Below are 72,089 nucleotides of genomic sequence, written 5' to 3'. Positions count from 1 at the left end.
TGTTTTTAGTTTTAGGTTTTTGTTTAGGAATCTCTATATTGATATCCATGAAGGTTGCACCAGTTTACATTCCCTCCAACAGTGTATGGATCCTTTCCCTCTCATCTCACATCCTCACCAGCATATCTTTTCTTTGTGGTTCTTGTTTTGTTCATTTTGTTTTCTTGATGATAGCCATTCTGACTGGAGTGAAATGTGTGTGTGTGTGTGTGTGTTTTACTAGTCCTGGGGACTTGAACTCAGGGCCTGGGCACTTTCCCTTAGCTTCTTTTGCTCAAGGCTAGCACTTTACCACTTGAGCCACAGTGCCACTTCTGACTTTTTCTGTTTATGTGGTACTAAGGAATCAAAATCAAGGGTTTCATGCATGCTAGGCAAGCACGCTACCACTAAGCCACATTCCCAGCCCAGTGAAATGGAATCTTCAGGTCGTTTTTATTTGCATTTCCTTTATGGGACATTGAACATTTCTTCATGTATTATTTTTAGCTATTTGTATTTTTAAAAATATGGAACACTTTACAAATTTGCATGTCATCTTTGTGATGGGGCCACGCTAATCTTTTCTGTATCATTCCAATTTTAGTTTGTGTGCTGCTGCTGAAGTAAGCACTGTATTTATTCCTTTAAGAATAGCTTGTTCATCAGCAGGGGGCAGGGACTGGGGGGGAGGTAAAGTAGGAGAAAAATGAGGGAGGAGGTAACAAGTTTGACAAGAAATGTGCTCTCTAGGGCTGGGAAGGTGGCTCAGTGGTACAGCGCTTGCCTTGCATGCATGAGGCCCTGGGTTCGATTCCTCAGCACCACATAAGCAGAAAAAAAAAAGCCAGAAGTGGCGCTGTCGCTCAAGTGGTAGAGTGCTAGCCTTGAGCTGAAGAGCTGAGGGACAGCACCCAGGCCCAGAGTTCAGGCCCTACAACCAGACCCCCCCCCCAAAAAAAAAGAAAGAAAGAAATGTGCTCTCTGCATACATATGTAACTATTACCCCTCTGTACATAACCTTGATAATAAAATTAAATTAAAATATAGAATGGCTTGTTCAATTAGCTTACCTAACTATTAACTGGGTATTTATTCTTTCACAATTTAATTTTTTACTTCTTTGTATATTCTGCATAATAATCCTTCTCCATTGAATAGCTGGAGATATTCTCCTATTCCGTGGGTTATCTTTTGATTCTTAGTCATTGTTTCTTTTGCTGTACAGAAGCTTTATAATTTGATTTGATCTCATTTGTCTATTCTTGTTCTTGTTTTCTGGTCAATTAAAAGCCTATTCAGAAAACAATTACCTGTATGTCTCTATCTTCCAGAGTTTTCCCTATGTTTTTTGTAATCCTTTGAAATGTTACATTTAGATATTTAATCCATTTAGACTTGATTTTTGTTCAGGGTGAGAAAAGGAATCTACATTCAGTGTCCTATATGTAGATACCCATTTTTTCCCAGCACCATTTGTTGAAAAGATTGTCTGTTCTCAAGTGCATATTTTTGAAAACTTTGTCCAAAATTAGATGGCTGTGCTGGCCACTGGTGGCTCACACTTTATAATTCTACTTTCTCAGGAGGCTGAGATCTGAGGAGAGAGGTTTGAAGCCAGCCTGTGCAGGAAAGTCCATGGGACTCCTATCTCCAATTAACCACCAAAAAGCTGGAAATACAGCTGTGGCTTAAGTGGTAGAGCATTAACTATGAGAAAAAAGTTATATTTATTGGTAAAGTAGGATATTAAAGTCACCCACAATTTTTGTGCCAGAGCTATCAATACATGAGATAGTGAAGTGTTTGTCATCATTTAATACAAATATGTCGATGACTGTTATTCTTTTTTATGTATTTTCCCACTATTAATATGAAATGACCTTTGTCTCTTCTAATTTTAGTTTAAGACTTATTAAGTTTCAAGAGCCAGAAAGAAATGACAAGTCTTGGAAAGAGACTGAAGAAGAGACTTGAGAGGAAGAGGAAAGAACCAGAACAAGAAATCAGAAAAAGGATATAAGAAGGCACCAGAGAAGACAGAAGAAACAGAGTAAGAAGCAGTTAGTCACAGGTTGAAATTTTTATTTTTATTTTTTTCTTTTTGCCAATCCTGCAGCTTTGAACTCAGGGCCTGGTCACTGCCCCTGAGCTTCTTTTGCTCAAGGCTAGCGCTCTGCCACTTGAGCCACAGTGCCACTTCCAGCTTTTTCTGTGTATGTGGTACTGAGGAATGGAACCCAGGGCTTCATGCATGCTAGGCAAGCACTCCACCCCTGAGCCACATTCCTAGCTCCACAGGTTGAAATTTTTAAATGGCAGATATTAATGGCATATATTAAAGTATTCATTGAATTAGGCTCTGTGGGTATTGGTGGAGACTTTTCAAGAGCAATTTCAGTGGAGGGGTTGGTGGCAAAAATCAGACTGGAGCTGGGGGTGCTGGTGGCTCACACTTATAATCCTAGCTACTCAGGAGGCTGAGATTTGAGGATTGTGGTTCAAAGCTAGCTCAGGCAGAAAAGTCTGTGAGACTTCTATATCCAATTAACCACCAGAAAACCAAAAGTGGTGCTGTGGCTCAAGTTGGTAGAGTGCTCGCTTTGAGCTGAAGAGCTCAGGGACAGCGCTCAGAGCCAGAATGCAAGTCCCATGACCAACCCCCTCAAAAAAAAATCTTCAAAAAAATCAGACTGGATTGGTAATGGGAAATTCTGGAGGTAATATGAAATTCTAAGTTTATCTTGTTAATATCTACTAGTATAAGTGTTCACATTAGAAGGAATTAGTGGATACATAACACTCAAAGGTTTTCACATGCCTAATGGATTTTTGTGTGAAATGTCTTTGATCAAGATTATAAATGACAATGAAGATTTGTACTAAATATTTTGTAAACAGAAAGGAAATGCTAAGCCCTTTCTTTATCATAGCCTACCTATTGGGGACCTTTTTTTTCTTTATTTTATATGAATTTTCTTTAGTTACTCTGGACAAAATGTGAAGAGCAAGGAAAGGGGAACTTTCTATTTTCCAGGTTCTAAGTGGAGATTCTAATGAAGGATAAATTCCTCAGAAGATAACTATAAAATTACAGACATTTGTGTTCCTCTATTCAAGACTTACCATTTTTTAAAATCAAATTAGCTTGTACTGCCTGTGTAAAATAGTCGGTATGAGAATTAAGAGCTGATTATGCTTTAAGAACATAGTAGCTCTTGAAGGCCTAGTATGTGACTAGCATTTTTATTATCTGAAAAACAGATATTCATATTCATTCAGTAGTTTTCAAGAACTCTAGTGAATAGAAGAATTATGAATGTTGTAAGATGACATCTATGGATTTTGAAAACATTTTAGCTTTACATAATATAAACAAATTGACCACCAAGGAGGCTGAATAATAGGGTGATAGAGAGTATGGATTCTGGGGAAAGTGAGGGAAAAATCTGTGCTCAGAGTACAGAACTGAATTTGGCAGATAGGTGTTCTGGGAGATGATTTCTTAATATTTCTGATTCTTCTTTCTTCCTCAAGTGTGAAATGGTATTAAATAAAGGAATGCTTTTAAAGCTCTTAGCATAATGCCTGACATAAAGTATGTGCTAAAACATGTCACTTATTGTATTACCTAAGATTACAAAATTATTCAAGTTGGAATCCAAATTTTACAAACATTGCTATGTCACTTACATAGGACTATCTTTAAATATAGAATTGTAGCTACTGTTTAGAATTATCTGTTAGTTTGGAAAAACAGACTTTCTTAATCCACCATTGGTACCTTTGAATATTTTTCTCATTACCTTGAATTATACATCCATCAATTCATTCCTCATTTACCTGAGCTCTCTTTAATTTACAAATGACAGAAATCTAATTCAGCCAATTTTGAGTAAAGAAAACCATATCGAAGCAATGGTTATATTATTGTGATGCCAAAGGTGGTAATGATTCTTAAAGAATATCATTCCTTTGGTCTGCCTTTTCTTTCTGTGTAGCCCCCTTCATTCGTGGTCTGGCTTCTTGCATACAATAAGAGGCTAGAGAGAAAAAGGCTGGTCAGAATGTGAGGAAAGTCTCATGATTATGTGGTCCCTGTTCATCAGCCTCAGATGAAAGAGAAAAATATTTTTCTCCCACATTTCATATAAAATCTAAGAGGAAATAGTTGAATGGAATAAACTTAGATCATGTGCCAATCTACCTGAGCATCTATTGGAGCCAGAAGAATGGGATTGTATAACTGGTTAGGTCTAGTCTTACACTATGACAGGAAGTTGATACTATAGTTCATAGCCTCATGAGAACGACATGAGCTTTGGAGTTATCCAAAGAAAGGACTGCTGTTAGTAGATGAGGGGAAAGCAAGTCATGGGTAGACTGAAACAACAAATAACAACAATAACACAAAACAACTCTATACTTTCAACTGAACAATCTCCTATTTTAGAACCCGAGGGCTATTGATTTCTTTTTCTTTCATTTTCTCCTTTATTCATTAGAGAAAATAAATGACTAATTTCTGATTTTTTTCTTTCTGAGCATTTTTCATCTTCCTTTTTTTCTCTTTTTTTTGGGGAGGGGGGGTCCAGTCGTGGGGCCTGAACTCTGGGCCTGGGCGCTGTCCCTCAGCTCTTCAGCTCAAGGCTAGCGTTCTACCACTTGAGCCACAGCGCCACTGCCGGCTTTTTTGTTTTTGCTTATGTGGTGCTGAGGAATCGAACCCAGGGCCTCATGCATGCAAGGCAAACGCTCTACCACTGAGCCACCTTCCCAGCTCCCTTTTTTTCCTCTTTTTAAAATTATCTTTAATAAGTTGTACACAGGAGGTACCATATAACAAAGAAGTTTATGAATACATTGCATCTTATCAGTGTCATCCCCTTCAACATTCCATTTTACTTATGTAAAAGACCAGAGAGTAAATATGTTGGTTTTGCAGGTCATATGATTTCTATTGTAACTCCTCAAGAAGCTACAGACAGTGAATGTTAGACTGATCATTGTCAGAACTGCTACATTTATTCAGTGCTAATTATGTCTTACATTGCTGAATAAACAATCCATCAAAACTGGTATTTTAACATAGTTACCTCTGTTAGTCATGTTCCCAGTACTGTGACAAAGTACCCGAGAATCAACTGAAAAGGAGGAAGGTTTATTTGGGCTCACAGTTTTAGAGTTAGTTGGCCCTATTGCTTTGGGCCTGTGGAGTCATAGTACATCCTGGTGGGAACACATGGAGGAGGAGAGCTCTTTATCTCATGGTGGCCAGGAAGCAAAGAGAGAAATAGGAAGGGGTGACAGTCCCCACAATCCCCATCAAGTGTATGTCCCTAGTGACCTGACTTCTTTACATTAGGGTTCACTCCCTAAAGGATTCCACCACCTCCCAGTAGTGCCACAGGGAGCCTTTAATATGGGCCTTGGGGATACAAACAAGATCTAAACTATAATATTAGCTGAGCATTTCTAAAGGGCTAAGCAGGGAAATTTTCCCTTCTTATATATGAAAGAGTAGGGGCTTATAGTTCGAAAGATCTGTATATTTCTCCAGATTTTTCTGCCCAATTTTGTTTGAAAGTGAAAAATTTGAAAGGCTCAGGCTCTTTATCCTCCCCTCCCCTATTAATAAAATTAATCAGCCTTTGCTGACAACCTGGGAGTAGAAAAAGAGAGGAGATTGAGTCTATGCAGGGTGGAGGGAAGATGAAGACAGCTTCTCAGTAGGGTCTGAGAAAGAGGAAAATTACTTTATTGATATGGGGTGATTAACTCCCAAAGGGATTTTTGAGAGACAGCTGCACACAGAGAGTGATAGTAATTAGAACTAATTACTGTTGTTGTAGATGTTTTGCATTTCTATAGCACTGTGTACTTACAAAGAATTTTGTAATCACTTATTAACTCTCTTCCACCATAGCCTTGTGACATGGGTTTATATTATTGTTACATATGTTTGTATTCATCTGGGAAGAATTTGAGCTACTGTGGCCTCCTACTAGGATTAAGGAATCAAAATTCTAATTGTATCTCTTATCTCACTGTGTGCCTTGATAATACAAATGATGAGAACTTCAACATTGTCTTACTCAGTAATTTTACTATGAAGAATAACTCATGAAGCTGGCTCAGGCTTTGCCAAATTAAGCAAGATATCATAAGATAAGTAGGTGCTTAATAGCAATTCTAATCTCTTTAAACATCAACTTCTTCCAGGTTTGGGGAAATTAAGTTACAATAGGGTCTCTTTCATAGAAATTTTTTGTCAAGTGTTTTGCAAAGGGCCTAGCATACTTACTTAATAAATATTAGCTATTACAAATGCCAGGAAATGAATAGATGACTCAGGAAATCTGTGCAATTTATTTACTCTCATTGCCTCCATTTAATGGCTTTAGTATTCCTGATTTTGGATAAAGATTTCTACAGATTTTTAATGATTTAGTTAACAGTTATAGGTTGACTAGAATTTATCAGACCTTGTTCTTGGAGCAAGAATACAGTGGTAAACAGAGAAGTTCATCTCTATCCTTGTGTCCTCTGCAAAGGGGAGACAGTGGAAAGTAATGGAACTCTGAGTTGGGTAGAACTGCATTCCAGTTGATTTTTGTGTTTAACAGGTGTGTCATCTTTGACCAATGAATAACCTTTTAAGACTTGCTTTGGGTAATCTGTGAGGTAGAGGTGGTGACAGCTTCCTAGAGTTGTGACAGTTTTGAAGTAAGTATCTAGTACATTGCTTCCTAGACTTTAAATTCAAACATTAAATTTAGTGGCATCACCACCATTGCTAAATAAACAGTGTGCTGGGAAAGGTAATTAATGATGAGTAGACTAAAGTAGACTAGATGAAATCTATGGGTCATGCAAATGCTAGAAGACCAGAGAGAAGGTTCTAGAGGTGGAGAGAAGTATAAGATTCTCACCCCTCTCTTCTTACCCCCAGGTAATTTCTAGGGAAGCAGTGGCCTACATCCCACAACCTAAAGACTCACATTTTCTTTCCTTTGGACTATCAGCTTATGAGTTGAGATGAAATCCAGAGTCTTTTCAAAGGTCACCTTAAAACCAATTAGATTGGAGTTCTACAGGCTAAGGATTTGGATTCTTGTTCTTTATGGCTTCCACCAGTGTTTTCTTGCCTAGCAAGGTTTCTAACTTGGATGTAGTTTCCTAATCTAAGTTCTCACCCTTCAGGTGCTATAGCAAGTCTATGAACTGTTCTTAGATTTTTAAGGTTGTTATTATAAATTATTATTATTAAAAATAATTTTAAAAGATGACAAAGGAGTCTTCTAAGGCAGTTCTTCCAGGGGATTGGAGGAGTATTTTCTAGGATAATAGTTTCAATCCTGTCTCTTTTCTAGAATTGATTAATAATTTTGGCTTTGTGGGTCACAAACAAAATTTGATATCTGGCTCATCTCAGAAATAAGTTTCCTGACTATTACTTTAACCTGTAGAAATTAAATTGCTTCTGAAAATTAAACTTTACTATGTTTAACTTTAGAATTCAGATGGGGGCTGAGAAGGTGGCTCAGTGGTAGAGTGCTTGCCTTGAATGCAAGAGGCCCTGGGTTGGGTTCCTCAGTACCACATAAGCAGACAAAAAAAAAGCCAGAAGTGGTGCTATGGCTCAAGTGGCAGAGCACTAGCTCTGAGCTGAAGAGCTGAGGGACAGCGCCCAGGCCCAGAGTTCAGGCCCCACGACCCACCAAAAAAAAAGAAGAAGAATTCAACTGGGTACTTGTGGCTCATGCCTGTAATCCTAGCTACTCAGGAGGCTGAGATCTGAAGATTTTGGTTCAAAGCCAGCATGGGCAAGGAAGTTCATGGGGCTTTTATCTGTCTCCAATTAAGCAACAACAACAACAAAAAAAATGTAAGCCTGTGGCTGAAGTGTTAGAGTGCTAACTTGGATCAAAGAAAGCTCAGGGACAGTGCCCAGGTCCTGAGGTCAAGCCCAAGGACCAGCGCGCACGCGCGCGCGCGCACACGCACACACACGAAAGAATTGAATAATTCTAATGTTGATAGCACAATAAAAATCTATTCCCTTATCACTAGAGTTATGTTTTATTTCGTAAGCTTGGAACACAAACAACCCCACCTCCCTTAGCTAGGCCACAGTTCTCTTGTATTCTGTTTCGAATTTGCTGAGATTTTGGGACTTACAGATTTGTGACTTTCACTAATTCTGGATAGTTTTCAGGTATTATTTCTTTGTTGTATTAGTGTGTTTCCTGTCTTTCTGATGTTTCATAAATTTAAGTCTTTTCCTGTTGCCCCAAAAGTCCTTATCATTGCACCAATCGTTTTTTCTCTAGTTTTCAAACTGAAAATTTCTGTTGACCCAAATTCTGGCTCACTGATTCTTGGTTCATCCATATCATTTCTACTAGTTTTCTTTTCATAATTTATATCTCTTTGCTGAAATTGCCTATCTTTCCATTCATTTCAGTAATGTTCACTTTTACTTTCTGAACTATGGACACAAGAGCTGCTTTAAAATATTTGATACTATCAGCACCTTGCAATTGACGTTAGTTGTACTTTTCCCACCTTGAAAACTGATCATAGGATTAGAGGTGTGGCTCAGGTGGTAGAGCCCCAGCCAAAGAGCAAAAGCATCAGCTACCAAGTTCAAGTCTGGGACAAAAAAAAAAAAAAAAAAAGAAAAGAGAAAAGAAAACTGGTCACATTTTTGTAGTTCTTAATATGTTCAATAGTATGTCTAATAATTTAGGACTTTATCAGACATTTAATATATTATAAGACTCTGGGTCCAATTTAAATCCTCTCAGGAGTGTTGGCTGTTCTAGTTTTAACAGAAAGTTAACACTATTGAGTTTAGACTGAAAGTTGGGTGTCATTTTCTCTGGACAATAATTTCATTAACTGTTTTTCACAGTCGTTGCTATGCAGTCTGGGTCTGTTCCTACATGCATTACTCAGAGGTTAGTTTAGGACTTAGGTTATAGGCGACCTCAGTTCTAAAGCTTTTGTTATATTTTTTCTTAATTTTTGTGAGTATGCACAGCGTGGTGTATGAACTTGTGTCAAATCATAGGGATTTTGAAGACCCCTTATTCCTACCTCTTCAGGATTTTGCCTACATTCTTTTTTGTCAGAGGACTCTTTCACTAGCCCTTTCCTAGAAGACAGAAAAACAAGAGATTTTTAGTTTCATGGGTATCAACTGTATATAATCTTAACACATTTGAGAGCAAACAAACCTCCAATGCACTGGCATATTCATGAATGCACTGCCATTCTAAGAAAGGAGAGTGAATAAAATCTGTTTTTAGAGATTTTTGTCTATGTATTTATTTTTCAGAAATAGTTCAGGCATCCAATGAGTATTTATAATTAATTTCATCATTTACTTAAACTCTTTTTTTTTGGGGGGGGGTCCGGTCATGGAGCCTGAATTCTGGGCCTGGGCATTGTCCCTCAGCTCTTCAGCTCAAGGCTAGCCTCTACCACTTGAGCCACAGCGCCACTTCTGGCTTTTTTTTTTCTGTTTATGTGGTGCTGAGGAATCGAACCCAGGGCCTCATGCATTTAAGGCAAGCACTCTACCACCGAGCCACCTCCCCAGCCTGCTTAAATTCTTAAAAGTTAGTAAAGGATCTGAAAATTGTAATTTTTGCTAACCTCTATGCTTAATGATTTCTAGACTTATAAGACTATCATAAAACAACTTTTATATTTTTAGGGTTCACCCACTTGAAATAATATCTATGGTTTTCATTTCATTTCGTCTAATACACACACATATTTTTTGTTTTTTGTTTGTTCCCCCTCTGGTCCCGACCCTTGAACTCTGGACCTGGGCACTGTCCCTCAGCTCCTTTCACTCCAGGCTAGCACTTTACCACTTGAACCATAGTGCTACTTCTGGCTTTTTTGTGCTTGAATTGGAAATAAGAATCTCACAGACTTTGAACTGTGATTCCTAGATCTCAGCCTCCTGAGTAGTTAGGATTACAGGTGTGAACCACTGGCACCTGGTTACACTTTTTTTTGTTAATTTAAAGGAAGTTATAGGAAAAGTGATAATTTACTTAGCTCATAAAGCAAGCCAGTGAAGGAAATCTAGGAAATTTAAACTGTGAGCTCAATTGCTGTTCTATAAAAACAAAAATCTTGTATCGCCTTTTTTTTTTTTTTTTTTTGGCCAGTCCTGGGGCTTGAACTCAGGGCCTGGGCACTGTTCTGAGCTTCTTTTGCTGAAGCCTAGCACTCAACCACTTGTGCCACAGCGCCACTTCTGGCTTTTTCTGTTTGTGTGGTATTGAGGAATCGAACTCAGGGCTTCATGCATGCTAGGCAAGCATGCTACTACTGAGTCACATTCCCAGCCTGTCATTATTTTTTTAAGGTAAGGTGAATCTAAGTGACTCTGAGTCATACCTAAAGCTCTTAGTTTGGCTTTGAACTAAATATCTAACAAGAAATGCCTCTTTCATAATTGCTTGTTTCTAGGGTATGTGTGGGGCAGAGTGTAACTTCCATAAATTAGAAGAGAAAGAGAACTCTTACAAAAGGGTGAAACCCCAATGGAGAAAGGACTAAAATTGGAAGGATTAGGAAAAGGAGGAGGGTATGTGGGGTAGGGAGGAGACAGACAATCCAGGAAGAGGATTAAACCAGGTAAAAAGACAAATAGAAAGAGATAGACTGTAATGGCTAAGAAAAATAATAGCATTTTGATACACTGCATTTTAACAATGAATAATTAAGAGACCTCTTGAGATACATTAGACACACAGGCATCAGAATAGAGGCTCCCCTCCACAGCCCTTTTCCAGACTCTTTAGTCCTTCATTTTTCCTTCTCATCCCACACACCCAGAAAGACCAGAAAATCTGTAGAGAAATGCGCCCACACAGGCGTCTATACCTAGAAACACATATGCTTAGGTTCACATCCATGCGATGCAGAAGAATATACATATATACCCACAAGGTATTCACGACCTTGGTGCCTACACAGGGACAATATGACTTCTAAAAGTCACTTAATTGAGATTTGATGTGTACAAAATGAAGTGCACTCTGAACAAGGTAAACATTTTAGGAATCCTTCTGTTACCCCTACATATCTTCGCATGGAGACACCAGCAGTTCATGTATGCTGATGCCTGCATTGCCTCTTCCATTTCCATATACCAAAATCTTCTCTGATCCAAACACTGGCTTCAAAACATCATTCTCATGATTTCCCAGATTGTTTCCCCAGATTGTTCTAGCCAAAATAATCTCTCACCTCCTTTATAATAGATTTACATATATAGCAGTTCAGCTGCTAGACACACTTTCAGATGCTCTGACTGTATGGATATCTATTTTGTTTGTTTGTGTGGATATCTATTGTTTTATACAATGCAGACAACAACTTTTAAGTTTTCAGGGTTCACTTCTAGAAAACAGGATGGTTTAGTGAATAAACTGCATTTAATGGATACCACTTTCACTGCAAGGGAAAAACCAAGGCACTTAAGAGGACGGGCAGCTGAGAGGGGATGTGGTGGCATTCGGCATTCATTTTCCTCGGTTGGGAGGAGGCTGGCGATTGTGGCCCTTCCAGCAGCCCGGTGCTTAGGATTTCTCTCCCCGCCTTGGCAGCTGGTCCAGGAGGCTGAGGACTAACTAGGAGAACAGGGTGGGGAGAAGCAGAGTCAGCATGCCTCTGATTTACAAGTAAAAGGCTCCATTTTGTTCTTTGAGCCACAGAAAAAGATTAGGCACCAGTCAGAATGCTCATTTCCTGGTTTACACTGGAAAATATGCCTCCCCCAACACGCCCCAGGACTTGGCATATTCCCACCTCTTGGTCAGGACATTCTCGATTACATTAAAGGTTCCATTCTAGTCAGTAGGTGTTTGATCAGGAGTGTGAGTGTGATGACGTTAGGTGCAGTGTCACTGGTTCATGACAACCGATGTCTCTGTTGCTGTGGAGGAACAAAACATGTACCTATATGACACTGGAGATTTTGCATTATTTAAGGCAGATAGAAATGTAATTGCCTTCTTTGGTTGAGTGGGTAACTTTCAGTAATCTTTAATAAAATAACACATTGTGGGGGGAGCATACAAGCTTAGCTTTTTTTGATCAAGGCTGGTACTCTCCCATTTGAGCCACAGCTCCACTTCCTGATTTTTGCCAGCTAATTGGAGATATGAGTCTTCTATGAGTCTTTACTGTCTGGTCTGTCTTTGAACTTTGATCTTCAGATCTCAACCTTCTGAACAGCTAGTATTAGAGGCATGAACTACTGATACCCAGCAAAGTAACACATTTTATATAAGAATAACAATAAACTTAAATTTGCAATCATAGCAACATGTTATTTGCAGGACATAGATAAAATTTAATGTATGTATATAGCTTTAATTACCTTTTTTTTTTTTTTTTTGGTTGTGGGGCTTGAACTCTGGGCCTGGGCACTATCCCTCAGCAGTTCAGCTCAAAGTGAGCACTCTACCACTTGAGTCACAGCACCACTTCCAGTTTTCTGAGTAGTTTACTGGAGATAAGAGTTTCACAGACTTTCCTGCCTGGGCTGGCTTTGAACTGTGATCCTCAGATTTCAGCCTCCTGAGTAGCTAGGATTACAGGCCTGAGTCACTGATACCTGGCTTAATTATCTTTAAGTAGCTATACAAACAAGTTTCAATTCAACATGTCAGTTTATGAGTACAATGTGTCTTTATCAATGTTGTCCATCATTTTTCCTTCTATCTATCCCAGCACTACCACAATCATATGTATGTTATATATATAATAGACATTTGTGTGTGTATGAAAGAGAGAGAGAGAGAGAAAGAGAGAAAGAGAGAGAGAGAGAGAGAGAGCGCACACAGCTGGGCATGGTCCCTGAACTATTTTGATCACAGCTAGTGCTCTACCACTTGAGCCACAGCTGCAGTTCTGGATTTTGGTGGTTAACTGGACTTTCCTGTCTGGGCTGGCTCTGAACCATGACCCTTAGATCTCAGCTTTTGAGTTGCTAGGATTGTAGGTATGAGCCACCAGCACTGGGCTAATCATATTTTTTGAGGCAGAATCTTGCTATGTAGTCAAGACAGGCTTAGAACTTTCTATGTAGCCCAGGCTGGCTGCAAACTCACAATCCTTTATTCTATTTCTGGGTTTACAGGTATTCAACACCACACCTGGCTCAAAATGCAATTATTACAAAAAGCTTTATATGCATATTACCAATTAAAAACATTACTTTCCATATTTATTTACACGTTCTCCCATCTTTTATTATTATTACCATTATTAACCACTACCTTTTACTGAGAATCTAGTGTATATCAAGAACTATTAGGAGGGTTTTTGTTTTTGTTTTGTTTTTTGGTGTTTTTTTGTTGTTTGACTTTTTGTTTAGTTAGTTTTTCCCCGAGGCTTGAACTTAAGGCCTGGCACTGTCCATGGGTGCTTTCTTCCCCTCCCCCGCCCAAAGCTAGTGCTCTACCACTTAAGCCACAGATCCATTTTCAGTCTTTTTGGTAGTTTTAGTGGTAGTGGAGATAAGAGTATCAGTGACTTCCTGCCCTGGCTGACTCAGATCTCGGCCTCCTGAGTAGCTAGGATTACAGGCATGAGCCATCTGTGCCCAGCTATTAGGAAGCTTTAAAAATCAACACAGTCATTATGCTTATTTATACAGGATAGCATGTGATATTCTAAATATATATATCCAATGTGTAATGTTCAAATCAGTGTAAACATATCTGTCTCTCAAACATTTTTTATCTCCTTCTGGTAAAAATGTTCAAAATCCATTCTTCTGGTTTTTGTTTTGTTTTTAGACTATACTCCTGTTGTGTGACAGTTTTAGCTTTTAGTAAGGTATTTTGGAGTATGTTTTTTAGGAAGGTTATATTTTCAATTATTTTTTTATTAAGGAATGTTTTGAATATATTGTAACTGTAAGAGAATAACTTTTTCCCACAGACCTGTCACCTAACTTAACATTTAGCACTTTTGGATAATCTTGTTTCTCCTATAACCTCATAGTATTTCCACCTAAATATTCTAGAAATCAGTTATACCAATAAAGATTTCAGTGTACATCTGAAAATATGCAAACTTTAAAAGTGATCAAGCTGTTGTAATTAAACCTAGAAGGATCATAATAGTTTCTTAATACCATTAAATATCCAATTAATGTTTAAATTCTTCTCATTGGCTTATACACTTTTATTTATTTATTTTGTCGGTCGTGGGGCTTGAACTCTGGGCCTGGGCACTGTCCCTCAGCTCTTCAGCTCAAGGCAAGTGCTCTACCACTTGAGCTACAGCGCCACTTCTGGTTTTCTGGTGGTTTATTTAGGAGTCTCACGGTCTCTCCTGCCCGGGCTGGCTTTGAACCGAGATCCTCAGATCTCAGCCTCCTGAGTAGCTAGGATTACAGGCGTGAGCCACCAACGCCCGGCTTACACTTTTATTTTTACAGTAGAAATCAGAATACAAATACAACCCATAAACTGCAATTACTTGAAATACCTCTTAAGTCTCTTTAAGTAAATAAGTCCTGTTCCATTGCTATTTTCCTTAAAAATTTGTTGTTGAAAAAAATTAGATCATTTGATTATAGTCTTGAATCTGTTGATTGCATCCCTGTGGTTTTATCATGTTCACTTTTCCTCTATATTTTCAGTAATTTGGAGTTATATAACAAGTACTTAAAAATTGTTTTTGCTGAAAAGCATTGACTCTTTTTTGGGCCCAGGAATTAATTAGAAGCAGGAGAAAAGCTAGACATCCTAATATCTGTCTTTGCTCTTGGCCATTCTCTCTGCAGTCATTTTGCAATGATTTGGAATCCAGGAAGGCCAGAACTTATTTATAACATACTTTTAAGAAAGGAAAGAGAAAGCTGCCCCCAAAGTGGGGAATCTCAGAGCTTGTACCAAACCAGTGGAAACAACTTCTCTGGAACCCTTCGAAACCAGACAATTCCTGTGACTGGGACTGTTTATATATAGCTCTTCCTCATGTCCCTAATTCCTTGTGTGTTTAAAACAACAGTTCATGTCTATATCCTGAAGAAAACCTAAGATTCTGTCTTTCTCACCTGCCCATTCCATGTAATAAATCTTTTTTTACTACCTTTCATCATCTATCTTTATTTTTTATATAGGGGTGAACAGACAGACTTGACATGGAACTTTGGATTTTGGTCCTGGGGTGGGGGAAGGGGAGAGGAAGAGGGTGTCTGAAAACTTTAGTTTCAAGGATTTGACCCAATTTATCTTCAATTCTTTATAGCAAGAATATATATATATATATTCTTTATAGCAAGAATATATATATACATATGTATGTATATATATACATATGTATGTGTGTGTGTATATATATATATATATACATATGATTTTTTTTTTTTGTCAGTCATGGGTCTTAAACTTGAGGCCTGGGCACTGTCCTTGAACTCTTCAGCTCAAGGCTAGTGCTCTACCACTTGATTAATTGGAGATAAGAGCCTCATGGACTGGGCTGGCTTTGAACTATGATCCTCAGATCTCAGCCTTCTGAGTAGCTAGGATTACAGGCATGAGCCACCAGCATCTAGCTGCAAGAATATTTTTGTAGATGATATTATATATTTCCTTCGGAATAATATCTGGTTACCTGTTTATAATGTCAATAGTGTAGGATGATTAATGACTACTTCTATTAATTCATTTTAGTTTTCAAGGTTTGGAGCTTCCTCCAACCCAACAATACTGTGGACTTAAATCATTTTTGCTTTGAGGCAATACTTGAACCATGGCTCTAGTTGGTTTTTTTTGCTTTTAGTTTGTATTTTAAATAGGGTCTAATGCTTTTGCCTAACTGGTCTTGGATAGTAATCTTCCTACTTTTATCTCCTGAGTAGCTGGAACTAGATGTATGTACCACCACGTTTAGCTTGTTTTTGAAGTAGAATCTATTTTTTCCCAGTCTGGCCTCAAGTGGTAATCCTCCTAGTTCTATCTCTCAAGAAGCTGGGATTACAAGAGTATGACAACACTTACCACATCGATGATTTTAGTATTTTTTAGTTTAGCTTAAAAAAAAAGAGCTGGGTGCTGGTGGCTCACACCTGTAAACCTAGATATTCAGGAGGCTGAGATCTGAAGATCATGGTTCAAAGCCAGCTGGGCCAAGAAAGTCCATGAGACTCTTATCTCCAATTAACCACCAGAAAACTGGAAGTGGTACTTTGGCTCAAGCAATAGAGTGCTTGCCTTGAGCGGAATTGCTCAGGGACAGCACCTAGGCCCAAAATTCAAGCTCCATGACCGACAAAAAAAAAAAAAAGAACAGATTTACTATGTAGCCCATGCTAGACTTTCTACTCTAAATTCTCTTGCTTCAGGCTTCTGAATGCTGGGATTACAGTTGTGCATGTTCACATGTAGTTAGGTTTTAATTTTGATGAAGCAGACTTATCAGTTTATTATTTTATGGACCATATGTCTGGTGTAATGCCAAAGCCAAAGTTGCAAGGATTTTCTCCTTTGTTTTCTTCAAGAAGTTATACTATGAGGTTTTTTATTTAGTTATTTGATCTTTAAAACATGGGGAAGACCATTTATTATCAGAGCTGTATCCTGTAGAAATTTTTCACTGCAAATATTGATTTTTAGTAATATAAAACCTCAGTAAATGCAAATGATATAATAATTCTATTAAACGTTAAAACTAAATATTTTCATTTGAAATGGCATTTGCAGAGTCTTCTCTACTTATATATTTAATGCTATTTTTTAAAAAGAATATCCTATATTCCATAAAGAAAAAAAAAACCTATGTAGTACTAAAAAGCTAAAACAAATTTTAAGTGAATTGTAAATCCAGTCTCTTTTATTCTGTATATCGTACAAGTGTTAGCATAAGAATAGCCACAACACGGGCTGGGATGTAGCTCAGTGGCAAAGCACTTGCCTAGCAAGTGCAACGTCCTGGGTTCGATCCCCAGTACCAAAAAAGAAAAGACAAAAAAAAAAAAAAAGAATAGCCACAACTCTTAAAGACTCTTGTACTACACAAAATGTCAATAATTTTATGACCATTACATGAAATTTACTTTTTAACTATTTCAAGTGCACAGTTAGATGGTATTAAGTGCATTCACATGATTGTATTTCTGGTTCATTTCCATTAATATTTATATATAGTGAGAGGAATAGATTGAAGTGAGTTGTTTTATATATTGATTGTAGTTGTAGTAATTGCTCCAGAGCCATTTGTTGAAAAGTCCTTTTCTTACATTGTGAAAAAAAAATCATTTTCAGCTAAGCAAGAGTACAATGCCCTGAGTTCAAGCCCTAGCTCTGACACTCATGAACACACACACATTCACACACAGCATTTACACATACAAAATTATTTCTCTATATGTATATATCTATCTGTGGATTTTGTTTGTTCTATTATCAATCAGCTTGCTGGAGTATTTTTTCTCTATTCAGAGATCACAAGTAGGTGAGGATTAGCTCTTCTAGTGTTGGTAGAGTAAGCCAAAGGCTTACGAACTGAACAGACATACTCAGAGCTCAGAGCTCCAAGTTCTAAGAATTAGAGGCTTGTGGCTGTAGGTGCTCAGGTTAGAAGTTCATCACTCTGGTCTTAGAATGCCCAGGGTGCTGCACTCAGCAACTAATGTAAACCTCAGAAATTAGCAGCAGCTAGTGGTAGCAAGTCAACACCAACTAGCATTGCAGCTCTAAAGCTTTGTGGTTGTGAACCATGACTCTGATCACACAGCTAGTATCATAGTTATCATGTTGCAGGTGTTGAGACTCTTGGCTCTTACAACCATTAGACTTATATCTCTTAGGCTTTGGGTACCAGGGCCATTGGTCTTTAAGACTGGGAAAATCCCTGGAACTCTTCCAGCAACCAGGGTCCACATTCCACTTCTTTAATTCTTCCCAGCCTTCTCTATACTTCCATCGTTCTTTATTATCTCTGGAACTCTTGCCACTTTCTTGCCAATACTGCTGGTGCTGCTGCCGCCACCATCTCCTCTTCATATTACCAGCTCAGTCTGCTCTCCCCATAATTAAGGTCATATATAGGTAAGAGGATGCCATTTGGGAGAGGCTTTTTATTGCATCTAACATTGCAATACCACAGGGCAGCACAGTTAGAAGTCTCCTGACTGACTTAAAAAAAGTGAGCTGAACTGCCTGCTTATGTAGCTAGAATGGGTGTGTGGGGCAGTGGAATAGCATGCAAATGAAGGCTTATATTTGCACCAATCATAGTACTGCTTTTAACTCCACCAATCAAGGGGCCCACATAGAGTCTTATATAGGTATCAATCACAGGGCCTGCATTGGCTTCTTATTGAGTTAATGAGAAAATGCTTCTCATTCCATCTTGAGTGAGAATAGCTGCAGTACTTATTTTGTCCGGAATACTGCCTTTCAAAGTTGGTGCAGGTTTTTCTGGAGATTGTGACTGGAGCAAGGCCTTCTGCATCCAGAATCATGTGTAACGAACAACCAGGCTATCATGAGGGCAGTCTGGCTGGTGTTCAAAGAAGAGACTGACAGTTCCCAGCTCCAGACTGCCACGCATCCAGGAAGAGTCCATCTTCTGCCATTCAAAAGCTTGAATGATCTGCTCCAGTGATTTTTTTCACACTCACAGAAAAACACTATAAGGTGTTTACAATAAAGATTTAAAATTCAAAGCAAAACTAACATTCTCAACAGCATTGAACAGTTTCAACGCATGTAACAATGTTTGATAATGCTATACTGCTGCCCTAGTTCTCTAACGAAGATTTGGGTCCTTCTGAGCTATTTCAGTTCCACTGCTGTACTTGTCAGTCTTTCTGCCTGTCTCATACTGTTTTGACTACTATACCTTTTTTTTTTTTTTTTTATCGGTCATGGGGCTTGAACTCTGGGCTTGGGCACTGTCCCTGCACTCTTCAGCTCAAGGCCAGCGCTCTACCACTTGAGCCACAGCACCACTTCCGGTTTTCTGGTGGTTTATTGGAGATATGAGTTTCACAGACTTTCCTGCCCGGGCTGGCTTTGAACCGCGATCCTCAGATCTCAGCCTCCTGAGTAAGCTAGGATTACAGGCGTGAACCACCGGCGCCCGGCTTGACTACTATACCTTTAAAAGTCAAAACTGTATTCCAAGGTCAGTCTTCTTTGTCAAAGTTGATTTTGTTGCTATACTAACTTTAGAATCAGATGATCAATTTCTACAAAACAGCCTACTGGGAGTTTTATAAGGATTGCACTGAATCTATAGATCAGTTTGAGGAGTAAAGACATCCTAACAATATCAAGTTCTCTGAACAAGTTATCTCTCTCCAGTGTGAATATCTTTAAATTTCCTGAGAAGTATTTTATAGTTTTTAGTGCCGAAGTCTCCCACATCTTTTGTCAGATTTATCTCTAAATTTATCAAGGTTTGTAGTGTTATTATAAATGGCATTTTATTTTATTTATTTATTTATTTTTGTCACTCGTGGCGTTTGAACTCTGGACCTGAGTGCTGTCCCTCAGCTCTTCAGCTCAAGCACTCTACCACTTGAGCTACAGCGCCACTTCCGGTTTTCTGGTGGTTTATTGGCGATAAGAGTTTCACAGACTTTCCTGCCTGGGCTGGCTTTGAACCTCGATCCTCAGATCTCAGCCTCCTGAGTAACTAGGATTACAGGCGTGAGCCACCGGCGCCGGGCTATAAATGGCATTTTAAAACTTAACAACTTGTGATTGTTGCAAATACATAAAATTTAATTGGTTTGGCATTACAGGATGGAATAGGAGAAACCCTAGGTCTCCTTGGCACAGGCCCAAATTTTCTTAATAGAGACCCAGAAACACAACAAATCAAAGAAAGGTTGGACAAATGGGATTGCATAAAATTGCAGAGCTTCTGCATGGCAAAGGACATAGCTAGCAAGATCAATAGAAAACCCATGGATTGGGAGAAGATCTTCACTAGCCATACAACAGACAAAGGTCTCATATCTAAAATATACCTGGAACTCAAAAAATTAAATCCCCCAACAACAAATCTTCAAAGAAACAACTGCCCAATAAATAAGTGGGCTAAAGATTTAAAAAGAAACTTCTCTGAAGAGGAAAGAAGGATAGCCAATAGACACATGAAGAAATGCTCAACCTCTCTAGCCATAAAAGAAATGCAAATCAAAACAACATTGAGATACCACCTCACCCCACTTAGAATGGCTATAATCAAGAACTCTAATAACAACAGATGCTGGAGGGATGTGGACAGAAAGGAACCTTACTGCATTGTTGGTGGGAGTGTAAACTTGTTCAACCACTTTGGAAAGTAGTATGGAGGTTCCTCAAAAGACTCCACATAGAGCTCCCCTATGACCCAGCAATCCCACTTTTGGGCATTTACCCAAATGTTCACAAACAAGACCACACTAAAGCTACCAGCACAACTATATTTATTGCAGCATTATTTACCATAGCTAAGATATGGAACCAACCCAGATGCCCCTCAGTAGATGAATGGATCAAGAAAATGTGGTACATATACACAATGGAATTCTATGCCTCCATCAGAAAGAATGGCATTGCCCCATTTGTTAGGAAATGGAAAAACTTGGAAAAAATTATATTAAGTGAAGTAAGCCAGGCCCAAAGAAACATAGGTCCCATGGTTTCCCTTATTTGCAATAACTAGTATATGACTGAGTCAAGCAGGAAAGGTCAGATAAGTTGATGTTAGGGAAATGAACCCCAAGATAAGTATTCAAATTTTTTTCTTTCATGCGATTGTTTCTTACATATTTATAAGATGATTTCTTTGTTCCCCCATGGTATAACCCCTGCTTTCACTGTATTTGGTACTGGTATAATTTGTGGAGGGGAAGAGAAAAAACAAATCATTTAAATAGGGATCCAGATGGACCATTGCACCAATGAGATGTACAAGTGGTTATGTCAAAAAACAAACTTTACAACTTTGGTGGAGGGGGGCGTGGGCACGGGTGGATTGGGTAGGGGGGGAGGGTAAATGGGAAGGAAAGGGAAGGGGAAACAAAGGAGGAGGCTACAATGCTTGATAAGAAATGTACTCATTATCTTGCCCATGTAATTGTAACCCCTCTGAACAGTATTTTCACAATTAAAAAAATTTTTTATCGGGTTTTTTTTTTGTTTGTTTGTTTTTGTTTTTGTTTTTTGCTGTACTGGGATTTGAATTCACTGCCTCACACTTTCTAGGCAAGCACATTCCCAGCCTTTTTTGTTTTAGGTTTTTGTTTGTTTTGTTTTCTAGGTCTCAGAATTTTCCCTGAGACTAGCCTCACCACAGGCCGCAATCCTCCTACCTACAACCTCTTTTGTAGCTGGGATCAGCCCTGTACCACTGAGTTCAGCTAGTAAACTTGGTCCTGTGGATCTTTGCCTCCTAGTAGCTGAGATTACAGGCATGAGCTATCACATCTGGCAACCAGTTGCTTCTTGTACAATTATCCTGCATCTTTTAACTTTTTAAAACTCACTTAGACCTTATTTATTAGACCTTTTTTAGTATATTTTATCACATTTCTATATAAACAATCATGCTATTTACAAAATCAGGTAGTTTTACTTATTCCTTTTTAACACTGGCTATTCTTTTCCTGAACTGGTCAGAACCTCCATTACAATGTGGAAAATAATTATTGAGTAAATAACCCTGATCTAAAGTGAGAAAGTATTCAGTCTTCAACCATTAGGAAGTTATTTAGAGATGCTCTTTATCTGTGGAAGTTCCTTTTCATTTTGAGCTTGTAAATTTTTTGTGTGTATGCCAGTTCTAGGGTTTGAACTCAGGACCCGAGTGCTGTCCTTTAGTTTTTGCACTTAAGGCTGGTGCTGTACCATTTGAACCATAGTTGCACTTCTGGCTTTTATTGGTTAATTGGAGGTAAGAGTCTCAGGGATTTTCCTTTTTGGGTGGTCTTCAAACCATGATCCTCAGATCTCTACCTCCTAAGTAGCTAGGATTAGAAGTTTGAGTCACTGGCACCTGGCTGTAATTTTTTTTTTTGTCTCATGGGGCTTGAACTGTGGGCCTGGGCGCTGTCCCTGAGCTCTTCAGCTCAAGGCTAGCGCTCTACCACTTGAACCACAGTGCCACTTTCAGTTTTCTAGTGGTAAGTTGGAGATGAGTTTCATGGATTTTCCTTCCAGGGCAGGCTTTGAACCATAATCCTCAGATCTCATTCTCCTGAATAGCTAGGATTACAGGCGTGAGCCACAGGTGCCTGTAAATAATTTTTTTTTTAAGAGGAGTGGGTGCCGGATTTTGTCAAATGCCTCTTCTACATTTGTTTTGTTTTGTTTTTCTATGCTGGAGATAAAATTCAGGGCCTTGCACATACTAGGCAAGTGCTTCACTACTGAGCTACATCCCCAGCTGCCATTTCTGCTTTTATTGAACTGATCATATATTTATTGTTTTTCTAAGTTTGTTGGCAGAGTTGTTACTAGATTCCAGTTGCATTCTCAGTTCTTGAGAGAGAAGATTTCAAGCAAGATTCATAGCATAATGAAAGTTTATTAAGTGAAAAGCTTATGAGGTAAAGGAGATACTCTAATAGAAGAGAGTGAGTCATCTAAGTAAGATTATAGATGTTCATTTTTGTGTATCTCAGCTTTATCAAGGCTTAAGAAGAAATTTGTAGTGACTCATAAATCTGTCAAGACAGCACTGGGCTTCCTACCTGTTTCATTTGGAGTGATCCTCTGCTTTAGAGCAAAATCTTGTTTATATGCAAAACTATTATCCAGAAATGTCCTCCCTTTGTAAATTTTTTGCATCTTTTCATCTTCTATTTACTGGTTTCTTTTTATCTAGTTTTATTGGCTGAACTCTCCTCAAGACAGAATAAAACAAGTAAAGATTACCTGTCTGTCCACACATAGCTGGAGATAGGCAGACTTTCTTGCCAGATGAAATTGTAAAAAAGGTCTTGAACATGTTTTCCCCTGCTTTGGTATTGTATGAGTTACAGAATTTTACATTTTAGCTTGGGCTGGTTAAGATAATAAAATCCCCAAAAAACTCTGAACAGCAAAACTGTCTTTAGAAGGAAGGCAATGGGAGAGAAAATATACCAAGAGCCCAAAGTCTTTACCCAGTAGTTATAGTTTAGTTAGGATACAAAACATCCTCCTTTAAAAATTTTTTTTTCCCAGGGGAGAGCGTGAACACAGTCCCCCACTACCACAGACTATGCGGCAGGGTTTCCCACATTTGGGGAAATGGCAGGGGTCAGCACATCCGGAGTGCAATCAGCCTCGCCCTGGAAAAACACCTTCGTGATCACGGCATCTCCCCCGCCTCTCTCTTTTTTGCATCTTTTCAATCTTTTTATATACAGTTTTGGAGATATAAACACAATAATAAAATATTTGGTAGAATTCACTAGTGAAGAAACATAGGCCTAAAGTTTTCCTTGTGCCAAGAACATTTTGTAGTAAGAAGTTAAATACAAATGCCATTTATTTAAGTGTGTGTGTGTGTGTGTGTGTGTTTGTGTGTGAGAGAGAGAGAGAGCGAGAGAGAGAGAGTCCTAGGGTTTGAACTTAGGGCCTTGTACTTGCTAGGCAGATGCTCTCTCACTGGAGTTACACTCTTTTGATTTTAGAGTTTTGGTGTGTATTTTCTTTTGTGACAGCCTGGGGCACAAACTCAGGGCCCCTGAGCTTTTGTGCTCAAGGCTAGCACTCTACCACACTCTACCAAGTGAGCTACAAATCCACTTCCAGGTTATTTTGTGTGTGTGTGTGCTTGACTGGAGATAAGAATGTCACAGACTTTCCTGCCTGGCTGGCTTTCAATTGTGATCTTCAGCTCTCAGCCTCCTAAGTAGCTAGGATTACAGGTGTGAGCCACCAGTGCCTGCTTGCTTTAGTTATTTTTGATAGGGTCATACTTCTTGATCCAGGCCAGCCTCAACCATAATCTTCCTACCTTTACCTCCCTCCTCACTGGATATAGGTATGAGCCACCATACCCAGCTTGTCTTTTGAGGTTGAGTAATGCTAACTTCCCCTTCCCCTGTTCTTGGAACCACAATCCTCTCATCTCTGTCTCCTAAGAAGCTGGGATTCAGGTTGAGCCATCACATTTGGCTTGAGAAAATTTCAATAGTTTGCGTTTTCTGTGTCTTAGTCCATTTTTTTTACTGTTATGCAGAGTATATCAGATGAAGTTAATTTTTTTTTGTATGGCAGTCATGGGGCTTGAACTCAGGGCCTGGGCTCTGTCTGTGAGCTTTTCTACTCAAGGCTAGTGCTTAACCACTAAATCACAGCTCCACTTCTAGCTTGTTGGTGGTTAATTGGCGGTAAGAGTCTCATGGACTGCACAGGCTGGCTTTGAACCATGAGTCTCCTATCTCAGCCTCCTGAGTAGCTAGGATTATAGGTGTAAGCCACAAGCATCTAGCAGAGGTTATTTTTGAATTGTTATTATAAAGGTGAGGTACAGAAGGGTTACAGTTACATACGTCTTGTAACGGATATATTTCCTTTTGGACAATATCACTCCTTCTCTCACTTATTCCCAGTTTTTCCCTCCCACCCCCATCCACAAGTTGTATAGTTCATTTCCAACATAATAAGGTCAATTTTTTTTTTTTGGTCCGGTCGTGGGGCCTGAACTCTGTGCCTGGGCACTGTCCCTCAGCTCTTCAGCTCAAGGCTAGCGCTCTACCACTTGAGCCACAGCGCCACTTCCGGCTTTTTTCTTCTTGCATATGTGGTGCTGAGGAATTGAACTCAGGGCCTCAGGCATGCAAGGCAAGCGCTCTACCACTGAGCCACCTTCCCAGCCAAGGTCAATTTTTTTTAGAACCAGAAGTTTATTCTCTCATTTCTGGAGGCTAGGAAGTCCAAAATAAAGTACCAGCATTTGATTAAAAAAAAGTCTTCTTGCTGTATCCTCATATGTCAAAAAGTGCAAAAAAGAAAAAAAAGGCACAAAGAGGTTGAATGCTGTGGATTCTGAGGATTAACTTTCTGAATACACAAAATTTGAGGGAACATATTCAAACCACAACAGTCCATTTCACTAAGTTGTCAATTATGATCTTCATATTATATATTAATTTGCCTTCTTTATGTCTCCTCTGTTCCCTATTTTACTATAACTTCTTAGAATATAAAGGATTCTGTCTTTATGAAGATCCCCTTTTGGTGAGATGTGTCTTTGGTCTGGCATAAATCAAATCAAATCAAATTTCTTAGCTAGGTTCCTTGGGCTTACTAAGATTTCCATAAGAGAAGTACATGTCTCTGAAAGTGAATCAAATTTTAAGTGGGAGACTCATTAGATTCTCATCAATGCCTAATAATAGAGACTTGTTGGGTTTTAGAGACCAGTTATTCTCAAATGTACATGGATAACCTAATACCCTATAGCTTAAGGATTAAGTTTAATAATTAATATATAGGTTGCTGGATTCTGCTTCTAGAGATTTTAATTTATTAGGTCTGGGGCGATGCCAGGAAATATTTTTTTTGCAAGCTCTGAGAGATCCTGATATGAGGTCAGTATTGAGAGCCACTAGAACAGACTGACTGCCAGGCAGCGAGACTTACAGAATTGTTCAATGGGCATGTGCTGCCCTCTAGTGCCCAGAAATTCTGGCTGTGGGAATGAATAAAGATGCTATTGCATAAAAAATTAGTGATTGGTCTCTGTCCCAGTACCTTGGTACATCTGAAGTATTCACTGGTATTTTCTGACTAAGACACACAATCAAACTCATTCCTAAGGCTAATACAGAGGGACAAGACTCACATTACTAGCATATCTATCAGGATTTTTTGCTTAGAAAGCTGTATAACCCATAATACTGATAGTCAGGAAGAAATTCTACTACAATAATTGTGTCATTGCAGCATTATAATGGAAGTAGTGACTTTGGAAAATTTTCTACAAGCAAATTTTAGAGACTTAAGCACATTTCCTATAGTTGAGTAGGCCTCCAGTATTCACAAAGGCTTTCCATGTGCTTTATCTCCCTTGTTCAAACCATGAATCCTAAGTGTTGGGTAATGTTGGAGGCATGCCTTCACATCACCAGGGGCCATGAGGCTAACATGTTCACACTTGTGCTCAAAGTGTCACAATTGGTTCCAATGGTGGAACTAATGCGGTTGAAGGGGGGGGGGATTATATCACAGCTAAAGGTGTTCAAATTCAGATTTTCAAAAGCAACTCATAGTCAAAACATGCTAGATTCAACCAAAGATTCACAAGTTTGACAACTCTCAGTCAAAAGTCTTGGCAGTAACATCTTTATGAACAAGCCCAATGAACAACACTGGAAAATAAAGCCTTGGATAGCACCAAAACAAGCCTCATTCCTGTCTATGGAAGGCAGTGTTTAAAATCAGTACTGTCTCAAGCTAGATCATACAAAGTTTGAAGACTGAAATCCTTTGGTTAATACTATCACCCATCCTTTAATTTGTTCAATTTTTTCCTGTCTCATCCCAAATTCTTAACTTTATGCAAGTTTTTTTTGGGGGAGAGCTGTCCCAAGATTTGAACTCAGAGCCTCGGTGCTGTCCTGAGCTTTTTTGCTTAAGGCTAGTGAGTGCTCTATCACTTGAACCACAGATCCACATCCAGAAATATTTAGAAGTACAGTAGCTTTGTGCGCTTTTCTTGCCATATTACCTGATCCTCTTCCTGAACCTTTCAATTCTGGCCCACTCATCATAGCCTATGACATAAAAAATATGATCTTGGGCTGGGAAGGTGGCTCAGTGGTAGAGCGCTTGCCTTGCATGCCTGAGGCCCTGAGTTCGATTCCTCAGCACCACATAAGCAAAAAGAAAAAAGCCAGAAGTGGCGCTGTGGCTCAAGTGGTAGAGCGCTAGCCTTGAGCTGAAGAGCTGAGGGACAGCACCCAGACCCAGAGTTCAGGCCCCACGACCGGACCCCCCCCCAAAAAAAAATATGATCCTGAGACTCGACAATATGATGCCTTCCATACCTTACTGTATGATTTCTTTCTTTTTTTTTATTGTCAGTCATGGAACTTGAACTCAGAGCCTGGGTGTTGTCCCTGAGCTTTTTCGATCAAGGCTAGTGCTCTTCCACTTGAACAACAGCATCACTTCCAGCTTTTCCTGAGTTATTAGAGGTGAGTCTTTTCTGTCCAGGTTGGCTTTGAACCGAGATCTTCAGATCTAAGTTTCCTGAGTAGCTAGGATTACAGGTGTTAGCTACCAGCACCTGGCTATTGTGTACTTTTTAGTTATCTTCCCAGTAAAGATAATGTAGTTCATGGAATTCCTTTCCTTCGACTTGGCCTTTCTCTCTTCCTCCCTTCTTCCCTCCCTCCCTCCTTCCCTCCCTCCCACTTCTCTTTCTTACTCTCACTCTCTCTTTCAATCTCTCTCTCTGTCTCTTTCTTGTGCTTGCTGTGGACATAAAGAGTCAGTTATCTGGAATCAGGGGCCAGACTACTGAATTAGAGAGTTGAGCATGGTACAGAGAGAAGAGAGTGAGGATGAAGGTGTATGTGGTCTGTGACTGTGACATCTCTTTTTCCAAGCTATACAACCTAGACAGATAACCAGACACCCTCATCTGAACACTGGATGGCCATGTGAGTTTCTTTAAGACAGACAAAGGTCTATAACTCTGTTCTTTCTTTGTGGAATGGAAGGGCTTTGTGATGTCACTTCTGTGAGGCAGAGATGACAAAGTCTAGAATCTGGAAACATTAGGTTTAACACCCAGGAGGCCTAGCTCGAGGGATGGATATTAAGATTTAGATCATGTTGGGCCCTACGTTTGTTCTGTGGGATGTGGGATCTCCCTTATATACCTATGGATCCATCTTCATTATTGCATTAATTATTTGGCAAGTGAAAAAGAGCCGCCAAGAACTAAGATCAGAGCATAATAAGACCTGTTGCCAGGTAGGTACTATGACCAGGCCTAAATGGACAAGCCCTCAACAAGGTTTATCTCTTCCCTTTCTCATAGTTTTGCCCCTTGATTTTTAAAATTTATTTTGGTACTAAGGTTTGAATTTATGGCCTGACACTTACTAGGCAATTACTTTACCATTTGAAACACATCTCGACTCCTTTTTGTTTGGGGTTATTTTCAGACGGGTTTTGCTTCGTCTCTCAGGGCCCAGCTCAAATCATGATCTTCCTGATCTTTACCTCCCAGTAGCTGGGATTACAGACACAATCCAGTATACTCATCTCATTTTTTTGTATGTTTTTCATGATATTAGAGATTGAACTCATGGCTTAGCGCCATGACCATACCCATCCATTTTGTTACTAAAATAGGGTCTTACTTTATCTAGGTTGGCCTCAAACTTGTGATCCACTTCATGAGTAGATTATAAGAATATGCCACCACGCACAGCACTCTTTGATTTTTTTGAGGATTTCCTCTTTGGGTCCCAGGATAGCTCCTAATTTGGGTCATGAGCCTAGTTGGTGTCCATTTTAGGGCCTTTGATGACTAAAATCATTTCCTTAATAGTATCATCCATCCTTTCATTTGTTCAATTTTCTCCTGTCTCATCCCACACTCCCCACAGAATTTGTCCAGAGAATGAAAGAAAAAGTTATAGAGGGGGCTGGGAATGTGGCTTAGTGGTAGAGTGTTTGCCTACTTTACATGAGGCCCTTGGCTCCACTCTTCAGTACCATATAAACAAAATATAATAATAATAATAAATTTAAAAAATAAATGCTGAGCTGGAAACGAGTATATGATTCATATTTTTAAAGTATATGGAGGAGCCTTAAAGTGAGCCAGAAATAAGTAAAGAAGGAAACAATTAAGGTAAAAAAGAAAGGGCATGAAAGGAAAATAGGACTGTCTAAATTGGAAAACAGAAATATTGGACATGTTTATAGAGTTTGTATTTTAAATATGAAAGAATACTATTCTAGCTTCACATTCTGTTTTTGTCTTTAAGCGTCACCGAAAAGTCAAACAAAGATCTAGAGATAGAACATCAAAAGGTAAAGTCACTATCTCTCCTTAGACTCCCTTCTACTTGGGTGAGGTCCCCATAGAGCCCAACGTTCTGTGAAACCTAGTTCCAGAATCCAGATGCTACTAATCATTGAAGGCCTCAATGACAATTGCTAAATGGAGACTCACTTGGGTGGGAATCAGTATCTAGGAATATTCCAAATGGTTCTCTCTTGCTTTCCCAAAAATGAAGAATGAGGAAGTAGAGATGTTACTGTGTTCTTTGATAGTTTTACAACCCTATGGAAGTCCCTTCATTTCTCAGTCTTCTTCTTTACATTATGGGCTTAACACTAAAGATCCTGCCACCCTTATCACGTGGTTATAAAAGATCAAGTGAGATTATCTATGGGATAGCAAGTTGTGAATAGTTCAGTTGTTTACAGATGTGACTTAGACTACAGATGTGATTATAGATTACCAGTCTCCTCTCAAAGGCCTTCAGCTTCCCATAGGATGCCCTGAATCCTTTCCTGTTCTATATAACATTGTGTCCTGGTTCTTCAGCTCAGATAACATCCCAGGAAGAGGCAGAGAAGCTTCGGAAGCTGCTCTCTGTCATGAAAAGGTAATCTCTTGCTCTTTTCAATCTCCCAACTCCCTCTCTGGCCTATGATGAATTCTTGGCCTGGCCTCAAGCAGGGATGAAGAGAGGAATAATGCCTGGAAGGGAAACATATGTAGAGGAGGCTAAGTGTCTGGTTGAGAGGGTTGCTAGAGCAGAGTCAAGTGAGATGTCTTAAGAGGGAAGAATCATCATCCAGTTCTACTCTGTGCTAGGGTCACAGTAACTCTGCAGTTCAGGATCGACAGCACATCATTTGTAAAATACATCACTGGAGTTCATACAACTATGAGACAAGTTATCCAGTCAAGAGAATGGATTTTGCATAAAGAAGTCACACTGTGGGCTAGGAACGTGGCTCAGTGGTAGAGCGCTTGCCTTACATGCTTGAGGCCCTGGGTTCGATTCCTCAGCACCACATAAGCAGAAAAAAAAGCAGGAAGTGGTGCTGTGGCTCAAGTGGTAGAGCACTAGCCTTGAGCTTGAAGAGCTGAGGGACAGCACCCAGGCCCAGAGTTCAGGCCCCACGACCAGACCCCCCCAAAAAAAAATAAAAAAAAAGAAGTAGTCACACTGTCATATTCTCTTTACAATTACACCCTTTCAAGGGCAGACTACTACTAGGTGTGCCTAGAACCTGCTCACTTTACCTCTTCTGGTCTATCTTCACTTCCAAGGATAGTCTAAAGCCTATCATCTTCTCTCTTTAAGATTTCTAGAGAATGGACTCAAATGATCACAAACAAGACCATACTAAAGCTACTAGCACAACTATGTTTATTACAGCATTATTTATCATAGCTAAGACATGGGGCCAACCCAGATGACCCTCAGTAGATGAATGGATCAAGAAAATTCAATATATATATATATATATATATATATATATATATATAAAATGGAGTTCTATGCCTCCATCAGAAAGAATGACATTGCCTCATTTGTTAGGAAATGGGAAAACTTGGAAAAAATTATATTGAGTGAAGTAAGCCAGGTTCAAAGGTCCTGTGGTTTCCCTTATTTTCAATAACTAGTATATGTCTGGGACAAGCAGAAAAGGTCAAAAGCTATGTACATATGACCAGATAAGATGATGTTAAGTGAAATGAACACCAAGATAGGGACACAAGTGTTTTTTTCCCTTGCTATTGTTTCTAACGTATTTATAATGTACCATGTGGGGTTTTTTTTTGTTTCTTTGTATGTTCCTCCCCCACGGTATAACCCTTGTTCTCACTGTATTGGATGTCGGTGCCCTCAATCTTGTATATACACTTCTTTAATTTGGGGAGGGGAAGGGAAAAAACAAAATGCTTAAATAGGGACATAGGGATACAGGTTGACCCACTGTAATAATGAGATGTACAAGACACTATGTTGAAAAACGAACTTTACAGTTTAGGTGGGGTAGGGGGGAGTGTAGTTGTGGAGGTGGGAGGGAAGGGATGGTAGGAGAAAAACAAAGGAGGAGGCAACGATGCTTGATAGGAAATGTACTCATTACCTTGCTCATGTAACTATAACCTTTCTATACAGTATTTTTATAATAAAAATGTATTAAAAAGATTTCTAGAGAATGAGACTGATTGTCAATGGGTACGGATAGTAGCAAGGACATACCATAGTTCTTGGAATGAGGACTTCATTCCCCACAGTTTGAATGCCTAGGCTTCAGGATGTTTTTTAATTTTTTTATTTTTATTGTGAGAATACCGTACAGAGGAGTTACAATTGCATGGGCAAGATAACGAGTACAAGCATTGTTGCCTCCTCTTTGTTTCCCCTTCCCATCCTTATCCTAGATACTTAGCCCAGCCCTTCAAGCATTCAGGAGGTGTACTTCTAGAACTTGTTGGGCTCGGGGTGGGGGTGGGGTCACCGTAGCAATCTCAGTCACAGGCTTCCAAGGAGGCAGATGCCCTTCACTGTTAACAGTTGCATGATTCCCTTCCCAGCCAGGGCTGGCTTCCTCAGGAGGGAAGCGTTCGGCGGGTCCTGTGTGCAGATCCTGGCTGCCAAATCTGCAATGCCATGGCTCTGGAGATTCAGCAGTTGCTGTCTGGTGAGAGCAAGGACTTCCCTTCTTTATCAGGGACATCACAAGTCCATGAAAGGTCCATGTCAAATAGGTCTTTAAAGAAGAATCAGGAGCTTTGTTCGCAGCCCACCAGAGAACATTCACCTGTACCAAGCCACACAGTGCCACAATTAATGGATCAGAAATCTTTAACTAAGACTACTGCCCAGGCAAGTTGTGCTATCAGTGTCCAATATCACTGGCCTGATTATCTCCAACGAGTGCAAGGATTTCAAGTACCAAGTGTATCTCAGGATGTAGGAGCTCTATCTTCTTCAAGTCTTGAGGAGCCTGGGATTCCTGAGAGTCAGCATAAGAGGAAGAAGAACAACTCCACATCTGTCCAGAAGAACCAAGGTCAGCAACTCTAAATGCTAGGTTCCCTCTCCTACTTTGGACCCAGAATTCCTGAACCTAAAACACCCTCCTACAACCTCACATCCTTTCACCTGTAATTACCATGTCTAAAAGATGCTTTTAAGTAGGAGGGTAAAGTGGATACATTTCCACATTGAGGACTTCCATGATCTGTAGGATGAGTCCCATGGCAGCTTGAACCCCACATTTTCAAAGCCTACAAAACAATCATGTCTTTGGCCTTTGCTGAAAAGATGAGATTTCATTCCCTTCCCTCTAAGGCTCATGGATGGTTAGCCAGTTAACCATAGAGCAGAAATATCATGAGCAAATTCCAAACCCTATTTCATGGTTCTGGCTCTACCCTCTCCACCTTTTGGCTTTTAAGTGTCCATTTCCTGGAGTCCACATATGACCTCAGTGTGCCATCTCTGGGCAATGTTCTTTAGTTGATATTTTACTGGTTGCTCCTAGATATAGCTCCACAACAGGGGAGCCCTGGACCTTTTCTCTTCAATGGTTTCTCCTACATCTCTGTACTGCCTAAAATTTCCTCCATTTCACTGTGTCACAGCTTCTTCTCCTACATTCCCAAACTTGGGCTTTTCCATCCAACCATCAATAAGCTCAGATCAATGTCTCACTTCTAAGTATGAAGTCTGAGGATAGCACTTGCTATTGAGTTGCTATATCCTGTGGGGCCTACCAGTTTCTAGAGATCTTTGTAGATGCAATGTAAGTTCTGACACATTCTGCAGCCTGTGCCAAAAGACAGAGTCCTCTTGTCCTGGAGCATGCACAAAGATTGCTAGAATTCTATCTCTAGAAATAGTTGAAATGGTTGATTGATCATTTCTGGGGCTTTCCTGCAAAGTGGCAGCAGTCTATCCCAGTTGCCCCTGCCCAGGAATAGCACATCCTTGATCTGATCTGATTCCTCAGAAGCCAGTGAGGACAGTGACCTATGCTGATACACTTTGGCAGCATGGCCAGACTACAGTTGCTTTTTCAGGCCAAAACAATGTGGCAGAGCCATATAGATTGTAAATGTGGGAAGAATGTTAGGCTATCATCCCTGCCTCCATTTGTAGTTGCTGGGCTGCAAATCACTTGGTATACAGTACTCCAGGGGCCCTGATAGCAACTCAGTTCTCCAGCCCTCTAGAAAGCAGGCCCCTAAGCCTGGAGGCAGAAATCAGCTCCCTACACAGATCAGGAAGTAGCTCCATGAATACAACAGGCCTTAGCCGGCAGTGAGCGTTTTCACAGATGCTGTTACTAATGACCCTGATCTGCCTGTGCCTTGTCTTAAGGAACCATTAAGAAACTGGAGATTTAAAAAAAAAAAGAAATTGGAGATTAAGTTTTCCTTCCTTCCAGGACTGCCTTTTCTCTATTTCGTGTCTCTTTCCAGCCCTTGGTTTTGGCAATTACTAACTAATCTTAAATCACAGGTAATGCTTAGGCCCATCAGAATAACTCTATCTTATCTGAACAGCACTGTATTAAGTTCTGGGCCATTCAAGATGCCAGTAGTTGAGGTGTATTCAAGGTGCCAGTGAGACCTGTATGGACAGTGTAAAAGGGTAAAGTACAGAGAGTGGAGATGGGAGATGGTACTTCTAGAGAGCCAGATGGAGCCTGACATCCCCCAATCACTCTATCCAAACTAAATTTCAATCTGAAAAAAGAAATCCTTAGAGATACATTTTGAGAAGTCTCATAAAGACAGAAGGGAACAAATTTTTTGCCATCCCAAGGAATACTCTTCATAAGAGACTTTATGTGGAGGATACAACCAAGGGGAAAGCATTGCTCCAGAAGCTCCCTACTCAATCAAGTACCCCACATCCCCAGGTACAGAATGGCTGCTTAAAAGAACCCTTGCAAACAACCTAAAGACAGTACAACAGAGATGATGGTAACCTAGTTCCAAAGTTCTGTCCACTAGGCCTCCAAGATCTCATTACCCAGTGAGGCCCAAGTACTTTGTGTATAGATAGAAACCAAAGTGAACAGCCCTATAAAATCCTTAGGCCCTCGCCCAGGGAATCATGGACCCAAGTATCACAGAAAGAGCGGTGTAGTACTGGTACTTTCCCTAGCCAGAGGAAACACTCTGTTCAGGTTCAAGGGCCATTAGGGAGAACCTGAGAACCCCTTACTTCCAATATATTTGGAAGAACAGAACTTTAGTTTAGCCAACATAGTTGCCTTCAGCAAATAGAGACTGTCAAGGATCTGGCTAATCTGCAGAACCACTATCTCTGTTTCTCTCTGATTGCTATTTCCTGCCAGTACTTTTGCCTCCAGAATTCCTTACGGACAACAAAACTAGATAGGAGTGAACTGAATGTCCATTAGAGAAAGCTGAATGGTATCACCCAAATAACAATTCCTGTAAATTCCCAACCCAAGGTGCCCAGGCCTTACAGGGCCAAATTATTGGGCCACCATTTGATGGGACAAATGAGTCCAGTATTTTGAAGGGACCACATGTTTCAAATCCAAACTTTTGAAGGTCAAATGTTTCAAGGCTATGGTTCCTAGGGCAAAAACTGGCAGGGCCAGCCCTTTCAGGACCACCCTTTCTAGGGCCAAGAATTGAGAGGGTCTGGTACAGGGAAAGACTACACTTACAAGTGCTCTTCTACACTTCTAGCAGATCCAGAAGTTGACTTGGACAAGATGACATTCTTTTCACACTGGATTAACCCTGAAGTGAAATGTCAAAAGCAGGAGGTACCCAGTCCTCCCTGTAAAGTGGAGACAGTGACCAAAGCCAGGTCAGAAGTTGAGAAGAATAAAATTGCCTACAAAGCCCAGGATTCAGTTCATTTGGAGAAGAGACCAAAGAACCCTAAGGTTCATCCTCTCCCTACTGAGAAGAAAAGCTTGATCTTCTATGATGCCCAAAGTACCCCCACCATCAGCTCCAACAACCTTTGCTACAGTTCAACCAATCCTAAGGTTGAATCTTTAACTCAAACAACTGCTCCCAAAAATTAACTTATGCCAGAAAAAAAAAATCTATCCTAGGTCTCAGTTCTCACCTCAGCAGAAGGTACTGGTTTATACAAAGAGAATATCCATTCCAAGCAAAAGGAGTGTGTAAATTTCCAAGCCATTGACAAGCTGTCAATGTTAATTTCCATCAACATGTAGCTGATGTGTGGTATTCTCCAAATACACTCTGTACCTAAAGCTAATAGCCACCTGTTTGTGTCTCCTTGTTTTCAATGCTATATGTGAAAAGGGATGTATAAAATACTTCCCATGGGATATAGGAGCTTAAATCTATATTTAATTTCCGATGGGTTAGCTTTTCATATGACTTTTCCTAGCCCCAGCATGAAATGTGTATAAAGGACTTAGGCAAAAGACAAAGGACCTTGTTTAAGGTGCATTGAAGATAAGGCCGGCTTGAATTCTGTCATGGTTCCACATGGTATGCCTGGGTTCTTACCAACTCAAGGAGGTGTTTTCATGTTTACTGAAAGCACACAGAAATGATAAATGTCAAAACAAATGACAGAATACCCCCTATTGTTTCCCTGTTAATGTCATAAGTTTTTTGGAGGTGAGGCATTACTGGGGATTGAATTTAGGGATTTGTACCTGCCAGGCAAGTGCTTTACCATTTGAGCCATTCCATTGGGTCTTAACTAGTTATATTCTTTATTTTCTAAAGAGAAACATTTTCTTGCCTTGCTTTATTAATAAAAGAGCAATTATAGCAATAAATTTAAGTTCTTCATATTCCTGTCCCAGTCTCCCTCCCCTAAGCTAGGGAGATTCTTTAGGCTAATTTACCTGGGAGCCTTTTGTGGATCTGTTGCTATTCTGTTGCCCTTTGCCTGCATGGAATAAAAGCCTCATAGATCCGTTGATAAGGAGGTCGTCAAAAAGTTCACAAAGGAAAATGACTTTGAGCTGAGTCTTGTACTTAGTTATTCAAGGATACAAATATTTATTGTTTCAGGTATTATGCCAGTCGCTTGGAGACCACAGCAACCAATACACAAGCCTTTTATAGAGTTCATGGACTCTGGGGCAGTCATACAACTGTTATTAGAAGCAATATGAAAAGAGCTAGTTAGAGGAAATAAGTGAAAATACATTGGGGGTGGCATTTAGTCTAGTTGGAGGCTTGGGGAAATTTCCTAGAAGAGGTGATTGTAAGCTGAGTTTCAAAGAATAAATAGAGTTAACCAGGCAGGAGGTCAGGTGTCAAGAGGCCCAAGTCAGGCTAAGAGTACATCTCGAGCATAGGTACAATGTATCAGAGGATGGTGACTCACTGAGAAATCCTTGTATAGTTGATAAAGTCTAAAATGTTTGAGGCTTGACAGGCTGGAGGATGAATGGCAGTTACCTATTCTTTGATTCTTTCAACAAATATGTAAAACACTAAATGCCAGGCATTTATATAGGCACTTAAAATACAGCCATGAACAAAAAGAGGAATCTCACATTGAGAGTGTGCTGGGGGAGGAAAAAGAAGAAGTCAAAATATACTGGGTTAAAAGCGAGCTGATACAGGCAAAGAACTGGTAAGAAGTTTAGGGAAGATGTGAATAAGGTACAGCTTTAATAGGAGCTCAGGGCAATTCTCACTAAGAAATTAACATGTTAGCAAGGACTAGAGGGAAACGAGATAGCAAGCCACATAGATAAACGAGGAAGAGAGCATTCCAGTCAGAAATTATAGCTACTGAAGATACCTGGAAGCTGCAGCATGCCTCACGTCACAGGAGACTGGAAACCTAAAACAGAGGAATCAAGGGATGACGTCAGAGCAATAAGGAGCCAGATGGGTATGAGGCTTGGGAAACCAATGCAAACGTGTTGGTTCGTATTCTAAAGAAATTGGGAGGGCTGGGAAGGTGGCTCAGTGGTAGAGCGCTTGCCTCGCATGCATGAGGCCCTGGGTTCGATTCCCCAGCACCACATAAAGAAAAAAAGCCGGAAGTGGCACTGTGGCTCGAGTGGTAGCCTTGAGCTGAAAAGCTGAAGGACAGCGCCCAGGCCCAGAGTTCAGGCCCCACAACCGGACCAAAAAAAAAAAAAATTGGGAGCACATATTCAGTTCTGACCTATGTTTTTAAAAGATCACTTAGGCTCTGGGGCTAATGATAGACTGTTAGGGATACTGTTTGATAGAAACTGAGAAATAAGTTACAAGGGCACTGTAGTAATAGTAGGAAAAGATAATAGGCATCTATAGAAGCTGGATTCCTGATAGATTGAACATGGACAATTAGTCAAGGATGAAACCAGGGTTCTGAAAAATTAGAGTTGCCGTTAATTGATGTGGGAAATCTTGACATCAAAGTAGTTTGTATATGTATTATCTGGTGGTGGTAAAGGCTAGGAAATTGGAAGCTCACTTCTGTACAGTCTGAGATGAAGATTGTACCTCCAGGTATATACACTGATTAGACAACTTGGGCATATGAGCCTGGAGTTAAGAAAGATCCCAAGTTACACACAGATAGACAGGTATAATAGTAGATAAATAGATAAGACAGATGATAGATAGACAACCATGAGACTATATATGGCCACCAAGGGAACAGTATAAGTGAAGGAAAGATTCAGGGCCTGGACCCTCTAGGACTTCATTTTTTGAGAAAGGGAAGAAGCAGTGAGCAGAGAGGAAACTGGTAAGCAATACAGCCGGTGAGGTAGTAGGAAGCCAGAGAATGTTGCATCCTTGAAACAAAAAGAGGAAAATATTTCAAGGAGAAAATGATCAACAGAATGAAAAGTTGCTCATCAGTCAAGTAAGATGAGGACTTGGAATAGACTATAGAATACAGAAATCACTCATAGCCTTGAGAAGAGCAGCTTCAGTTGAGCAATGGCTGAACAGATGTGTGGATTCAAGATGGAATGAAAGGAAAGTTGATTGCGGACTTTTGTATCATAGAAGTTCAGACAAAGGAGGAAATAGCTAGTAGAGGGTCTGAAAAGATGTTTTTGCGGAGGCTTAGCTTGCTAGATGTTGATGGTAAAGATACAGTCAAGAAGTATCACTGGATTCACTAAAGCCAGGAGAATGTCTGAAACAATGCTAGAGTGCAGACCAAATGGAGGGGCTATATTCAGAAAAAAGTACAGACATTTTACTGGTGGTATGAATGGATGCATAATGGAAGCATAGAAGAAAGTTACTCTACATACAAGTGAGTGTGGGCAAAGGGATAAGTCAGGAGCTGGGGAAAAGTTATGGCTGTTGGTGACTGCAAAGTAAAGTTGGAAAACCAGAGGTGGAGAAAGGTTGTGCAAGGTTTCTATTAGAGCCTAAGGAGCTGGTGGTGGTGGAAGAGTCTAGATGGAATGGAAAGGTCGTTGAAGCTGGGCACCAGTGGCTCATGCCTATAATTGTACTTACTCAGGAAGCTGAGAGCATCTGGAGCATCTAGGTTCAAAGCCGGCCTGGATAGAAAGGCACCATTTCCAGTTATCCAGCAAAAGGCTATACTTGAGGTATGGCTCAAATGATAAGAGTGTCAACTGTGAGCAAGAATGCTAAGTAAAAGCATGGGGCCTTGAGTTTAAACCCTGGTATCAGCACACACAAAAACAGGTGGTTGAAGTTGTCAATCCTGTATGTGAAGTGTAGTTCTTGGAACCCTGGAGCAGCAGGAGAGTTCCCAGGGGAAGTTCTGAAGGCATGAAGTCTGAGGAAGAGCATGCACTGGAGACAGAAATAGGACCAGAGTGGCATCCTAGTGCTAAGTAGGGACCGGGAAGGATTTGGAGGTGGATGAAAGAAAAGAGGAAAATGGGAAGCAGGATGACAAAAAAAGCTGCCCTGAGCACCTCACATCCCTCAGCAGGTGGCACCACTGCCACATCCAACCAACCAACCCACGAGAGCCAGGGGGTGGGGGGAGAATGGCAGAAAGTGCTGAGTTCCTGATGATGTGGTATGAGAGAAGGGGCACCCTTGGTGATGAAGGAAATCCTGGATCAGTCACCATTCCACCAAACCAGGAAGAAGAGTCAGGACTTGCTTCATCTGACAGGAACCCACTATTTAGCACAGTGTGTACACCACCAGCAGGATGCAGAAAGCTCAGATGGGAAGAAGCATGGGTGGGTCCCTCCTCTGAGGGTGGTTGTGTGCACAAAGATGGGCATCCAGCCCTACGTGGTCCCCAGGGAAGAGAGACATGAGGTCTGGGCCTGCTGAACCAACAATCTCCAGGTGTTTTCCTGAAGCATCTTCAAAGATCAAAGGAGGTCATGTGACAGGCACATCCTCTCTGCATGCTGAGAGTTGGGCAGAGAGCCCCAGAGCTGGGAGACCAGGGGGCCCTACAAATGAAGGGAATTGACTAGGAAGGGTCACAGTAGCCTCAAGTGGGAAGCTGGGTTAATGTGCACACATCCTGGTTTAGGGTGGACCCAGTCCTTCCCATGGTCCCCACAAGCTTCTGTTCCTAGCAGATTTCTACCAAGGGAATTTGGACAAATGACCCACCATGGTTGTTCAACTTTTGCAACTCCCCTTCCCCTATTCTACCCTGGCAGGGCTGTCACAGGAGTGAATGTGAATGTGTGAGTTCATTTCCTTGTTTTGTTACATCCCAGCATGCCAGCAGACCCATGGGACTCTAGGTAGGAGCAGAGAGTCCGCACCCCACTCAAAATGTCAGCGTGTCACAGATCCTCAGACTCCTATCTCTATCTGTCCACTTTAATTCTAGTTCTCTCCTCTGCATGCTTGGAAAGAAGAGAGCATGGAGAGGGAAAAGAAGAGGAGGTGAAGGAAGTGAGGAAGAGAGAAAAGAAAGGGAAAGGGGAAAGGAGAGAAGAGAAAAGAACCTCTCACCCCTAAATTTCCACATCCCTTGAATCCTGTCTTTCAATAGCATTAGTTTAACCTTTAGCCAATCTTCTTGTTGCCACCCTATACATGTCTTTCTAGGCTAAAATCTTGGAAAAATGAACACCATAGTTTAAAAAGCAAGTTATAATTGTACTCATATTACACTCTATTATGATCTAAAAAACTTGAAAAGGACAGTGACTCTTCTGCCAAAGTAGCCAAATGTCATCAAGATGACCAGACATGAAGACTGGAGTGAGGGAAGGGACAGAACCACTTAGGAAAGCTGTACCTTTCCCCATGGAACTGGCAGAGGAAAGAAAGGAAATGCAGGTAAGAATGAGATTTCCAAAAAGGTTGAAATGGTGAGGTAAGAGAACTCCAAAGAGAACTTGGAGCGAGTTGGAGGTGCGCAGGACACAGCAGTCTTTCCTTAGTAGAGGACAAGGAGGATTCCCACTTGGTATAGACTCTAGCTCTAGTCAAGTGCTGGCTCTGAGGAATGAGGGATCCCCAAAGAGCATCACTAGAGGGCACCAGAATATTTTTCTTTTTTCTTGTCAATTGTGGGGCCTGAACTCTGGGCCTGGGCACTGTCCCTCAGCTCTTCAGCTCAAGGTAAGTGCTCTACCAGTTGAGCCACAGTGCCACTTCCAATTTTCTGGTAGTTTATTGGAGATACGAGTCTCGTGGTCTTTCTTGCCCAGGCTGGTTTTGAACCATGATCCTCAGATCTCAGTCTCCTGATTCGCTAGGATTACAGGTGTGAGCCACCGGCACCCAGCTGTCCACCACCATACTATTTTTGAAGGTGGTGTTGGTGTCACATGTGTCCTTTAGCTATTCCCATCTTTCTTCAGCACCAGAAACTGGCCAAGGACCACATAGGCCTTGCCAAAGGCTCTTTCCTTCAGGTTCTTGCCTAGGACTTCACCAATGCCAGTCAGGTTCTGGAACCTGACTTCATGGTCTCTACCATGAAGACTTGGTATTTTGGAAAGGTTTTATATATATATATATATATATATATAATTTGAGGCAGGGTCTTGCTACGTAGCTCAGATAGCCTTGAACCCTGCCTCAGCCTCTTAAATGCTGGAATTCTAGGCATGTGCCACCACACCTGATTAAGAAGTTATCTCCTCTTCCCACCATTGGTCTACTCCCACCAGTCGGTGTTCCTTTCTGTGTTAGACATTGGTTTAAATCAATATACAGTAACATGTACCCACAGTTATAGCATAATGTTAGGATGACTGTCATGGATATTTGGAGCTGAGGTCTTGGGTAGTAAAAGAATTTACCATGCCAGGGGACTAGGAGAAACAAAGATTTATTAGGAATTGGTACAAGAGACAAAGTTAACTAAAAGCGGCACAGCTGTTCACAGACAGGTTCAAGAGTAGGGTTTATGTCTTTGGTTAGATTACTTTTGATTAGCTGTTGCCTGTTTTGTGGAACCTAATGACCGGCTGTCTCTTTCTCACACTGTGATTTAAATTTCCTATGTGCAATTGGCTTGAGCCCTGGTTTTCGTAACTCTTTTTCATCTGGCCTGTTTCCCAGCTTCTACTTGCTTTTCTCTACCTGAACTCCATCCACCTTGTCATCCTTCACATCAAGTATTCTTTCCTTTTGAATTTTTTAAAAAGTTGGTTTGGGTTTTTTAAAAATTAACATTTGGAGGAACTTACCAGTGGTTCTGGACTTGTCTTTGTGATAAATGAAAAGGGATTTTTTAAATGCCTAAGACCATAAGCACAAAAAAAACATCAGAGAGGGGATGATAGGAGATGAAGAAGGAGGATCAGTAAAATTTTACAAAGTGGAAAACAGGGGGGCTAATGGTATGGTAATAGATTTTATAGACAACATGACCAATAAAGACAATGAAGTAGAAGTAAGTGAACCAGAAGTGAGGCAAGATGGATAGATGAGACAGGGAAATTATATTATTTTTTAATAAATATCAAAAGGTCAAGACTCAGAAGTTAAAACTCAGGAGTAAACTGAAAAAATAGTTTCCTCTCCCAACACACCTTTTTAGTGTTAAGTTTCAAGACTAGGAGATATAGGAAGGGCTACCTAAATCTGCCTTCTCCTTTTAAATACAGGTGGCATGATCTAAATCTGCCTTTTCCTTTGAAATAGTAAAAATCTGGTAACAATGCGTAAAGACAGATAGAATGCAGAATTAGAATCTGGCAAAAGAAAGTCCTAAAGGTTAACTGGGTTTTGAATGGGCCTCACCTATCTTATCCACTCCCAATTATTGTCTATGGATGAGGACTGATAGAACACCTGAATTTGCTCCCTGCTCAAAAAGTATAAAAGCTATAGATAAGAGCCATCATTCTGAGTCTTCAACTCCCATTTCCTGCAATGAGAGCAGCAAATGTTTTTCTTTTCCTTCCTATTTTAACCCTGTTAAAGGGTTAATAAATCCTTGCTAAAACTTATACTTTGTAAGACTCTCTTTTTTGGTGTGAGACACCTTGAAATGCTTTTCATGGTGAGTTTCGAGAACCTAGTATTTTACCTGGAAACTTAGAAGCTGAGGGAAACCCTCATCCATCCTCTGGTGACAGAATGATAGTACTTTGAAAAGTCTTAGGGACCAGAAGCAGTACATACTTTTGAAGATGAGGATTTGTAAGGGACTAAGAAGATGAGAATTAGTTGAAAATTAATATAAGAATGCAGACCATTGGTATTCTATAGAGCTAGGTACTATTGGCTCATACTTGTAATTCTAGCTACTCTAGAGCTGAGATCTGAGGACTGTTATTCAAAGCTAGCCCATGCAAGAAAATCCAGGAGACTCCTATCTCCAATTAACCAACCAAAAATCAGAAACCAGCAGAATATACATTCTTTTTTTTGGGGGGGGGTCCGGTTGTGGAGCCTGAACTCTGGGCCTGGGTACTGTCCCTCAGCTCTTCAGCTCAGGGCTAGCGCTCTACCACTCGAGCCACAGTGCCACTTCCAGCTTTTTTCTTTTTGCTTATGTGGTGCTGAGGAATCGAACCCAGGGCCTCATGCATGCAAGGCAAGTGCTCTACCACTGAGCCACCTTCCCAGCCCCCTTAGAATATACATTCTTATCAACTACACATGGGGTATTTACAGGATATTCTTAGTCATAAAAAGAAACATAAGAAATTAAAACAAATGAAACTGGACGTAGTGGTATATATTTGTAATCTTAGTTGCTTTGGAGACAAAGAGAGAATAGTGGTTGAGGCTAGCCAAGGCAGAGTTGATGAGATTCTATCTAAAGAACAAGACAAGCATGGCCACATAGATCCGTAATCCCAGATACTCAGAGGTGGAGGTAGAAAGAACATTGTTTGAAGCCAGTCTGGGTAAAAATGTGAGATTCTATCCAAAACAAAACAAAAGCAAAAGGATATAGGGACATGGGTAGGATAGGGGCACAGATCCCTAGTAAGTAAGAGGTTGAGTTCAATTATTAGCACCATAAAAAGGAAAAAATATAAAAGATATTTGAAATGATAAACTATGAGTGTAATGGAATTTAAAGAGAAAGATGTTTGGAAAAACCTTAATTTGGAAATTAAATGAAATAATACTAAATACTCATGTCAAAGAAGTCTCACAGGAGAATTGAATATATTTTGAACTAAATGAAAATAGAACATGTCAAAATGTGTGGGAGCAGCTAGCATATCGCTTGATTAAAATGTATAGCATTAACTGTCCATATCAGAAAAAAGAAAGATTTCAAAACAATAATATCTATGCTTTTACCTTAAGAAACTGGAAAAAATTCAACCCAAAGCAAGCAGACAAAAAGAGATAATAAAGAGCAAAATGCAAAGAAATTAAAAGTCAGAAAATAACAGGGAAAAAATTACTGAGAATTCAGAAACCAAAGCTAATTCACTGAGACAGTCCATAAAATCTGCAGAACTTGAGTTATACTGACCATTTACCAATAGGATGACCGACAGAAGGGGCATCACAATAGGCATTACAGAAATCAGAAGAACCTGGACGAGTCGGCCTTTGCTCTTTCCTACTTTGCAAAGATCAGACTTCAAGGATTCTCTACAGGGAACATGAAATATTCCTCTTGTCTCTTTAGGCAGGGGGTAGAACTCACTGTGGGAGAACTGATCACTTACACAAACATATCCATCTTGTCACGGATGGGTTGAGCATTAGCAATTACTCAGCTCTGCAAATCCTGAGGAAATGTTTGGTAGTACTGTGATAAATAGAATCTCCATAATACCTTACCATCCAATTGAACTAAGATTTATACTTTAGTTCAATTGGCCATTCCATTTATCCTGGCATTCCATCCCAAGGCTGAGCAACAGGCTTGGGATTTAGGATTTAGGTCCTTTTATCCAAAATTTGTATCAATTCCATATGAGTTTTAAGAGGTGTTCATAATGAGTTTAAATTTAGAAACAAATAACTGCAGGATTTGCATTTGCTGCCTTCTGGTAGACTACTATCAATAAGAATATAAATTGAATGATTTCATCTATAATCAGTAGAGGTTTGTTGATTACACCTGGGAGGCTCTGCTAGAAGTAGCTAGTCAACTGGATGCCACTAACAGGATGGCTTTGGAAAATAGGATCACCCAGACATATTGGCAAAAAAGGGAATACTATGTGTTATTCTGGGAAGAAAAGGTTCATCAGGTACCCGACCTTCCAAGACCACCATTAAGGTCTTACTTTCATTGGACTTCTTGTCTCTTAGTCCATCCTTTGAACTTGGACAGATGAGTATGTTTCTCACAATGACCAAGCTGGTGTTCTTGGGAGATATTATCCCAGGAACTTAAGGCTGATTCAACATTTAAAAAGTCAATCAACTTTCTACCATAGTAACAGTCTAAAGAAAAAAAGTTACATGAACATACCAATAGAGGTACAAAAAATATTTGACAAAATTCAACATCCACTCAGAATAAGAGCTCTCAGAAAACAAGGAGCAGAAGGAAATTTTAACCTGATGAAGGGCATCTACATCTTTTCTATAGTAGCAAAAGACAAAAGATGTCTATTCATGCACCTATCCAAGATCATTCTAGGAAGTTTTAGGCAATGCAATAAACAATAAAAATAAATAAAAGTAATACATATTTAAACAATTGTTAGTATATCTAGAGAACATGATTATCCACATAAGAAGTTTCAAGAAATATTTGAAGAAGCTCTTGTTCCTGGCTATTACTACTACCTTTCTCTCTCCTTCCTGGCTTCCTGAGGTAAACAGTTCCACTCCCTCCATCATGATGTTATATTTCACTACAGACCTATAGCAATGGGGTCAAGTCACCCTGGACTGAAACCTCAGAAACTGAGAGTCAAAACAAATCTTTCCTCCTTTAGGTTGATCTATCTCAGATATTGACTCATATAGCAGAGAGCTACTTAACATACTATCTAGCTTAGGGATAAGCACTCTGTGTATCTCTATTACCAGTATTGAAGGAGGGACCAGATAGATGCTTCAGAGATGTTGAGTTTACAGATTTTTCGTTTCTTCTTTTTTTTGGGGGGGGGAGGAGGTTCGGTCGTGGGGCCTGAACTCTGGGCCTGGGCGCTGTCCCTCAGCTCTTCAGCTCAAGGCTAGCACTCTACCACTTGAGCCACAGCGCCACTTCCGGCTTTTTTCTTTTTGCTTATGTGGTGCTGAGGAATCGAACCCAGGGCCTCATGCATGCAAGGCAAGTGCTCTACCACTGAGCCACCTTCCCAGCCCAGATTTTTCTTTTCTTCTGTTTGAAAACTTTCTTACAAAGGCAAGTCATCCTGGAGGATTTTCAGAAATCTTATGTGTTGTATAAATAACAATATCAAGGTGTAACAGGAATAGACACCAAAATCTGTTTATAAGTGTAGTTTTAGTTCAGTAACTAACCAGGGTGCTTTCAGTTAAACAAATTTTAAAACAACAATTTTTCTTTCTCTCTTATTCCCCTCCTCCAACCCTTCATTCTTCAAGTGAGGGAATTTATGAATGTCTTTATGGCTCCAGCTGAGATAACCATACTCCTTATCTTATTGACCATGGAAATAAAAGAACATTTGGGACAACAAGGAATACAATTCTGGAGATGAACACCAGAAATTGGAAAATAAGCAGACTTAAGGCCAGCATATGGTCCAAAACCACACCTCAGCAGTACCTCCAGAAGCCCCTGCTCCTGAGCTTTCTATAAAAACTACCTTCTCCTTCTACTCAGTAGGATTGTGCTTCTTGCTGAGATAATTGCTCATGCAATCATCATTTTGTCTAGGAGAATTAATAAACTTTTATTTCCTTTTCTCCAAGAACTCATTCTCATTACTTTTGAATTACCATTGAATCTAGGGAAGCTGTATTTCATCATGCAGAAAACTAAAATGTGAAAATTGATAAAAAAATATAGGTGTGATGAGTATGGAAGTGACATTGAAAACATATGCCCTGTTTTATAGATTTACAAAAGTCATGTCAAACAAACAATAATCTCACAAGCGAATGCCAAACAACCAGAAATGGGGATATTCAGCTACAAACACCAAGTGTTTTGTGATTTAAGCAGGCAGGATGCTATAATGTGGGTAGAAACTGCTCTGGAAACTCAAGTCTTGGACAAAGTTCCAGAAGTAAATGGCATTAATGTCCCTCCATGAAAGGTTACAATCTCTTCTCACCCACATAGATTGAGGGCTTCCATTCCTTCCTCCCACAATGTTATTTAAAGATACTGCCACTTCTTATTCCTTTCCACCTACCTCCTGAAACATCAAATCTCTCCATTTCTTTTTTTTTTTTTTTTTTGGTCCGGTCGTGGGGCCTGAACTCTGGGTCTGGGCACTGTCCCTCAGCTCTTCAGCTCAAGGCTAGCGCTCTACCACTTCAGCCACAGCGCCACTTCCGGCTTTTTTCTTTTTGCTTATGTGGTGCTGAGAAATTGAACCCAGGGCCTTAGGCATGCAAGGCAAGCGCTCTACCACTGAGCCACCTTCCCAGCCCCAAATCTCTCCATTTTTAAACTATAAGGATGCCCTGCCCTCCCTGAAGTCTGATTACATGGTTCTCGTTTAATTTTCAGGAGAGGTAGAGGAATTGGTGGAGGTTCTTCTGTACTAACCACTGTTTCTCACCAGCTACCAGAGCCCTCAGTTTTCTGGGAACAGGTGACCTGACAGTTCTGGTGATAGAGCAACACAAGGCAATGTGGTAGTAAAGAGAAAGTGGGAAGTAGACACAGCATGTGAGTGTGGCACGTATAGATGCAGACTATGTAACCTTGACGCAGGACCACACACCATCCACAGACTGAATCACCACTGCACTTCCCTTGGGAAACAGAAGGGCTTTGTGATGTAATCAGCGTGGCTTGATTCTGCCCTCTGTGAGGTGGACATGACAGGGTCCAGCACTCTCATTATTCATAAGGACCTTGAGCTCTTAGACAGAGGAATGGCTGGTTTCTTTATGCTAATAAGATTTAGACCATGTTGAGTGCTTCATGTGTTCTGATAGATGTTGAATATCCCTTGTATTACTATGTCTTCTTCTTCATAATTATCCTAATTATATGGCAAATGAAAAGGAGTTACTATGGAGTGAGGCTTGAACCTAAAAGAAGCTGCTGCCCGGTAAGGAAATACTCTGACCACAACTGAACTAATTTAAGACTTTGTGTCTTTGTGTACTGGTATTGGGGCTTGAATTCAAGGCCTTGAATTCTTTTATTTTTCTAGTTTCCATTGTGCTTTATAACATTTTTTCCTTTGTTTTGGGGTTTTATGTTTTTTTGTCGGTTGTGGGGCTTGAACTCAGGACCTGGGCACTGTCCCTAAGAGTCTATGCTCAAGATGAGTACTCTATGACTGAGCCACAGCTCAATTCCTAGTTTTTAGGTGGTTATTGGAGGTAAGAGTCTCAAAGCCTTTCCTCAATCTGAGGACTGAAGCTTCAAACCTCAGTCCTCAGATCTCAGCCTCTTGAGTAGCTAAGATTGCAGGCATGATACACTGGCACCCAGCACTTTTTATTTTATTGTTATAAAAGTGACATACAGAGAGGTTATGTTTCACAAAGGCCTTGAATTCTTGCTCATATTTTTAACTCATGACTTAAGTTTTAGTTCCAGTTAAAACTTTTTAGCAGAAGTACTTAGAAAAGAATGAAAGAAAGTAATTCGAAAAGTAAGACAAGCTTTCTCGGAACATTTATTTATCAAGTTGTCTTGGCAATGTAGACTAATTGAAAAGCCAAGAACCTCTCTCTTTGGCATGGGTTTAGAACTATATATCAAAACATCCTCACAGGATGTCAAAAACCCTCCCAAATGTGAGATTTTTCAGTTTTGTAAAGCTGTGTAAGCAATAGTCTTTGGGTTGTCAAAAATACTCTTCTGGGCTGGAAAGGTGGTTTCATGGTAGAGTGCTTGCCTAGTGTGCATGATGCCCTGGTTTTAATTCCTTGGTGCCACATAAACAGAAAAAGCCAGAAGTGGCACTCTGGCTCAAGTGGTAGAGTGCTAGTCTTGAGCAAAAGAAACTCAGGGACAGTGCCCAGGTCCTCAGTACAAGCTCCAGGACTGGCAAAAACAAAAACAAACAAACAAAATCTTCCAAGCTGGGTGCTGGTGGCTCATGACTGTAATCCTAGCTACTCAGGAAACTAAGATCTGAGGATCATGGTACAAAGCCAGCATAAGCAGGAAGGCCTGTGAGACCCTTATCTCCAGAAAAGTGGGAGTGGCACTGTGGCTCAAAGTGGTAGAGCTCTAGCCTTGAACAAAAGAGGGAAAGTGCTCAGGCCCTGAGTTCAAGCCCTACACCCAACAAACTACTTTAAAAAGCCAGAAGTGGCACTGTGGCTCAAGTAATAGAATGGTAGCCTTGAGTACAAAGAGGCTCGGACAGAACTCAGGCCCTGAGATCAAGCCCCACGACCAGCAAAACAACAAACAAATAAACAAGAATCTTATGAACTTTCCTTCCTGGACTGATTTCAAACTATGATCCTTAGATCTCAGCTTCTGGAGTAGCTAGGATTACAGCCATGAGCCACCAGCTCCCAGCAAATATTTCTTTCTGAGATATCCTTAGCTCCCTGCAGAACTTGTTATTAGAGTGGGGACAGGAGGAAAGAGAATAGTCTCAAAGTGAATCAAAGACATTCAGAGAAGAGAATGTTGGGGTATAAAAAAGATGGAGTACAGGGAATCCTCTTTAGATGCCTTTCCTGCTAGGGTTTCTCTACTTTCAGGGCTTTCCTTCACTTTCAAATAAACCACCTTTTATTTAAAGGGTGGGGAAAGGCAAATAGAGTAGAGTGTATAAATATGGGCAGGCACACAAAAAAAGGAAAGGGAGATGTTTATGATCTTTATCTTGGACACCAAAAATGTGAAATGGAGTTCCAGCCTCACATGCTAATACTCTTTTCCCTCTTTTTAGCATCATCGAAAGGTCAGGCAAAGGGCTAGAGCATCAAGAGGTAAAGTTCCAATCTCTCTTCTGACTCCCTTTGGGAAGGCAGGCTTCCCATAGTTCTCTGTGACCTTTGGTGCCAGGATGATATGTGTGCTGTAACCACTAAAGCTTCACAGCTCTGGATGGGAAATCAGAATGGTCAAAAATTGGAAATGTTCCAAGAATTGATGAACTTTGGTAGATGTTCTTAACTTTATCATGTACTAGTTTTATGACCCTGTGGAATTAATCTCTAGCCTTATCTAAAGATAGGTATATTATTAAAAATCCTCATTCATAGGAAATTTAGAGGTTCCTCAAAAGACTAAACATAGAAATTCACTATGACCCAGCCATACCACTATTGACATCTACAAAGATCATTACATGTCGAGATATGGCAAAGATACTGGCACATCCATGTTCACTGCTGCACTATTCACTATAGCCAAGTTAAGGAAACAGCCCAGATGCCCTACAATAGATGAGTGGATCATTAAAATGTGGTGGCTATACACAATTGAGTTTTACTCATTCATTAGAAAGAATAAAGTTATATCACTTGCAGGGAAATGGATGGACCTAGAACAAACCTTGTTAAATGAGGTAAGCCAAGCTCAGAGAGACAAACAGTACTTTTTCTCTCATATGTGGAAACTAGATACAAAATATAACCAGACATACCCTAAACAGGACTTTAGGCATCTATACACAGTCAGATTAAAGGAGGATACCCGTAGGGGAGGAACCTGAAAATGAATGTTCAAAATACTATTTATCAAAACAAATTCCAGGAAATGGAAACATGGGAACATTGTGGGGTTTTTTTTGGTTATTGTTGTTGGTGTTCATTTGTTCTTTTGTTACTTTTCTTCATGCTGTTCAGTATACACGAGTTACCTATGTAACTGTGGGAAAATGACTTATGAAATAGTAAGCCTTCTGTACAACATCTTAATAATAACAAAAATTATATTAAAATCCTCACTCATGAAATTGGGTCAGGGACAGCATGTTGTAACTGGTATATACAAACATGCCTTAGAACATTGGCTCTTATATTTTCAGTGTCCTCTCACTAAAGGCCTAAATGTTTAGCTACCTATAGAATGTCCCTGAAATATTCCTATAATGCTGTGTCTTGTTCCTCAGCTAAGAGACTTATCCAAGAAGGTGAGACGCCATGGGAGCTGCTGTCTGTCATGAAAAGGTGATTTCTTACCCTTTGCAGCCAGGTCCATGAAGAATTCTTGGTCTGGCATGGGGCAGGGATGAGGAGAGGGATAATGCCTGGGAAGAGACATACATGAAGGGAGTCTACTTGACTGGCTGAAAGGTTGCCCAGACAGAGTGAAGTTCAGGTGTCTCAGGAGGGAAAAGCAGGTCACCCAATTCTACTCTGTGCTAGGGTCACAATAGCTCTGTAATTCAGGATTCAACTAGTGTATCATTCACAAAAGAAATTATATGGGTTGAACTCAAATTATGCAGCCAAGAGAATGGATTCTGAATAAAGAAGTCATCAGGGTCAGCTTCTCTTTACAGCTAGCTATGCTAGGGCAGAGTCCCAAGGCTGAACTTTTCTCACATTGGCTTCTGTGATCTGACTTCAGGGAGGTCACTTCCTGGGCCTTACACTTTCAGAGGACAGTCTGCCATCTTATTCTTAAGGTTTCTTAATATAATGGGTATAGTAGCATGAATATCTGCTACTTCTCAGAATGAGGAGCTCCTACAAGGAGCTCATTTTCCACAGTGTAGGCCTAGAGAACCTGTAGGACTGAGAATGGTGCAGTATCCCCAGCCCCACACTTCCAAGGAGGCAGAATCCTCTATTGTTAACATGCTTCTCTTCCCAGCCAGGGCTGGCTTCCTCAAGAGAAAAGCGTGCGGAAGCTCCTGTGTGCAGATCCCCACTGCAAAATCTGCAATACTGCAGCTCTGGAGATTCAGGAGTTGCTGAAGGCTGACACCAACCAATTCTCCACCACTTTACTGGGGCCATCTGATATAAAGATGTTGCCCAGGTCAAACATGTCTTTTGAGCAGAATCTGGAGCTTCATTCCCAGAACTCTGGAGATATTTCACTGGCAACTGTAACCCCAAGACAAACAGAACTAACAGAACATTTAGCTCAGCCAACCAATGTAGTCAGCATCCAAGAATACTGGGCTGATCATCTCCAACTAGTGCAGGACATTCAGTTGCCAGAGACGTCCCTGGACTCAGAGATGGTGGCTTCTTCAAGATTTGAGGGAACTATGATTACAGTGAATGAGCAGGAGATACAGATCACTGCTAACTGTGCCCAGGGGAACAAACAACACTATCGTCTAAAGGCCCAAGACTCTTTTCTGCCATTGAACTCAAAGATCACTAAACAGACACATCCTACAGCCTTGCACATAGGTTTATTCCTCCCTACCCACCTGGCATTCCTGTGTCCTGAAGTACTGAGGCTTCTCGAAGTACATGTAAAAAAATGGATCCACTTCCAGAAGTGGGGACTCCCCAGACGTGTGGAAAATTCTCTAAGGGAGCTTATGCCAGATCCAACTTTGTTTTGCCTATCTAGAAAAAACCTACAGACTTGCTCCTTCCCAAGTAGTACTTCTAAAGTCACTGCTCACATAATTGGTACCATACCCTACCAGTCCTGGCATTCATGTTTGGCTTATCAGCACACACAATCCCTCTGGGTTTCTGAGTGGTCTGTTACAAGCCTAGGGAAAAGAGTCCAACAAAACCAGAATTGTAAGGTACACCCCCTGCCCTGTAGAGCAGTGGCAGTAATAAGTGGCCACCGTCCACTGCCTAAAAGACAGACTAATGACTCAAGGAGCAGCGTGTGGCAAAGATACCACCAGCTATTCTGTGGCCTACCTTCTCTACACAGTGAGTCCCTGGTTGCCATTTTCTTAGGCCCTCAACGACTCTCCAAAAATATGTCCAAGCTGTCTTTGAAGGATCTTCATCTCTTCAAAGACCTCTCCTACCTCCCCTTGCTGAGTCAGCCTGGCCTTGTGTTAGCTCAAGTCACCCCCTCCCCACCTTGTCCAAATGGGGAGTATCCAACCCAGCATCAGGAGGCTCTGATCACCGTCCCAATTCTGACTCTGGCTGAGTGTGAAGCCTTAGAATGGCACCTGCTGCAGAGGCAGCTCCAGCTCCAGTGGGGCCTGCCAGCTGCCTTGCATCCATCTCAGCATGCCCAGAGCCCCGTGCGGTGTGAACTGCATAACAAAGTCCAGTCCTGTGAGATTGTGAAAGCTTCCTGGTCAGGGAAGCCCTTCTCAATCCTCACCAGAGAACTCCACTTCTTCCCAGAGCATGCCCACAAGCTACTGGGATTCCACCTCCAGAAACACTTGATGCACCTTCGCTGGGGCCTGCCTGAGAAGATACAGAAGTCCATCCAGTTGGTTCATTCCTCCACTGGCCAGCAGCCCCTGTCCTGGAGCAACAAAGCCCTACCCAACATGAGCATCTCCAAGCCTGGGGCCCCAGAGGCTAAAGGAGATGGTTGTCTCTTCTCCCCCATGATTTCACAAGTGTCTGTCCCCATGCCACATTTTTTTGTCCAAGCTCAGGCAATGTTGCAAAGCCACATTGATTCCAAATGTGGGCAGATTCACCAGGGCAAGGTCCCTGATCTTGTATACAGTTCCTGGGAATGCAGAATTCCTGGGGTGCTAGCAATGGCTCCCTTCGCTGACATGCTACAAGGGCAGCCTCTGGAGCTGCAGGCAGCAAGTGAACCTGATCTATATCACAAAGTGATGCCCTGTGAGCCAATGGCCCTTGGCCAGCAGCCAGAGGCCTTACTAGGTAGTGTTATTGAACACCATAAGCTTCCCCAAGCCCAGTCTGAGGAGACCATTGAAAAGCAGACCTTACCAAGTGCTGCCACAGAACACCAAGAACTGCTCCCAGCCCTGTCTGAGGAAACCATTGAGAAGCAGGCCTCACTGAATTCTGCCATCGAATACCACGAACTGCCCCAAGCCCTGTCTGAAGAAACCATTGAGAAACAGGCATTACCAACTGTTGGCACAGAACACCAGGAACTGCTCCAAGCCTTGTTGGAAGAAACCATTGAGAAGCAGGCCTTACCAAGCGCTGCCACTGAATTCCATGAACTGTTCCAAGCCCTACCTGAAGAAAACATTGAGAAGCAGGCCTTACCAGGTGCTGCCACTGAACACCAAAAGCGTCCCCAAGCTCTATCTGATGAAACCATTGAGAAACTGGAGACAACTTTACGGCATAAGTATCTGGCCTTCCTGTCAGGCCTCCCTGCTCTTTACTCTGTGGCTCTCTCTAGAGTTACATCACCAATAGCCACTAACCAATCTGTTATCACAGAGATGGTGTCTAAGTCTATTAAGATCCCACAGGAGCCTCTGGTTCAGATGCTCTCCCTTGAAGCCTCAGTCAAGAGCCCTGGACCATGCTTTCAAGATGATAACAAACCTTGTGAAGTCACTGGAGAAAAATCCCAGCCTGAACTACAGGTGGAAGCCGAAACAGAAAGGGCACCTCCCAAGAAGCAGGCACTTTCTGTCAGCCCTTGCTTACTCAATACACATATGCTTGCTAAATTAAATTTCCACCTGAAGAAAAAGGTCCTAGAGATACAACTGGGAATTCCTGAAGGTGCAAGAAAGTCCAGGAAACCAAATGTAGCAGTTCCAGAGTACAAATGCTCACAGGAGTGTCTTCAGAGTAAGAAACACCAAGGAAACACAGTGCTCCAGGAACTACCTCTAGACCCTCCTCCTGCTTCAAAGTGGCTCTGCCCCAAAGAAAAGCAGGCCACTGAGCAGGCCACTGAGCTAGAGGCAATACAGCATAACCAAAAGCACCCTGGTCTGAAAGCCGTGCCCTATGGTTCTGCCCCCTGGGTCTCCGAGATCTCTCAACCTAGTAGGGACATGACTGAGGCTCAGGTGCTTTGTGTTCAAGTTCAGACCAATGTGAGCCACCCCAGCCTGGAGAAACCCCGAAGTCCTGAGCCCCAAAGCCCTGGGAAAAGCAAGGACTTAGCCCATGTGTCCATGCTGGCAAGAAAGAGAGAGGACCACCCAGAGAAGCTCGAGGCAGCAGGAGACCCTGGAGGAGGAGATGCAGGGTTTGAGCTCTCCTCAGCCACTGAGGACAGACCCCATGCCGAAGTCCAGAGGCCAGAGGGGATACTCCTGAACAAGATACCCCAAGGCTCATGGCGGTGGAAATACAACTTTCATCCTGTGAATCCCTGCCAACACAGCTCCCAGAGTCACCCACAGCCAGAGTCAATTCCCAGAGGAAGAGAATCTGCGCATGACTTGCCTCACAGACTAAGCAAGTCAAATGGCATCCTCTCACCTGAAAGGACCCCCAACAACGTGCAGCCTGTGGCAGCCCACGCTCCCCAGGGCCAGCCTTTCCTGGACCAACCAATTCAGGATCAGCTTTTGCAGAGCCCAGCTTGCAAAGGTCAGGTTTTGAAGGGGCTCATGAGGCCGGCCCCTGCTCACAGGGAGACCAGATTTGCAGACACTGGCCTGAGAAGTAAGATAAAATCTTTTCTATACCGTATGAGCCCTGAGATGAAAGGCAAAGGGCACCTGGAATCCACATCCTGTACAGCTGGCAAGGAAGCCAAACCCAGAATGGAAAATGTCCTAAGCAGCCTGGCTCATGCCCCAAGTCCCATGAAGAGAACCAAGACAAAGAAGCCAATGGAGCACCCCAAGGTCCAGCCTGATCCTACTGAGAGCCCAGTGGGCACAGCCTCCTTAGCAGGTCCTCCTTCCCCAGGCAATAAGCTTCGCCTGCGCTCCAGACCACAAGGCTCTGCCCCAGTACTGGGCCAACCCCTCCACTGCCCTCGACACTGCCCTCAAGTGGCTTATGCCACCCAACCAGGGAATACACCTTAGGTCCCAATTCTTACCTCAGAAATATTGCCTCAAGAAGAAACTTTGTGCAATAACAAAGCAATTCTAGGCTCCCCAACCTCTACATCCCTTGAAGTGTAATACTGTTGTCATTTCCATTAATAAACAGGTGGGGCAGAATGACACCCCAAATACACTCTAGATCTCTAAGTACAGCGTCATCTGTCTGATCCTTGCTCTGCTGCACTTTGTTAAGGGAAGGGATGAAAAAGTTTTCAAGTCTGTCCCATCTAAGGAAGGAATTTAGTCTCCATTGAAATCAATCATTTTAGTATCATACAGTAAGCTTTTTGATGGGTTGTTTTTTATGTTTATCAATAGCACATACCTAATATGATAAATGTCAAAACTGAATGACAGAATCTCCCTTGTTTGATCCCTGTTATTGGTAATAACTAGAGAGCTCACATGAGAGGCTGCTATAATCCTGTTGATTCTGTGTCCACTGCCTGATCTACCAGAAGTGCCTTCTAGAATTCTGATCACGTAGAAAATGGAGGACTCCCACCTACCCGAAGAAGGTGGGAGAGCAGATAGAGGTCTGTGTACTTGGTTTGAAAACTGTCATAATCTGACAAAGCACAACTAAAGATAAAAGTCAGTTTGCTTGGCACTCAAATGAACCATGAAGTCAACCCCAAGGCTCAAGTGTTTGAGGGATGTGAATGAGTCAACTGTGAACTTGGGTCCACTTGCACTTACACTGTTGAAGGGAAGTTAAGTCTTGAAGTTTATTGGGAAGAACTAAATACTAGAAGCTTTCCAGACATATTTGAGTTCCACTGTGTCTTATTTCAACACCTCTAAACCTGGAGTGGTTCTCTACTGCTCTTTCTTATACTATCCTTGCTTCTGAGATACTTTCTTGTGTTGGTGCTGGGCTTGAATTCAGGGCTTTTTCCATTCAAGACTGGTGTTCTATCACTTGAGCCACAGTTCCACTTCTCTGAGCTACTTTCATGGGAAGTAATGGTGCTGAACTCAGCCAAATCCCCTCACAGGATCTTATAATAACTTCTCCTTAGAGACAGTACTCTCATCCAACAAGAACTGTACACATAAATGTGACAGCTCCTGTCTGTTATCATCTAATCTCTTCATTATACTCTACTGCATTTCAAAATCATCAAGGTGATTTTGTTCAAAGAAGTACTTTAAGGATTTTGGAAAAGGTCTTGTTTCTACATTAGTCACAAAAAGCAAATAGTGTGTGTGTGTGTGTGTGTGTGTGTGTGTGTGTGTGTGTGTGTGTGTGTAGCATTATATAGGGGCCTCACCTCTGGATCTATCAGTCTTCTTTGGCTTTTTTTTTTCTCAAGTCTGGTGTTCTATCACTTGAGCCATATATTACTTCTGACTCTTTGTTATTTGAAGATGCGTCTCACAGACTTTTCTACCAGGCTAGCTTTGAAATGTGATCCTCAGCATTCAGCCTAGGATTACAGGCATGAGCCCCAGCACTTGACTAAAATATGTAGAATTTAAGGCCATATATGACTCTATAACCAGATCAAACTCCTGGCTCCAGTGTGTGTCTTTCTGGGAATGATAATGTTTTGAGATTTCTGGTAATATCTATCACTAATGAAAGTATGATGTGTAATTCTCTCAAATTTTTAAAATAGACAAGAATGAGATGGAAAGCAACTGCTAAGAAATGTAAGCCTCTAAACTAGGTAGTATCTAAAATTTCCCTCACAGACTAAAGTGTCTCCTATAGACCTGTTTAGAAAATTTCTCAGCTTGTGGTACCAAAACATTCCTACAACTCTTTCCTGCTATCTGCGCAATGTAGTCTGTTCAATGTTGTAAGTGGGTGATCCACCACCAAAAGCAGCCTCAGTAACCCAGACACACAGTTGGACATCTTTATAGGCATCCAATTCCTTGAACTTTTGAGGAGAACGCACCTGTCTTCTCTAATTACGTGGGTTAGGGCAGGAATTGGTCTCCACAGAGCAAAGATTGGAATCCCTAACTCCTGAAGGAAACCATGGCAGAACTGTATAGCTCATCATAAAGTAAAAGATTTGGGTTATTCTCTTCTCTTTGGAAGGAAACTTCTGACTGGCAAGACCAGGGTATAAATTTAAGATAGATAAATAAACATGAACAAAGGGCAAGAAACATTAAAAAATGCTGCACAAGGAAAATATTTGAGTATTTTTTATAGTTTTTAGGTCAAGGTCACAATAATAAAATGTGCAAAATAATCATCAGGGTTAGAATCCTAGCTCTGACTGTTGAAAAGTGACCTAACATTTCCAACCTCCAGTTTGTTTATAAGGGACAGGGGACAACTATATATACATAACCCCAACCTAAAAATTGTTAATACATTGGTGGTTTCCAACAGCTGAGAAAAAATACTCTATCTTCCTCCAAATACAATACAAATTAATTCAAAATTTCTGACACCCTCCTATCAGTGTCAAGCAATAATACATTCACTTTTTTGCTCAGTGCATACATCAAAACAGTCATTAGGTTTTAATCTTAACTCTTCACTTGGCAACTTCTCTCTTGTTCTTACTGACTCTCCTTATTTTATCTTTAGCTTTCCTTAGTGATTAAAATAGTATCTTGGGGTCTAGGACAGTGACCGCTATAGCCCATAGTAATATTAATATTAGCTGAATATAAACTCTAGGTTACAAAAAAGACAATTGCATTGGTTTAATAAGTGCTATAGCCATCAGCTTTTCAGCTGATGAGAAGAATTCCAGAAAGTTCACAGTTAAAATGGCTGTCTAAAGCATCTTGTATTCATCAATTAACAAGACATAGGCCTTTCCATTTGGCATTCTTTATCTCATGCCTTAGATACTCTCCTAGGCCCAAACTGTCTAAAGAATATACACATTTGAAGCCCCATAGATATATAGCTCCAACCACAAAAATGAACTCCTAACCTTTGCTCCAAACCCATTCAATCACACACCAAATTTGTCCCAAACCACAGTATTTCTCACATGACTTAATGGCAGCCTATATATTTTTTTAATTTCAGCCTATTTTTAAGTAGTTCATAGACAGTGCCATCCATGAGTTTCCCCCCTAACACATCATACTCAGTAATTCTTCTTGTCTGTACCTTAGAAACTGTCTCTAGAGCACTTCTTATGCCCTCTACTATCATTACAGAGGTAGCATCATAACTAATTTTCTGTTTTATCATGAAACCATACTCCCAATGAAGAAGCATGATAATCTTCAGCAAGAATATTGGCTATGATGGGTGACACTGTTGGCAGAAACTTTGCATTCATATACTCTTTTGTAGAATGGGAACTTCTTTGTATAACCACTTAAGATAATAAATTTAAAACTAAGGAAAAGAATATTGGCTACATTAGATAGATAATAGAATTAAAACTATGATACCAGATAAAAATCACCATGACTATGAATTAAAGAAGGAGGACTAAACCTTGGGATACTTCAACTTTAAGAAATTAGAAAATAGTCTGCTAAGTTTAAAGTCTTAAGCTCAAATCCCAGTACAAAAAAAAAGAAATTGTAAAATAAAGGAGGAAGCAATAAGCAGTGTGGCAAGAAACCTAGCATAGTACAGTATACTAGAAGTCAAGAGAGGATTTCACAGAGAAAGTAATTCATTGTATTCAATGGTCCATATGCTAAAAATTTGGTCCCCAGGCTGTGGTGCTATTGGGAAAAGTTGGTACACTAAAGAGGTGAAGCTTAGTAAAGGAAGTTAGGTCACGGAAGCTTTCACTAGAGACAGATATTGACAGCAACACCTTCCTGATTCTTCTATCTTTGTCTTCCTGGTCACTATGAATGAGGTGAGCAGCCTTGCGTGATCACGTACTGCAGCCTGTGATATACTGACTCATCACTGACCCAAATGCAACAGACTCCACCAACCATGATCTGAAATCTCTGAGATGAAAGAAATCATTTCCTTTATGTGCTGATCATTATGAGTATTTTGACAAAGGAGTAAAACTGACATAAAGAGCTAAGTATCTACCTCGACCGGTTAACCTTACATAAACGTACACACATATTGCTAATGGTAACATTAGATGGGGGAAAAGGGTAGCATTGAAGAGAAAACTTTGAGACAGGAGAAGAAAGGGTTTCCCCACATATAAATGTCAGCAAAGACAATGAAGAAATTGTGGCTAAGGAGGGAGAGGGAAATGAAAAACCAAAGCAAGGACTTGAGGTTGAAAGATTCTAAAACTTACCATGGAAGGTTTCTATTAGGACCTTGGTAGTTGGTAACAGTGTGAAACTCAAGAACGCATAAAAAGTGGTTGAAGTGGCTAATTACTGTGTGAAGCAGGTACTTTGGGAAATCTGGAGCCTCAGGAGAGATCCCCAGGAAAAAAACCTCTGAATGCAAGAAGTCTGAGAGAGTATGCACCTCAGCTGATAATGGTACAGGAGAAAGAGAGGGATGGGCTTAGTTTCTAAGAAAATCCAGGAACAGCCACTATCCCATCGAGCCAGGGAGTAGAGTCAGGACTTGCTTCATCTGACAGGAACCCACTATTTAGCACAGTGTGTACACCACCAGCAGGATGCAGAAAGCTCAGATGGGAAGAAGCATGGGTGGGTCCCTCCTCTGAGGGTGGTTGTGTGCACAAAGATGGGCATCCAGCCCTACTTGGTCCCCAGGGAAGAGAGACATGAGGTCTGGGCCTGCTGAGCCAACAATCTCCAGGTGTTTTCCTGAAGCATCTTCATAGGGCAAAGGAGGTCATGTGACAGGCACATCCTCTCTGCATGCTGGAAGTTAGGCAGAGAGCCCCAGAGCTGGGAGACCAGAAGGGACCCCACGAATGAAGGGAATTGACTAGGAAGGGTCACAGTAGCCTCAAGTGGGAAGCTGGGTTAGTGTGCACACATCCTGGTTTAGGGTGGAGCCGATCCTTCCCATGGCCCCCACAGGCTCCTGACTGTCATATACCCACATGGGCTCGTGTAGCTCACCAAAGTCCCTCAGTGAAATGCTGAGAGCAGAGACTTAAGCTAGAACTTAAACCTTCAGGATCAAAGGACACTGCTACAGGATAATGATGGAGAATGACCGCTTCTCAACCTATCCCTAACCATAGCCCACCCTTCACCTTCCTCTACAACAAGAGAGGAGAAGCTTAAAGAAGCAAAAGCTTCATGAGGGTCCACATGCGAGAATTTACAAGTCCAGATTTAGGGAAGATGCTTGGAATAGATCAATGTGTGCTTGGAAACAGGGTTTTCCTCTAGCACATGAACAGCCCTGCCCTCCTAATGGTCTTCCTTTGGCCATCCAGTAGAGTACCTCAGAATTGTCTAGAAGGAATTTCTGGCAACTAAACATGAAGAGACAGAGGAGAACAGCATCCCTACATCATTCTTCTCAGTGCTAAATCATAGAGGACAGAGACCACGGCTTTTTCTTTTTTTTCTATACTACAGCCCAGGAAGGGTAGAGCAAAGAACACAGGATGACCACAGGAAGAAGCCATATGGAGATACTGCTTCCTGCTTGATGGAGAAGGTAGGGGTGTCTGCTGCTTTACCAGCGCACTAAGGCTTAATGCTCACCTGCACTCTGGGACCCATGGCGTAGGCCAGGCCTATTGTAGAAGGAAGAACAAGAATGGTTCCTGTATGCACTGCAAGGAGAGGAAAGAGGGGATTAGGATGGTAGAGTACATCTGTAATCTAGCATTTGAGAGACTAAGGAGGAGGATCAGGATCAAACAAACAAACAAAGAAAAGAGAGCCTAGCAATAATGGCATGTGCCTAATTACTCAGGAAGCTGAGACTTGGAGATTATGGCAACCCTGTGAGGATCCATCTCCAGTTAACTAGCAAAAAGCCAGCCTGGAGTTATGATTCAAGTGGTAGAATACCGGCTGTTATCAGGCAAGTAAGGAAGAGGAAATCCTGAATTCAAGTCCCAGTATGAGAGAGGGAAAAAAGAGAAGAAGCAGGAGGAAGAAGAGGAGGAAGAGAAGGAGGAGGAAGAGGAGAAGGAGGAAAAGGAGAAGAGAGAGAGAGAGAAAGAGAGGGGGGAGGGGAGGAAGATAGACACCCTTGAATTCACTAGGGATATAAGAAGTCAGCACAATCTAGATTTGAATAGGGCTGGGGACACAGAGAAACACATCCCTACTAGGTCTGGCTGTGCTTGCAGAGGGACACCCATTCTCTTCACCAGAGACTTGAGGCCAGGACCCTCCACACTTGGTCTGGTTGAGCACATGAGGAGAAGGGGCCTGGGGAAGGGGCCAGAGACAGATCTCATTTCCAGAAGGAGAAGTGAACTCTGCCAGCTGCCCCCTTTCCTGCCTCATCCTTCTCCTCTACCATATCTCCTGTTGGTGCACAGCCAGGCAAGGCACACACTGGGGGATTTCCAGAGTGTATCGCTTCCAAGGTCAGGCCTGCTCCACAGGCCACAGGGGCAGGGTCCTGGGCAGGCAGCCTGACCCATGGCAATCAGACATTGGGAAGGAAAACCTTCTTTGTGGTAAACAGAGCTGGCAGCTGGGGTGTGTCAGGGAAAATGGGGGAAGACAAAATGAGAAGCCAGAGCAGAATCACAGCCGGAGTCAATGGGCCAGGGAAACAATCAGCCACACAGATACACATGGGAAAAGGTACAGTCACCTACATTAGCCACACAGATGCTAATTCAGAAGAGGCACAGAGCTGTGCAGGAAACACAGCCACATAGACTGGTGAGCCCTGTGCCTCAGACATGCTGGAGCAACCCAGGCACACACGTTCATGTAGACACAAAGGCAGGTTTGCACATATTACTGACCCAGTCCATTGCTGAGACCCACAGACACAAATGCAGTCCAAGTCTCTCCTTCAACTCCTCCTCCTCCATTAAGACTATAACCCAGTTCTGATCAGGCATACCTCTTCCTCCTCCAATTCCTCATTGTAATTTTTATTCTGTTGATTAACTTTTAATAGGCCAATCTTGGATACAGGCACAAACTCCTGGTCAAAACAACTTGGAGACTGGAGGCATGAGTCCATCCATAGCATCTACTATGCAAACAAAGGGCCTTGAGTTAAATTCTAAATCACAAGCAGGATATGACTCTACTACCCTCTTCAGTAGCCCCATCTTTCACCTGTACCCATAATTCTGAGCACCCCAACTTATTGATGGTTCTGACTCTTAAGATTGTGACACAGCACACACAGGAGAACAAACCAGACAAACATACCCTGTCCAAGTTGCCCTCAGAGAATCATTAAGAATGAGATCCGAGACCCCCAAGAAGTAACCTCCTGCAACAGGGAATGAGCTCCATTCAGACCTCAGTGTCACCCACAAGGCCTCCCATAAATCTACATCCAATCTTATTCCCAGAGAACATTTCAAAGGAAAACCTTGAGACAGCTGTAGCTCCAAAAGGTAAAACTGGCAGGTATTAACAAAATATGTTTACATAGCATAAAAAGTTCCTATTATCCCTCTTTCCAGGAGCTGGATACCCGCTTGTCACATTGGGATAAACGTAAGGACACTTGATCCTCTCAAGAGTAGAGGCCCCCTCCCCCAAAAAATGGCCAACAAACTCCAACCTGCCACAGTAGTTGCTCATCTAATTCCCTCTCCAACTCTCTCAGTTTAAAATATACCTTGAACACAATTTATTGGCTGATCTTAATAACAATCCTAAATGCAAGCAATGCCCTATTTTCCATCCCTAACCAAATCTTAACCTGAGTTACATCAGTTATTATCCACAGGAGCCACAAACACATTTTGTAACCCCTTTGGCACACTGGGAATCTAGCCTTGTACTACTGGTTTCTGAAATCCAACCTATAACAATATCAACATTATTAGAAACATAAATCTAACTCTGGCTCTCCTCTCCTCTCTCTACCCCCCTCTCAGAGAACAACTCACTATATAGCCCAGTCTTGCCTCGAACTTAGGATCCTCCCTTCCTCAGCCTCCTGAGTGGAGGGATTACAGCTATCTGCCAGCATGCCCAGAACCTTTCTCTTTGGCTCTCTGTTGTTTTTGAGGCATATGTCTTATGACAACCAGGGATACTCTGAACTCAAGATCCTTCTGCTTCAGCTTCCCCTGTATGAGCATTACAAGCACATGCAACCATGTTCAATTTCCATCGTCTCTTGAAGTCATCATCTTAAAAGCTTAAAAGCAGCTTTTTTTGCTGAAGAGCCATGAAGACTTACTTAAACCCATGTGTTCTTTGGAGCTTGGCAGCCCAATCTCCATTTTGCATCTATGGCCTTTGCCCTGAGCCATTCTCTGCTGTAGTCATCATGTAACTGTCTCACAATCCAAGTGCTGAACAACCTGCCAGGTGTCAATGGCCCTTACTGCAACAAAGCTCCACCTGACTCATCCTGAGATGATGTATTATCAGACCATCTCTAACCACCTCAGAACACACCTGTGACATAGCTTCTCACCTCTGTTCCATTCTCCCTACTAAATCCAAGGGATTAAATGCTTGTAGTCTGGAAAATGGCTGAAGTATACTAAAGCTCAGTCTTTCTGTGGCTGCCATAGAAAATCTCTGTCCTTTGTGCCCCTTTATTTGACCTACAGGGGTGAGTGACTGGACTTGACATGTACAAGTCCTAGTGTTATGGCCTGGGTCCACCTTTACTGCACATTACAGAAGAACTTGTCATTCTGATCAATTGTGTTTATTTAGGCACTAGAGGGCAGTGCGGAGGGCAGTGGAGGGGTTGGCCCAGTACTGGGGCAGAGCCTTGTGGTCTGGAGCGCAGGCGAAGCTTATTGCCTGGGGAAGGAGGAGCAGCTAAGAAGGAGGCTGTGCCCACTGGGCTCTCAGTAGGATCAGGCTGGACCTTGGGGTGCTCCATTGGCTTCTTTGTCTTGGTTCTCTTCATGGGACTTGGGGCATGAGCCAGGCTGCGTAGGACATCTTCCCAGAAGGCTCAATGCTCTGCTGGGGACCCAGGAGCCCCAAAGCACCCAGGCCCTTTGACCCTTGTTGGATATACAGGCTCATGTGGCCTGAGCCACCCCAAATTCTGTTCCAGGACTAGCCCAGCCCCTGAGCTGAATTTCCCGCCATACCCCTCCTGCTTCTTGTCTGCCAAGCTGGGTGCATTTGCTACCCTGGAACCCCAGCAGGCAGGAGCGGGCAAGCCTGGGGCTGAAGGGATGTGGGGATTTCCAGATTCTTCTACTAATCCCCACACCTAGAATGTCACCCTAGAACTGGCCCAGGTGCCTTCCCTGAGCAGGTGGACCTGCTGATACTGAGGCAGAGGGAGGCATCAGCAAGCACAGTTCCCCGCTTTTTCCAGAGTCTCAGCTTGGGTTTGTCAATTCTGTACTAATCATCAAGGTAGCTAACTAACATCGGCTTCGTGTACCTGCAGGATCTTCACCCCTGGGGATCACACCTCTGCCCCCTGGACTCCTCAAATGTTATCAAGCAGTGCCCATGTTCGTTCCTTTAGGATCCAAACCTTTCACCCAACAAAGACTGAGACTTTTAGGATGAAACACATCTCAGATGTTTGTGCCAAGGAAAGATAAAAAATGTACTTTTAATTGATTTCAGATAAAAATTACCTAGGAAGAAGCAGTAATCAATTCTTTCCTTAATGTGTTAGAGCCATAGCATTCATAGTATTAGCAAAAACAAGGCATGATGTCATCTTAGATTAAATATATGGCTGGCAGCCATGTGCAATTTCTCAAGTTCCATATTTCTTCTTTACCTCTTCTACTTTTGTTGATGAAAGCTTTCAGGGCATTTTCCCCGGACATCCCATTCAGATAATTTCAGGCATCCCCCTTGGCTTTGCCTTTGAGGTCCAACATCCTGGGCCACTCTGTACATCACCCATGGTGACTTGGTTGAAGTGGCTGCAGGTGAACAGCAGCTCCCTGTCAGCTGGCTGGGTCCTGAGGCGCTTCCCTGCATCAGCTGCTCTGTCTAACCAGTCTGAGACATGCTGACAAGGTTATGAGGAAAACTAACCAAGGTTATGAGAACTAACCATAAGTTAGTTCTGATCCCTTGGGGAATCAGAACAGGAGCAGGGAGCATCTCTCCTTTGTTTTTAAGGCCAATGTTTCCTTGCTTCCTTTTCCTATTTTTGTACATGAATTCTGGACTACGGTCCCAAACAGGAATTGGTTCTGAGACTTAAACTCCTTCCTCCTACACTCAGGTTAGAGTTTAAGCATTTATCTCTATGGTAGAATATCTCTCTAAGGCTGCCCTATCTCTACAGGCTCAAATTCAAGCTCTTCCTATGCTAGGAAGATGTGAGGGATGATGGGATCTGAGGGGGTCTGTGGACATCATCTGACACAAACAACAGCCCATCTCCCCCATCCTACCCTGACATAATGACATAAATAAGGACAGGAGAACAACAGGATTTCTTGGATGAGAGAGGAACTGTAGGAAAGGAAGTAGCACAGTCTCTCCTTTTCCTTGCTATGCCCACCCCCAACTTTTCACACAAGTTGTGGCAGGGTGGAAAGTCCCTTGTATATGTGGGCATAATTTCAGCTTCTTCGTCGGTACAATTTTCCCCCCTTTTACAGTTTCTGTGCACATCTGGAGTTTGTTCTCCCAGATCACCTATCACAACAAATGCTGGGCTATTTGTGTCTCACAATCTTAGACAATCTGCAAGAATAAAAATACTTTGGCTTTGCTCTAATGATACTCTATTTGGGAACTGATACCATATCTCTGGTTTTGTGTGTGTGTGTGGTTTTTTTTTTTTTTTTTGTAGCGGTCCTGGGGCTTGAACTCAGGGCTTGGGGACTGGTCCTGAGCTTTTATACTCGTCTGGTGCTCTTCCACTTGAGCCACAGCTCCACTTCAGCCTTTTGGTAGTTAATTGGAGATAAGAGTCTTATAGACTTTCCTGCCTGAGATAGCTTTGAACTATAATCCTGAGATCTCAGCTGCCTCTGAGTAGCTAAGATTACAGCTAAGATTACAAGGTAGTTTTGTTATTTTTAACAAGCTTCACATGTGATTTTAATGTGTGGACAAGTTTGAGAAATTGTGTTCTATTGTAATTTTATCTTCTTTTGGAATTTTGTACATAACAATATCTTACCCTTCCCTCCACACACTCTATGTAGATTTTTATTCATATCTGCTCTTTCTCTATCATTCTTTTCAAATGTTTCAACAGAAACAAATTAAACTGGTGGGCTTACTGGTTTGTTTTTTTGTTATTCAATCTGCCAACTACCATAGATAGCTAACTAAACAAAATCACCCTCTTCATAGTGGCAAGGAATGCTTTAAAGGTAAGTTGAGGACTGTAATAAGTTGTAGCCTCGATGTTTATTTTATGCCACTTCTTGCTGGATTCAAACAAACTAGCGACAATGGATTTTTTTCTGACATTAAAATATTGGATCAGGTCTCAAATTTCAGGAAAATAAAGTTCAGAGGGATAAATTCTACAAAACCCAAAGGGACAGAACACATAGCTATGTGCCTAGGAATTCGCACAAAGGAAAACTTGCTAAGAGAAACTAATTAAGAACTTAAAGAGACTGAAAATGACTTTGGTGAATCTTGTTAATTAGGGCTTTATGAACAGCTCCAGTTATTGGACCTGTTGATACATTGTTGCAAAATAATTTCAATGAATTAACAGATTGGCTGCTTAAAAAAAATCTCTGCTTAGCAACATCTTTTTTCTAACTGCTATTTAGGAACACAGAATGAGCTAACTTGCTAAGTCATATATTTATCAACTAAATAGCTTGAGGCTTGGTTTAAAGATTCACCTGTTACATGTTTTGGCCTTCCTTCTTTAGTAAAGGCACTTTGGGTGTTAAGAATGTTCTGATAAACTGGGCACCAGTGGCTCAGGTCTATAATCCTAGCTACTTAGGCTGGAGATCTGGGGATCCAGCTTTGAAGCCAGCCTGGGCAGTAAAGTCCATGAGACTCTTATTTCCAATAAACTACTCAGCATGTATTCTAACAAGTGAGCTGTACCAAGCCCAATGATCTCTTCTCCTTTTTATTTTTGCAATGCTGCAGATCAAACACAGGGCCTTGTTGGAAGCACACAACCCCCTGGTGTCAGAAAAATGAATATATGCACAAGAGATATAGGAGATTTCCTCAAGATTTTACTTCTGTACAGAAGACTGTCTTAACATTACTCCTCCCAGGGCTAGGCAGGCACACACTGGGCGGGATGGTCTGCTGGGTTTTTATCCTAACCCAAGGGCTGACATTCTCCTTTCTCCTTGTTGCTAAGCAGTCAAAGACTCATATTTTTTTGTGCCAGTCTTAGGGCTTGAACTCATGGGTCTGAGCACTGTCTCTGAGCTTTATCCACTCAAGGCTAGTGCTTTACCACTTAAGCTACAGGTCCACTTCCAGATTTTTTTTAGGTGGAGACTTTCACAGACTTTCCTGCCTGGACTGGCTTTCAACTATGCTCCTCACATCTCACCCTCCTTAGTAGCTAGGATTAGAGGTATGAGTCACCAGTGCCCAGCAACTCTTGTTTTCTTTATAGTTGGTCACCAGGGTGATGGGGTAATAGAAGAATTTAGAAAGCAATCTAATGATCAGTGCAAGGCTCCTACTGGGTGGGGTGTTATGCCAAGGTCACAGGACCCCCCGCAATAAGACCACCGAGAGTCAGACTCTACAGCTGTTTTATTTAAACAGGCTGCAACTCGAGGCCTACACTCTGACACAGCGGAGCCTTGGAGGAGAGCCCCGAGCTAAGGATTTGCAGGTCTTATATAGGCACACAATCAACCAGGTGTTTTGATTATCACCACGTGTTGCTTTGCTAGACAGAAACAAGCAACACGTGGTGGTCACTGCCTCAAACTTTAACCTTTCAGGGGGACTGTTGAAGGCAAAGGCACACATTCTTCTCATACTGGCTGCTGATGGTTATAGTTAGAGGAGGTTGGTAAAGTCAGAGGAAAGTTCCCATTCAAGGAAGAACTTTATCTATTCTTTAACTCCACTAGTAAGGACTCATACCGTGGACATGGCTGGCTGGTTACAAGCAACACAAATAATAATTACAATTAAAGTCAAGAAGCAAATAATTCCAGGAATATCAGTACCTGGAAATATCAGTACAGAATGATGACTGATTACAAGATGGAGACATTTTAGTTTGACACAGCCTCACATATGTGTTGAATGTACGCTACCCCTTAGTTACACATCCAGCCCAAGAACATTTTTTCTTAAAGTTTAAAAGTAGAACTAAATTTGATAAAAATATAAGGCCTGAGCAAAAGTTTCTGTAATGATATTTACCTTTGAGGTCAGTAATTTTACATTTAGCAGTCAACAAATATCTTAAGACTGCTGTGTGCCATATATTTGACCATAATTAGCACAAAAAAGGGAAGTGCTGGTAATGGCAACATTTATGTAGCATGATAATTCATATAATCTTGAAAACAAAAGCACCATTCTCCTTGTTTTACAGAGTTTAACAGGCTAGGGTGTAGTTTAGTGGTACCACATGTGCTTGACACATGCAATGTCCTGAAATCAATTGCCAGCAACATTTAAAAAAAGATTGTTTTCCTGTGGTCTGGCAGCTAGAGACAAAGTCAATGTGGCTTTTGATCAATACATCTCAAAACTGTCTTTTTGGAGTTTACTTATAACATGGCTTGGTAAAGACTTAATATATAGCATACTAGCTTCAGTTCAAAGTTTTACTAATATACTTCAGATCTGGCCATGTGGAAAGTGTTTGACTTGGTGGTTACCAGAGTTCACGAGATAGGTTTGGATGTAGCAGTAGAAGAGTTCAGTATATGAGTCTATGAACTATATAGAAGGAAAAAAATTAGTCCTCGGTGTAAGTAAGCATCATCCTCAACCAACCAACGTCCCAGAAATGAAACAGAAAAAGAAAAAGGTAAAGGCAGACATGCCTATCATCACCAGGAGCGGTTTTTTATAGTCTTTCTTTCCTGACCTTGGACACTGGAATTCCAGGCTCCCTGGCTTCCGGACTCCAGGATTAAACACCTAGGTTCTATGGCTTAGAGCCTCAGACTAAGCATTGACACTATCAGACTTTGTGGCTCTCAACTTTTAGATGTAGACTGAGCCGTGTCTCTGGTATCCCAGGGTTTACAGCTTACAGTTGGCTTCTTGTTGGAGTTCTTGTTCAACCTCAGAATCATATGAATCAATAACCCTAATAAGTCCTCTCTCATATGTCTATACATTTTGCTTATCTCTAGGGAACCCTAATATACCAATTCATTTTTTTTGTCAGTCATGGGGCCTGACCTCTGGGCCTGGGCGCTGTCCCTCAGCTCTTCAATTCAAGGCTAGCACTCTACCACTTGAGCCACAGGGCCACTTCCGGCTTTTTCTGCTTATGGGGTGCTGAGGAATTGAACCCAGGGCCTCATGCATGCAAGGCAAGCACTTACCACTGAGCCACCTTCCCAGCCCCCCCCAATTCATTTTTTAATGGACATAGCTTTAATTTTGAGAGGAAGCTGTGAGGATGAAATCAATTAAGCTAAAGTCTTAGATGCTTAACTGAGACACACATTAAACTTATATCATAAAAACATTCTGATTAAGAAATATATTGTTCAAGTATCCAAGATATACACCCAGGATGCCTGAAAAATTAACAAAATCAGCTTAATGCCCAGAAAAACAAGTTATAGACTGCAAAGACGTGCAGTATCTGGGATTTTTATTTGCAGTTTAACGAGCTATCCAATTACTGCTTTGTAAATGCTGGCAGAAGATAGACTTCCAAATAGGAGGTAAAGGACTTAACTACTCACAGCACAGCCATAACAATTTTTCCCCAAACCTATAGGATGGGGTACAAGATTGGTAATAGGTACTTGAACATGCATTGGCCTGTAGTCATGGACCACTGAACTTTGATGATTTGTTGATGTTATAGTACGATGAAGCAACCCAGATCCCTGTCAGAAACATAATCTTGATAAATGACTCAAGTAAAATAAAATTGAAAACAAAACAAAATAAGATTGCATTTTTTTCCTTTTGTGTTCTTTCCCCCAGTCATTCTCTATCTTTTTTATTTTTATTGTAAAGGTAATGAACAAAGGGGTTACAGTTACATGAGTCAGGTAATGAGTACATTTTCTTTTGAACGATGTCACCCCCTCCCTCATTCTCTCCCAGTTTTTCCCCACCTGCATTCCTTCCCCACAAAGTTGTATAGTCCATTTCCAATATAGTGTCTAGTGAATATCACTGCTGAATTGGTTCACCCTTTGTCCTACCATGCATCCCCTTCTGTGCTTCCCCTTTTCCTCCCTAAATCAGATAGACCTACATACAAGACAAAGGGTACAGACATCAAATACAGCAACAAAAGGAAATAAATCAAAGGAAAACAAGGAAAGGAAATAACTACAAAAAGTACAATTAAAAAACCCTCTTGTTTCCATTTCTTGGAGTTCATTTCGATAAGCATCATTTTACATGGTCATATACACACAGTTACTGAGCTCTTGTGATTCTCTCCTAAGAATATCCTCCTTTAATCACACTGTGTGAATGTTTAGAGTCATGTCCAACTGTAATTATTTGTCTCTTATTATCCATTGGGTTTACTTGCATTCTAATTATTAAAGATGAGGAAAACCATATAGTCTATGTTTCTTTGGGTCTGGTTTACTTCTCTGAATATAATTTTTCCAAATCTTTCCATTCCATTACAAATGGAGCAATGTCATTTTTTCTGATGGAAGCATAGAATGTCATTGTGTATATATACTACATTTTCTTGATCTACTTGTCCATGAAGGGCATCTGGGTTGATTCCATATCTTAGCTGTAGTTAACACTGCTGCAATGAACATGGTTGTGCTGGTGGCTTTAGTATGTCCTGGTTTGTGGTCATTTGGATAAATGCCCAGGAGTGGGATTGCTGGGTCATATGGATGCTCTATGCTTAGTCTTTTGAGGAACCTCCATACTGCTTTTCATAGTGGTTGAACAAATTTACAATATCACCAATAGTGTAGTAGTGTTCCCTTTTGGCCAACATCCCCAGCAGCATCTGTTATTATTAGTTTTCTTGATAATGACCATTCTGACTGGGGTGAGTTGAAATCTCAATGTTGCCAAGAGTGCATTCTTGCCATACCTAGTAGCCTCTCCCAATAGTGATTACTGATGGGTAAAATAAATAGCTAGTGAGAAGGGGCAGGTAGGAAGAAATCAGTCTGAATTTCCCTGTGCTGGAGGAAGTCCTAGGAAAGACACTCTGGTTAATGAAAATCAATTAACAAAGACCTCACACATAATGTTTAATGATTACTTCTTTAGCTGGTAGGTAAATTAGGATTTTCTATGTCCTTATTAAGGAGGAAAAGAGAGAAGTCATCACAGGAAAAATATTAATTATGAATAAAGAATTTGTGGTAATTTGAGAAGAGTTTAGAAACATTTTTGGGTAGCAGAGTGGTAAATGACAAGGGACAAGAGAATTGTTGGTTCCACCCAGGAAAAATGGCCCCTTCCCCATTGTTCCCCATTGTCCTTCCTTGGTGCACATGTGGACCCTTCCCTAGAAACCCCCACCCAGCATTTGTTACCCAGGTAATTGGCACACCTGGGGGCAGTGGGAGGTCCCCCAGGTTCTGAGGTCTTCCCTGTGGCCACATCTCCTCCCTGCCCTCTCCATATATCAGTCTCTATTATTAGTTCCACCCTTTGTTTTGCCCCTAGCCCCCTTGCATTCTGTCTCTTGCCCCTTTCCTCCCCACCCTTCCCGTTCCCTCCCCCTGCATCCTCTGCACCCCCTCCACAGTATCCTTTCCCTC

At 41.3% G+C, this 72,089-nt stretch overlaps 1 protein-coding gene across 1 annotated transcript; it reads left to right on the top strand.

Annotated features, from left to right (window-relative positions):
• Positions 1–27,798: 27,798 nt before the first annotated feature.
• LOC105993339 (protein FAM205A-like) lies at positions 27,799–55,254 on the top strand. The gene is made up of 5 exons (XM_013026573.1): positions 27,799–27,942; positions 28,968–29,013; positions 29,534–29,594; positions 51,189–53,148; positions 53,509–55,254. The coding sequence occupies exons 1-5, from the start codon at positions 27,799–27,801 to the stop codon at positions 55,252–55,254; spliced, it is 3,957 nt and encodes a 1,318-aa protein (XP_012882027.1).
• The last annotated feature ends 16,835 nt before the right edge of the window (positions 55,255–72,089 follow it).

This window comes from Dipodomys ordii, unplaced genomic scaffold (genome assembly GCF_000151885.1).
Source record: "Dipodomys ordii isolate 6190 unplaced genomic scaffold, Dord_2.0 Scaffold95, whole genome shotgun sequence".
In the NCBI taxonomy this organism is placed as follows: Eukaryota; Metazoa; Chordata; class Mammalia; order Rodentia; family Heteromyidae; genus Dipodomys; species Dipodomys ordii.
The sequence above is the reverse complement of the archived record's forward strand: the minus strand, read 5'-3'. Positions and strand labels throughout refer to the sequence as shown.

What these genes read in the sequence shown, in the direction of transcription:
- LOC105993339 (XM_013026573.1), top strand. Translation starts at nt 27,799, where the DNA reads ATGTTGGGCCCTACGTTTGTTCTGTGGGATGTGGGATCTCCCTTATAT. An exon ending in TAGAGATAGAACATCAAAAG is followed by an intron (nt 29,014 to 29,533) that starts GTAAAGTCACTA and finishes CTGGTTCTTCAG; the next exon opens with CTCAGATAACATCCCAGGAA. An exon ending in CCCTTGGCCAGCAGCCAGAG is followed by an intron (nt 53,149 to 53,508) that starts GCCTTACTAGGT and finishes ATTGAGAAGCAG; the next exon opens with GCCTTACCAGGTGCTGCCAC.